Source organism: Pseudophryne corroboree, chromosome 7 (assembly GCF_028390025.1).
Source record: "Pseudophryne corroboree isolate aPseCor3 chromosome 7, aPseCor3.hap2, whole genome shotgun sequence".
Taxonomy (NCBI): Eukaryota; Metazoa; Chordata; class Amphibia; order Anura; family Myobatrachidae; genus Pseudophryne; species Pseudophryne corroboree.
Genome location: NC_086450.1, coordinates 490,199,655 through 490,271,743, shown reverse-complemented (window position 1 = coordinate 490,271,743; position 72,089 = coordinate 490,199,655). Strand labels below are relative to the sequence as shown.

At 48.7% G+C, this 72,089-nt stretch overlaps 2 protein-coding genes across 3 annotated transcripts; one reads left to right on the top strand and one right to left on the bottom strand.

The window, feature by feature from the left end:
• Positions 1–25,783: 25,783 nt before the first annotated feature.
• On the bottom strand, positions 25,784–34,852 carry NIF3L1 (NGG1 interacting factor 3 like 1). Of its 2 annotated transcripts, none has more exons than XM_063935149.1 (7): positions 34,751–34,852; positions 33,606–34,082; positions 33,296–33,449; positions 33,098–33,224; positions 32,885–33,023; positions 27,035–27,118; positions 25,784–26,108 (listed from the first exon to the last, which is right to left on the bottom strand). In XM_063935149.1, the coding sequence occupies exons 2-7, from the start codon at positions 34,033–34,035 to the stop codon at positions 25,924–25,926; spliced, it is 1,119 nt and encodes a 372-aa protein (XP_063791219.1). In that variant the 5' UTR covers positions 34,036–34,082; positions 34,751–34,852; the 3' UTR covers positions 25,784–25,923. The 2 variants fall into 2 exon arrangements, with proteins under 2 accessions (XP_063791219.1, XP_063791220.1); XM_063935150.1 differs by lacking the exon at positions 34,751–34,852 and adding an exon at positions 34,189–34,345.
• A 134-nt stretch (positions 34,853–34,986) lies between these two features.
• PPIL3 (peptidylprolyl isomerase like 3) lies at positions 34,987–53,447 on the top strand. Its single transcript, XM_063935151.1, has 6 exons — positions 34,987–35,185; positions 35,493–35,567; positions 35,652–35,745; positions 36,982–37,049; positions 37,184–37,302; positions 53,150–53,447. Exons 1-6 carry the CDS (start codon positions 35,183–35,185, stop codon positions 53,274–53,276), a joined length of 486 nt encoding a protein of 161 aa, XP_063791221.1. The 5' UTR covers positions 34,987–35,182; the 3' UTR covers positions 53,277–53,447.
• The last annotated feature ends 18,642 nt before the right edge of the window (positions 53,448–72,089 follow it).

Here is a 72,089-nt window from a genome sequence, read left to right as displayed (position 1 = left end):
TGCTTTCCTTGGGGGTCGAAAGGAACGAAAGGTGGCACTCTTAGCCTTCAGAGCAGAAGAATTAGTATTTGGGAGACACGCGGTCTTGGTAGTAGCCATGTCAGTTACAATCTTGTTCAGATCTTCCCCAAATAGGATGTCTCCTTTAAAAGGGAGCACCTCCAAGGTCTTTTTGGAGTCCAGGTCCATCTTCCAGGACCTCAACCACATAATTCGACGAGCAAGGATAGATGTAGTAGATGCCTTGGCCCCCATTACGCCTGCACTACAGGCCGCCTCCTGAATAGAGTGGGAGGCTGTGGTAATATAAGACAGATATTGTCTGGCAGTGTCTGAAAAATCCTGAGGCAGCTCATCATCAGTTGCCTGAACCCATGCTTCAATTCCTTTCGCAGCCCAGGAGGCTGCCATAGTTGGCCTATGTACACCATCTGTAAGGGAGTAAATAGACTTCAGGCATCCCTCCACACGCTTACTCGTCGGTTCCTTCAATGAGGTGACAGGTAGAGTAGATGACACCACAAGACGGGCGACATGAGAGTCCTCCGGCGGTGCAGTTTCCCACTTGTTACTCAACTCCGCAGGGATAGGATAATGAGCTAGCATCTTTTTAGACAGGGAAAATGTATTTCTTGGAGACGACCAGGATTCCTGATGTATGTCAATTAAATGGTCAGAAAGTGATAAGACTATATTAGCAACCTTCTGACGTTTGAATTTAACAGGTTTCTTAGACGTAGTAGTAGGCTCAATGTCATCATATGTTTGAAGAATTAGCTTAATAGCCCCCACTAGGTCAGGAACATCAACCTGGGTTGTAGATTCCGCATCAGAAGCAACTGTATCAGTGTCTGACGGATCAGTATATTCCCCATCCTCATCGGTAGAAATATCTGAAATATTAGTGGATTGGGAGGAAGAAATAGCCCGGTAAGATGACCCCTTGGCCCTAGAGGGGCGTGGGGTAGACCTTTGTTTAACCAAAGATTCACTTAATTGTTGTAATTGTGTAGACAGAGTGTCCACCCAAGGCGGATTAATTACAGGGACAATATGTGGCTGCAATGGCACAGGAGGTCCCACAGGGGGCGTAAGACATGTTACAAGTGTAGTCAGCATACTTGAGAACACTGCCCAAGGTGGGTCCTGATTGGCCACAGGTGCTGCAGGTTGACTGGGTGTATGGCACTCAGCGCCTGAACCACCAGCTAAAACTTCTCCCTCAGGTAATTCCGTGGCGCCAGTACTGCAGGATGCAGAAGCGCCCGCGGATTTCCCACCCTGTGTGGCAGACATTATAAGGAGTGTAGCCTTAGGGCGTAACAGTACAATATAGCCAGACAAACAGAAAACCTGCAAATAAACCCGTGTTATGCGACAGTAATCACAGGACACAAAACAGAGGATTTAAGCGGTATGAGGTGACGGAAACACACAGAAAAAATACCAAATTGTTTATTCTGTGTAACACTATATATATATATATATATATATAAAAGCAAAGAAAGGGGCGGCACTCGGAGACTTTAAAGTTGCAAAAATTATATTTCACAAAAAGACCAACGTTTCGGGGTTGATGGCTTCCCTTTATATACACACACATATGTCTATGTATGTACTGTATGTATGTATGTATGTATATACATATATTTATTAGAGATGAGCGGGTTCGGTTTCTCTGAATCCGAACCCGCCAGAACTTCATGTTTTTTTTCACGAGTCCGAGCGACTCGGATCTTCCCGCCTTGCTCGGTTAACCCGAGCGCGCCCGAACGTCATCATGACGCTGTCGGATTCTCGCGAGGCTCGGATTCTATCGCGAGACTCGGATTCTATATAAGGAGCCGCGCGTCGCCGCCATTTTCACACGTGCATTGAGATTGATAGGGAGAGGACGTGGCTGGCGTCCTCTCCGTTTAGACACTTGATTTACTAATTTTGGGGAGCATTAGGAGTACTCAGTAGTGTACAGTGCAGAGTTTTGCTGATAGTGACCAGTGACCACCACTTTTATTTATAATCCGTTCTCTGCCTGAAAAAAGCGATACACAGCACACAGTGACTCAGTCACATACATACCATATCTGTGTGCACTGCTCAGGCTCAGGCCAGTGTGCTGCATCATCTATATATATTATATATCTGTCTGACTGCTCAGCTCACACAGCTTATAATTGTGGGGGAGACTGGGGAGCACTACTGCAGTGCCAGTTATAGGTTATAGCAGGAGCCAGGAGTACATAATATTATATTAAAATTAAACAGTGCACACTTTTGCTGCAGGAGTGCCACTGCCAGTGTGACTAGTGACCAGTGACCTGACCACCAGTATATAATATTAGTAGTATACTATCTCTTTATCAACCAGTCTATATTAGCAGCAGACACAGTACAGTGCGGTAGTTCACGGCTGTGGCTACCTCTGTGTCGGCACTCGGCAGCCCGTCCATAATTGTATATACCAGTGACCTAACCGTGGTTTTTTTTTCTTTCTTTATACATACATACTAGTTACGAGTATACTATCTCTTTATCAACCAGTCTATATATTAGCAGCAGACACAGTACAGTGCGGTAGTTCACGGCTGTGGCTACCTCTGTGTCGGCACTCGGCAGCCCGTCCATAATTGTATATACCAGTGACCTAACCGTGGTTTTTTTTTCCTTCTTTATACATACATACTAGTTACGAGTATACTATCTCTTTATCAACCAGTCTATATATTAGCAGCAGACACAGTACAGTGCGGTAGTTCACGGCTGTGGCTACCTCTGTGTCGGCACTCGGCAGCCCGTCCATAATTGTATATACCACCTAACCGTGGTTTTTTTTTCTTTCTTTATACATACATACTAGTTACGAGTATACTATCTCTTTATCAACCAGTCTATATATTAGCAGCAGACACAGTACAGTGCGGTAGTTCACGGCTGTGGCTACCTCTGTGTCGGCACTCCGCAGCCCGTCCATAATTGTATATACCAGTGACCTAACCGTGGTTTTTTTTTCTTTCTTTATACATACATACTAGTTACGAGTATACTATCTCTTTATCAACCAGTCTATATATTAGCAGCAGACACAGTACAGTGCGGTAGTTCACGGCTGTGGCTACCTCTGTGTCGGCACTCGGCAGCCCGTCCATAATTGTATATACCAGTGACCTAACCGTGGTTTTTTTTTCTTTCTTTATACATACATACTAGTTACGAGTATACTATCTCTTTATCAACCAGTCTATATATTAGCAGCAGACACAGTACAGTGCGGTAGTTCACGGCTGTGGCTACCTCTGTGTCGGCACTCGGCAGCCCGTCCATAATTGTATATACCAGTGACCTAACCGTGGTTTTTTTTTCTTTCTTTATACATACATACTAGTTACGAGTATACTATCTCTTTATCAACCAGTCTATATATTAGCAGCAGACACAGTACAGTGCGGTAGTTCACGGCTGTGGCTACCTCTGTGTCGGCACTCGGCAGCCCGTCCATAATTGTATATACCAGTGACCTAACCGTGGTTTTTTTTTCTTTCTTTATACATACATACTAGTTACGAGTATACTATCTCTTTATCAACCAGTCTATATATTAGCAGCAGACACAGTACAGTGCGGTAGTTCACGGCTGTGGCTACCTCTGTGTCGGCACTCGGCAGCCCGTCCATAATTGTATATACCAGTGACCTAACCATGGTTTTTTTTTCTTTCTTTATACATACATACTAGTTACGAGTATACTATCTCTTTATCAACCAGTCTATATATTAGCAGCAGACACAGTACAGTGCGGTAGTTCACGGCTGTGGCTACCTCTGTGTCGGCACTCGGCAGCCCGTCCATAATTGTATATACCAGTGACCTAACCGTGGTTTTTTTTTCTTTCTTTATACATACATACTAGTTACGAGTATACTATCTCTTTATCAACCAGTCTATATATTAGCAGCAGACACAGTACAGTGCGGTAGTTCACGGCTGTGGCTACCTCTGTGTCGGCACTCGGCAGCCCGTCCATAATTGTATATACCACCTAACCGTGGTTTTTTTTTCTTTCTTTATACATACATACTAGTTACGAGTATACTATCTCTTTATCAACCAGTCTATATATTAGCAGCAGACACAGTACAGTGCGGTAGTTCACGGCTGTGGCTACCTCTGTGTCGGCACTCGGCAGCCCGTCCATAATTGTATATACCACCTAACCGTGGTTTTTTTTTCTTTCTTTATACATACATACTAGTTACGAGTATACTATCTCTTTATCAACCAGTCTATATATTAGCAGCAGACACAGTACAGTGCGGTAGTTCACGGCTGTGGCTACCTCTGTGTCGGCACTCGGCAGCCCGTCCATAATTGTATACTAGTATCCAATCCATCCATCTCCATTGTTTACCTGAGGTGCCTTTTAGTTGTGCCTATTAAAATATGGAGAACAAAAATGTTGAGGTTCCAAAATTAGGGAAAGATCAAGATCCACTTCCACCTCGTGCTGAAGCTGCTGCCACTAGTCATGGCCGAGACGATGAAATGCCAGCAACGTCGTCTGCCAAGGCCGATGCCCAATGGCATAGTACAGAGCATGTCAAAACCAAAACACCAAATATCAGTAAAAAAAGGACTCCAAAACCTAAAATAAAATTGTCGGAGGAGAAGCGTAAACTTGCCAATATGCCATTTACCACACGGAGTGGCAAGGAACGGCTGAGGCCCTGGCCTATGTTCATGGCTAGTGGTTCAGCTTCACATGAGGATGGAAGCACTCAGCCTCTCGCTAGAAAACTGAAAAGACTCAAGCTGGCAAAAGCACCGCAAAGAACTGTGCGTTCTTTGAAATCCCAAATCCACAAGGAGAGTCCAATTGTGTCGGTTGCGATGCCTGACCTTCCCAACACTGGACGTGAAGAGCATGCGCCTTCCACCATTTGCACGCCCCCTGCAAGTGCTGGAAGGAGCACCCGCAGTCCAGTTCCTGATAGTCAGATTGAAGATGTCAGTGTTGAAGTACACCAGGATGAGGAGGATATGGGTGTTGCTGGCGCTGGGGAGGAAATTGACCAGGAGGATTCTGATGGTGAGGTGGTTTGTTTAAGTCAGGCACCCGGGGAGACACCTGTTGTCCGTGGGAGGAATATGGCCGTTGACATGCCAGGTGAAAATACCAAAAAAATCAGCTCTTCGGTGTGGAGGTATTTCACCAGAAATGCGGACAACAGGTGTCAAGCCGTGTGTTCCCTTTGTCAAGCTGTAATAAGTAGGGGTAAGGACGTTAACCACCTCGGAACATCCTCCCTTATACGTCACCTGCAGCGCATTCATAATAAGTCAGTGACAAGTTCAAAAACTTTGGGTGACAGCGGAAGCAGTCCACTGACCAGTAAATCCCTTCCTCTTGTAACCAAGCTCACGCAAACCACCCCACCAACTCCCTCAGTGTCAATTTCCTCCTTCCCCAGGAATGCCAATAGTCCTGCAGGCCATGTCACTGGCAAGTCTGACGAGTCCTCTCCTGCCTGGGATTCCTCCGATGCATCCTTGCGTGTAACGCCTACTGCTGCTGGCGCTGCTGTTGTTGCCGCTGGGAGTCGATGGTCATCCCAGAGGGGAAGTCGTAAGCCCACTTGTACTACTTCCAGTAAGCAATTGACTGTTCAACAGTCCTTTGCGAGGAAGATGAAATATCACAGCAGTCATCCTACTGCAAAGCGGATAACTGAGTCCTTGACAACTATGTTGGTGTTAGACGTGCGTCCGGTATCCGCCGTTAGTTCACAGGGAACTAGACAATTTATTGAGGCAGTGTGCCCCCGTTACCAAATACCATCTAGGTTCCACTTCTCTAGGCAGGCGATACCGAGAATGTACACGGACGTCAGAAAAAGACTCACCAGTCTCCTAAAAAATGCAGTTGTACCCAATGTCCACTTAACCACGGACATGTGGACAAGTGGAGCAGGGCAGGGTCAGGACTATATGACTGTGACAGCCCACTGGGTAGATGTATGGACTCCCGCCGCAAGAACAGCAGCGGCGGCACCAGTAGCAGCATCTCGCAAACGCCAACTCTTTCCTAGGCAGGCTACGCTTTGTATCACCGCTTTCCAGAATACGCACACAGCTGAAAACCTCTTACGGCAACTGAGGAAGATCATCGCGGAATGGCTTACCCCAATTGGACTCTCCTGTGGATTTGTGGCATCGGACAACGCCAGCAATATTGTGTGTGCATTAAATATGGGCAAATTCCAGCACGTCCCATGTTTTGCACATACCTTGAATTTGGTGGTGCAGAATTTTTTTAAAAACGACAGGGGCGTGCAAGAGATGCTGTCGGTGGCCAGAAAAATTGCGGGACACTTTCGGCGTACAGGCACCACGTACAAAAGACTGGAGCACCACCAAAAACTACTGAACCTGCCCTGCCATCATCTGAAGCAAGAAGTGGTAACGAGGTGGAATTCAACCCTCTATATGCTTCAGAGGTTGGAGGAGCAGCAAAAGGCCATTCAAGCCTATACAATTGAGCACGATATAGGAGATGGAATGCACCTGTCTCAAGTGCAGTGGAGAATGATTTCAACGTTGTGCAAGGTTCTGATGCCCTTTGAACTTGCCACACGTGAAGTCAGTTCAGACACTGCCAGCCTGAGTCAGGTCATTCCCCTCATCAGGCTTTTGCAGAAGAAGCTGGAGGCATTGAAGAAGGAGCTAAAAGGGAGCGATTCCGCTAGGCATGTGGGACTTGTGGATGCAGCCCTTAATTCGCTTAACAAGGATTCACGGGTGGTCAATCTGTTGAAATCAGAGCACTACATTTTGGCCACCGTGCTCGATCCTAGATTTAAAGCCTACCTTGGATCTCTCTTTCCGGCAGACACAGGTCTGCTGGGGTTGAAAGACCTGCTGGTGACAAAATTGTCAAGTCAAGCGGAACGCGACCTGTCAACATCTCCTCCTTCACATTCTCCCGCAACTGGGGGTGCGAGGAAAAGGCTCAGAATTCCGAGCCCACCCGCTGGCGGTGATGCAGGGCAGTCTGGAGCGACTGCTGATGCTGACATCTGGTCCGGACTGAAGGACCTGACAACGATTACGGACATGTCGTCTACTGTCACTGCATATGATTCTCTCAACATTGATAGAATGGTGGAGGATTATATGAGTGACCGCATCCAAGTAGGCACGTCACACAGTCCGTACTTATACTGGCAGGAAAAAGAGGCAATTTGGAGGCCCTTGCACAAACTGGCTTTATTCTACCTAAGTTGCCCTCCCACAAGTGTGTACTCCGAAAGAGTGTTTAGTGCCGCCGCTCACCTTGTCAGCAATCGGCGTACGAGGTTACATCCAGAAAATGTGGAGAAGATGATGTTCATTAAAATGAATTATAATCAATTCCTCCGCGGAGACATTGACCAGCAGCAATTGCCTCCACAAAGTACACAGGGAGCTGAGATGGTGGATTCCAGTGGGGACGAATTGATAATCTGTGAGGAGGGGGATGTACACGGTGATATATCGGAGGGTGAAGATGAGGTGGACATCTTGCCTCTGTAGAGCCAGTTTGTGCAAGGAGAGATTAATTGCTTCTTTTTTGGGGGGGGTCCAAACCAACCCGTCATATCAGTCACAGTCGTGTGGCAGACCCTGTCACTGAAATGATGGGTTGGTTAAAGTGTGCATGTCCTGTTTTGTTTATACAACATAAGGGTGGGTGGGAGGGCCCAAGGATAATTCCATCTTGCACCTCTTTTTTCTTTTCTTTTTCTTTGCATCATGTGCTGATTGGGGAGGGTTTTTTGGAAGGGACATCCTGCGTGACACTGCAGTGCCACTCCTAGATGGGCCCGGTGTTTGTGTCGGCCACTAGGGTCGCTTATCTTACTCACACAGTCAGCTACCTCATTGCGCCTCTTTTTTTCTTTGCGTCATGTGCTGTTTGGGGAGGGTTTTTTGGAAGGGCCATCCTGCGTGACACTGCAGTGACACTCCTAGATGGGCCCGGTGTTTGTGTCGGCCACTAGGGTCGCTAATCTTACTCACACAGCTACCTCATTGCGCCTCTTTTTTTCTTTGCGTCATGTGCTGTTTGGGGAGGGTTTTTTGGAAGGGACATCCTGCGTGACACTGCAGTGCCACTCCTAGATGTGCCCGGTGTTTGTGTCGGCCACTAGGGTCGCTAATCTTACTCACACAGCTACCTCATTGCGCCTCTTTTTTTCTTTGCGTCATGTGCTGTTTGGGGAGGGTTTTTTGGAAGGGACATCCTGCGTGACACTGCAGTGCCACTCCTAGATGGGCCCGGTGTTTGTGTCGGCCACTAGGGTCGCTAATCTTACTCACACAGTCAGCTACCTCATTGCGCCTCTTTTTTTCTTTGCGTCATGTGCTGTTTGGGGAGGGTTTTTTGGAAGGGCCATCCTGCGTGACACTGCAGTGCCACTCCTAGATGGGCCCGGTGTTTGTGTCGGCCACTAGGGTCGCTAATCTTACTCACACAGCTACCTCATTGCGCCTCTTTTTTTCTTTGCGTCATGTGCTGTTTGGGGAGGGTTTTTTGGAAGGGACATCCTGCGTGACACTGCAGTGCCACTCCTAGATGTGCCCGGTGTTTGTGTCGGCCACTAGGGTCGCTAATCTTACTCACACAGCTACCTCATTGCGCCTCTTTTTTTCTTTGCGTCATGTGCTGTTTGGGGAGGGTTTTTTGGAAGGGACATCCTGCGTGACACTGCAGTGCCACTCCTAGATGGGCCCGGTGTTTGTGTCGGCCACTAGGGTCGCTAATCTTACTCACACAGTCAGCTACCTCATTGCGCCTCTTTTTTTCTTTGCGTCATGTGCTGTTTGGGGAGGGTTTTTTGGAAGGGCCATCCTGCGTGACACTGCAGTGCCACTCCTAGATGGGCCCGGTGTTTGTGTCGGCCACTAGGGTCGCTAATCTTACTCACACAGCTACCTCATTGCGCCTCTTTTTTTCTTTGCGTCATGTGCTGTTTGGGGAGGGTTTTTTGGAAGGGACATCCTGCGTGACACTGCAGTGCCACTCCTAGATGTGCCCGGTGTTTGTGTCGGCCACTAGGGTCGCTAATCTTACTCACACAGCTACCTCATTGCGCCTCTTTTTTTCTTTGCGTCATGTGCTGTTTGGGGAGGGTTTTTTGGAAGGGACATCCTGCGTGACACTGCAGTGCCACTCCTAGATGGGCCCGGTGTTTGTGTCGGCCACTAGGGTCGCTAATCTTACTCACACAGCTACCTCATTGCGCCTCTTTTTTTCTTTGCGTCATGTGCTGTTTGGGGAGGGTTTTTTGGAAGGGACATCCTGCGTGACACTGCAGTGCCACTCCTAGATGGGCCCGGTGTTTGTGTCGGCCACTAGGGTCGCTAATCTTACTCACACAGTCAGCTACCTCATTGCGCCTCTTTTTTTCTTTGCGTCATGTGCTGTTTGGGGAGGGTTTTTTGGAAGGGCCATCCTGCGTGACACTGCAGTGCCACTCCTAGATGGGCCCGGTGTTTGTGTCGGCCACTAGGGTCGCTAATCTTACTCACACAGTCAGCTACCTCATTGCGCCTCTTTTTTTCTTTGCGTCATGTGCTGTTTGGGGAGGGTTTTTTGGAAGGGCCATCCTGCGTGACACTGCAGTGACACTCCTAGATGGGCCCGGTGTTTGTGTCGGCCACTAGGGTCGCTAATCTTACTCACACAGCTACCTCATTGCGCCTCTTTTTTTCTTTGCGTCATGTGCTGTTTGGGGAGGGTTTTTTGGAAGGGACATCCTGCGTGACACTGCAGTGCCACTCCTAGATGGGCCCGGTGTTTGTGTCGGCCACTAGGGTCGCTTATCTTACTCACACAGCGACCTCGGTGCAAATTTTAGGACTAAAAATAATATTGTGAGGTGTGAGGTATTCAGAATAGACTGAAAATGAGTGTAAATTATGGTTTTTGAGGTTAATAATACTTTGGGATCAAAATGACCCCCAAATTCTATGATTTAAGCTGTTTTTTAGTGTTTTTGGAAAAAAACACCCGAATCCAAAACACACCCGAATCCGACAAAAATAATTCGGTGAGGTTTTGCCAAAACGCGTTCGAACCCAAAACACGGCCGCGGAACCGAACCCAAAACCAAAACACAAAACCCGAAAAATTTCAGGCGCTCATCTCTAATATTTATACTGCATATAAATTCTATATATATAATCAGTATGTATTACCAGCACACGGGATGCCGGCTGTCAGTATACTGACCGTGGCATCCCGTCTGTCACAAGCAAGGTGGCCTGATCTATGGCGATGGCGGCGACGGGGGGCCCTTTTAAAAAAGGGGGCTCGGGGTACTTATCCCCGGGGCCCCCCCTCTTAATCCAGCTCTGAGTGTTCTCTGCTGCAGAAAGAGAACAACACCCAAAAAAATATTTAAAACTTGTGTCAACCTTTTCTACTACCTTTTTCCATGTCGACCTAATGACTGTCTATGTGTCTTTTTTATCTTGTACAGCTATCTGGGGATCTTCTGCTGTGGAACCACAAGTCCCAGCATTCCCAGTGTGGCACCAAAGTCTATCAGAGAATGCTGGAGATTGGCTACCTCAGAGACACAGGCACAGGGGGCAGCCAGACCCTCAAGCATGACCCTTCCACCAGCTACAAAATGCCCATGTTGGAGGGTCTTGGCATGATGGGACTTCTAGTGCCCCTGCGTGTAGGGAATTACTGTGTATAATATATATATGCAGCAGTTACCTAGCAGTATACAGTCACAGGAGCCCCAGCCGCGCTACACGCCACTACATGCGCTGCTCCTTACCAGCCACCAGGCAGGAACACCCCTATACCAACTACAACAGCCGTGCAGGACCTAACTCTACCCTAGTGTAACACCACTATACCAACTACAACAGCCGTGCAGGACCTAACTCTACCCTAGTGTAACACCCCTATACCAACTACAACAGCCGCGCAGGACCTAACTCTACCCTAGTGTAACACCCCTATACTAACTACAACAGCCGTGCAGGACCTAACTCTACCCTAGTGTAACACCCCTATACCAACTACAACAGCCGTGCAGGACCTAACTCTACCCTAGTGTAACACCACTATACCAACTACAACAGGCGTGCAGGACCTAACCCTACCCTAGTGTAACACCCCTATACCAACTACAACAGCCGTGCAGGGCCTAACTCTACCCTAGTGTAACACCCCTATACCAACTACAACAGCCGTGCAGGACCTAACTCTACCCTAGTGTAACACCACTATACCAACTACAACAGCCGTGCAGGACCTAACTCTACCCTAGTGTAACAACCCTATACCAACTACAACAGCCGTGCAGGACCTAACTCTACCCTAGTGTAACACCTCTATACCAACTACAATAGCCGTGCAGGACCTAACTCTACCCTAGTGTAACACCCCTATACCAACTACAACAGCCGTGCAGGACCTAACTCTACCCTAGTGTAACACCACTATACCAACTACAACAGCCGTGCAAGATCTAACTCTACCCTAGTGTAACACCTATATCAACTACAACAGCCGTGCAGGACCTAACTCTACCCTAGTGTAACACCACTATACCAACTACAACAGCCGTGCAGGGCCTAACTTTACCCTAGTGTAACACCCCTATACCAACTACAACAGCCGTGCAGGACCTAACTCTACCCTAGTGTAACACCCCTATACCAACTACAACAGCCATGCAGGACCTAACTCTACCCTAGTGTAACAACCCTATGCCAACTACAACAGCCGTGCAGGACCTAACTCTACCCTAGTGTAACACCCCTATACCAACTACAACAGCCGTGCAGGACCTAACTCTACCCTAGTGTAACACCCCTATACCAACTACAACAGCCGTGCAGGACTTAACTCTACCCTAGTATAATACCCCTATACCAACTACAACAGCCGTGCAGGACCTAACTCTACCCTAGTGTAACACCCCTATACCAACTACAACAGCCATGCAGGACCTAACTCTACCCTAGTGTAACACCACTATACCAACTACAACAGCCGTGCAGGACCTAACTCTACCCTAGTGTAACAACCCTATACCAACTACAACAGCCGTGCAGGACCTAACTCTACCCTAGTGTAACACCCCTATACCAACTACAACAGCCGTGCAGGACCTAACTCTACCCTAGTGTAACAACCCTATACCAACTACAACAGCCGTGCAGGACCTAACTCTACCCTAGTGTAACACCCCTATACCAACTACAACAGCCGTGCAGGACCTAACTCTACCCTAGTGTAACACCCCTATACCAACTACAACAGCCGTGCAGGACTTAACTCTACCCTAGTGTAACACCCCTATACCAACTACAACAGCCGTGCAGGACCTAACTCTACCCTAGTGTAACACCCCTATACCAAATACAACAGCCGTGCAGGACCTAACTCTACCCTAGTGTAACACCCCTATACCAACTACAACAGCCGTGCAGGACCTAACTCTAATCTAGTGTAACACCCCTATACCAACTACAACAGCCGTGCAGGACCTAACTCTACCCTAGTGTAAGACCCCTATACCAACTACAACAGCCATGCAGGACCTAACTCTACCCTAGTGTAACAACCCTATACCAACTACAACAGCCGTGCAGGACCTAACTCTACCCTAGTGTAACACCCCTATACCAACTACAACAGCCGTGCAGGACCTAACTCTACCCTAGTGTAACACCCCTATACCAACTACAACAGCCGTGCAGGACTTAACTCTACCCTAGTATAATACCCCTATACCAACTACAACAGCCGTGCAGGACCTAACTCTACCCTAGTGTAAGACCCCTATACCAACTACAACAGCCGTGCAGGACCTAACTCTACCCTAGTGTAACACACCTATACCAACTACAACAGCCGTGCAGGACCTAACTCTACCCTAGTGTAAGACCCCTATACCAACTACAACAGCCGTGCAGGACCTAACTCTACCCTAGTGTAACACCCCTATACCAACTACAACAGCCGTGCAGGACCTAACTCTACCCTAGTGTAACACCCCTATACCAACTACAACAGCCGTGCAGGGCCTAACTCTACCCTAATGTAACACCCCTATACTAACTACAACAGCCGTGCAGGGTCTAACTCTACCCTAGTGTAACACCCCTATACCAACTACAACAGCCGTGCAGGACCTAACTCTACCCTAGTGTAACACCCCTATACCAACTACAACAGCCGTGCAGGACCTAACTCTACCCTAGTGTAACACCCCTATACCAACTACAACAGCCGTGCAGGACCTAACTCTACCCTAGTGTAAGACCCCTATACCAACTACAACAGCCATGCAGGACCTAACTCTACCCTAGTGTAACACACCTATACCATCTACAACAGCCGTGCAGGACCTAACTCTACCCTAGTGTAACACCCCTATACCAACTACAACAGCCGTGCAGGACCTAACTCTACCCTAGTGTAACACCCCTATACCAACTACAACAGCCGTGCAGGACCTAACTCTACCCTAGTGTAACACCACTATACCAACTACAACAGCTGTGCAGGACCTAACTCTACCCTAGTGTAACACCACTATACCAACTACAACAGCCGTGCAGGACCTAACTCTACCCTAGTGTAACACCACTATACCAACTACAACAGCCGTGCAGGACCTAACTCTACCCTAGTGTAACACCCCTATACCAACTACAACAGCCGTGCAGGACCTAACTCTACCCTAGTGTAACACCCCTATACCAACTACAACAGCCGTGCAGGACCTAACTCTACCCTAGTGTAACACCCCTATACCAACTACAACAGTTGTGCAGGACCTAACTCTACCCTAGTGTAACACCACTATACCAACTACAACAGCCGTGCAGGACCTAACTCTACCCTAGTGTAACACCCCTATACCAACTACAACAGCCGTGCAGGACCTAACTCTACCCTAGTGTAACACCCCTATACCAACTACAACAGCCGTGCAGGACCTAACTCTACCCTAGTGTAACACCCCTATACCAACTACAACAGCCGTGCAGGACCTAACTCTACCCTAGTGTAAGACCCCTATACCAACTACAACAGCCATGCAGGACCTAACTCTACCCTAGTGTAACACACCTATACCAACTACAACAGCCGTGCAGGACCTAACTCTACCCTAGTGTAACACCCCTATACCAACTACAACAGCCGTGCAGGACCTAACTCTACCCTAGTGTAACACCCCTATACCAACTACAACAGCCGTGCAGGACCTAACTCTACCCTAGTGTAACACCACTATACCAACTACAACAGCCGTGCAGGACCTAACTCTACCCTAGTGTAACACCACTATACCAACTACAACAGCCGTGCAGGACCTAACTCTACCCTAGTGTAACACCACTATACCAACTACAACAGCCGTGCAGGACCTAACTCTACCCTAGTGTAACACCCCTATACCAACTACAACAGCCGTGCAGGACCTAACTCTACCCTAGTGTAACACCCCTATACCAACTACAACAGCCGTGCAGGACCTAACTCTACCCTAGTGTAACACCACTATACCAACTACAACAGCCGTGCAGGACCTAACTCTACCCTAGTGTAACACCCCTATACCAACTACAACAGCCGTGCAGGACCTAACTCTACCCTAGTGTAACACCCCTATACCAACTACAACAGCCGTGCAGGACCTAACTCTACCCTAGTGTAACACCCCTATACCAACTACAACAGCCGTGCAGGGTCTAACTCTACCCTAGTGTAACACCCCTATACCAACTACAACAGCCGTGCAGGACCTAACTCTACCCTAGTGTAAGACCCCTATACCAACTACAACAGCCGTGCAGGACCTAACTCTACCCTAGTGTAACACCCCTATACCAACTACAACAGCCGTGCAGGACCTAACTCTACCCTAGTGTAACACCCCTATACCAACTACAACAGCCGTGCAGGACCTAACTCTACCCTAGTGTAACACCCCTATACCAACTACAACAGCCGTGCAGGGTCTAACTCTACCCTAGTGTAACACCCCTATACCAACTACAACAGCCGTGCAGGACCTAACTCTACCCTAGTGTAAGACCCCTATACCAACTACAACAGCCGTGCAGGACCTAACTCTACCCTAGTGTAACACCCCTATACCAACTACAACAGCCGTGCAGGACCTAACTCTACCCTAGTGTAAGACCCCTATACCAACTACAACAGCCGTGCAGGACCTAACTCTACCCTAGTGTAACACCCCTATACCAACTACAACAGCCGTGCAGGACCTAACTCTACCCTAGTGTAACACCCCTATACCAACTACAACAGCCGTGCAGGACCTAACTCTACCCTAGTGTAACACCCCTATACCAACTACAACAGCCGTGCAGGGTCTAACTCTACCCTAGTGTAACACCCCTATACCAACTACAACAGCCGTGCAGGACCTAACTCTACCCTAGTGTAAGACCCCTATACCAACTACAACAGCCGTGCAGGACCTAACTCTACCCTAGTGTAACACCCCTATACCAACTACAACAGCCGTGCAGGACCTAACTCTACCCTAGTGTAACACCCCTATACCAACTACAACAGCCGTGCAGGACTTAACTCTACCCTAGTATAATACCCCTATACCAACTACCAGTGGCATAACTAGAAATATTTCTCCCACAAGCCAAAAAAATTCTCTGGCGCCCCCCCCATAATTGCCACTAGTAAAGCGATTAATCTGAAAAAAGAGCGTGGCCTTGCTGAAATAGGCGTGGCTTTGCATAAAGGGGCGTGGCATTGCAGGAAAAGACTACCTTATACCCCAGTTTTGCATCCTGCACGCACAGACGTTGGCCTCCACAGGAAAGAAACATAATCCTGATTAATGCCCCTTACATTATTTGTCATTTTTCCTCCTTATAGTAATGCCCAGTATACATTATGCCACATACTGCAATGGTCCTTAGACATTATGCCACACACAATAATGCCCATTACACAATATGCTACACACCATAATGTCCCCGACACATTATGCCACACACCATAATGCCCCCGACACATTATGCCACACACCATAATGCCCCCGACACATTATGCCACACACCATAATGCCCCCGACACATTATGCCACACACCATAATGCCAGTGACACAGTATGCCACACACCATAATGCCCCCGACACATTATGCCACACACCATAATGCCTGTGACACATTATGACAGGAATCGCAATGCCCGTTATACATTATACTACACACTGCAATGCCCCTGATATATTATACCACATACAATGCCTCTGACACCCTTATGACACACACCGCAATGACCCTGAGACATTATACCACATACCACAATGACTGTGATATAGTATACAACACACCATAATGCCTGACACATTATGACACACACCGCAATGTCTGTGAACATTATGCCACACACCACAATGCCCGTGATATAGTAAACCACACACCGTAATGCCTGTGACACATACTGCAATGCCCGTTATACCCTATGCCACACACCACAATGCCCGTTATACATTATGCCACACACCGCAATGTCCGTGATACATTATGCCACACACTGCAATGACCCTGAGATATTAAACCACATACCACAATGCTCGTGATATAGTATACCACACACAGTAATGCCTGTGACACATACCGCAATGCCCGTTATACATTATGCCACACACTGCAATGCCCCTGAGACATTATACCACATACCACAATGCCCATTACACATTAAGTCCTACAGTAAGGCTTCTAATTACTTTTAAATTATCTGCTCATTGCCAGGGGTTTCATGCTCTTGGTTCCATGCTCGTTGCCAGGGGTTTCATGCAGTAGGTGTTATGCTTGTTGCCAGAGGGGTAATGTGCTGGGTTTCAAGCTTGATGCCAGGGGTTTCATGCACTGGGTGTCATGCTCGTTGCTAGGGGGTAATGCTCGTTGCCAGGGATTTCATGCTGGGTGTTGTGCTTGTAACCAGGGGGTAATGCTGGTTGCTAGGGTTGTGCTCCTAGTGCCACATATGCTCCCAGTGCCAAATATACCCCCCCAGTGCCAGGTACACATATACCCTTAGTGCCAAATATGCCCCCCCCCCCCAGTGCCAGGTACACCTATACCCCCAGTGCCAAATATGCCCCCTCAGTGCCAAATAGCCCCCCCCAAGTGCCAAATATGCCCTCCCCAGTGCCAAATATGCCCTCCCTCAGTGCCAAATAGCCCCCCTCATGCCAAATATGCCCTCCTCCAGTGCCAAATATACCCATCCCCAGTGCCAAATATACCCATCCCCAGTGCCAAATAATCAAATATACTCATCTCCAGTGCCAAATATGCCCATCCCGTGACAAATATGCCCCCCCCCCAGTGCCAGGTACACCATTCCCCCCCCCCCCCCCCACACACATCTGGGCTCCCCCGCTGCTGTGCGATTAGAGGAGGGCACAGCGCGCACCTCTCCTGTGTGTCCCTCCTGCGTCTCTGGCGTGTCTGTTAAATGAAGTGACCGTCCGTGAGCTCTGAATGGCTCACGAACCGGCACTTAATTTAATGTACACGCCACTGCCGCCGGAGGCCCAGGAAGGATACACAGGAGAGACGAGCGCACTGCAGCCCTGCGCGCCTCCAAGCGATCGCAGTGGCTGCTGGCCCCTAGTTACGCCACTGCCAACAACAACAGCAGAGCCCTCAAACTAACCGTGTGTGTGTGGGGCAACAAAACTAGACACAAACTTAACAACCTTGGCCCTGCACGGAAACACACATCAGGAATCACAATAACAGTGCGAGTAATTACAACGGTGCTGTCCCTTTAATTACCTACTTCAGATTACCAGAAGGGGGCGCCACACAGCCTACCCACCTTCCCTTACTTGGGCCTACTGCCCCCCTCCCCTAAATGCACACAGGCCAGAGGCCTGACTTTACCCTCGGGCCTAGCGCCCGCCTAACGGGGCCTGTTGGGTGACCTGGGCCTAATGCCCAGGGTCACCTTATATCCCGAGCGGCCGCAGCTGAACTAGGGCCTAATGACCTCTAATATAGCCACAGGCCTAATGCCTGATATTACCCCTCGGACCTAGTGCCCGCCTGCTGCGCCACAGGCCTGTGGCCAGACTGTCCCCCACGGGCCTAGTGCCCGCCTGCTACGCCACAGGCCTGTGGCCAGACTGTCCCCCTGGTGGTCTAGTAAGGGGTGGGGGTAGCAGGGGCACTTTAGAATGGCCTACCTGACCCGGTGGGAGAGACACCAGGGAGGAGCTTCATCAGCTCTTTTTTACCCAACACTGGTGAACTCTCCACCACACTTCTTCATTTTTCTGGCGCTGGCCCGTCCTGGCCAGCGGCGCCGCCGTCGACTCTTCGTGTCCAGCAGCCGCTGGACATTTTCTCTGGCGCCACCCGCATCTTCAGGTCTCTTCTGCAGCCTCAGGAACTCCCTCAGCGGCATCTTCTTCTTGGCGCTGCCCAACTCTTCGCCGTTCTTCAGCGCGGCCTACTGTCTTCTTCTCCTCCCGGCGGCATCTGACGTCACACGGCGGGGGCGAGGCCTATGACGTGGCGGGCGCCAATTGCCTCGCTGTGCCCGCCTGTGATTGGCCGGTGCCCCGCGAGCCGCGATTGGCTCGCGGAGGGCGCCGGTTTTGAAAGGACGAGCCCGGCGCTTCTCATTGGCGGCCAAATTGGTGCCAAGTTTAAAACGCTGCTGCCGCGCCTCCGCTTCTTGTCCGGTGCAGTGAACCAATACACTGTCCCTGCACCGGACACCCGCCGCTGCTGCAGAACCAGCGCTGGGGACAGACAAGCTGTGTTTATTAGACATATGTGCTTTTTACAATAAATGTAAATATACTATTTTGATATTTTATTGGTATTTTGGCTGATGTGCGGCAGCGCCACCGCTACCTTTTTGTAGATACTTATCCATCATGCAATACCGTCAGGAAGGCGTCTGATTGGCTCCAAATTTATTCTGCAGCAGGGAAACGATCCCAAAAATACAGCCAGTGTCATTAAGAACTATCTTCAGCATAAAGAAGAGCAGATGATTGGAACAACCTCACTGCCGAGTTCCTTCAAAACTGCGTGCAAGTGTACCTAGAAGAATTGATGCTGTTTTGAAGGCAAAGTGTGATCACACCAAATACTGATTGGATTTAGATTTCTCTTCTGTTCATTCACTTTGCATTATGGGGGTCATTCTGACCCGATCGCATGCTGTAGTTTCTCGCAGCGTAGTGATCGAGTCAAGACTGCGCATGCACCGCAGTGCACCGGCGTATGGCCGCCCGTCGCTGCGCTACAATCGCCTCTTGACAGGCAGAGGCGGTCGATGGGCGGGAGGGGGCGAAACGGCGGCGTCTGGCTGCCGTTTCGTGGGCACGGTCCGTTCAACGCAGGCGTGGCCGGACCATGCGTGGAGTGGCCTGCAGTGGCTGCATGACGTCACACGCAGCCACTGCAGGCCGGGGAACGATGAGTAGCTCCCGGCCAGCACGCTAAAGCTGCGCTGGCCTGGAGCTACTCTTGCGGTGCAAAGGCATCGCCGCTGTGCTAAAGTGACGTTACTGTCACATGTGCACCTGGTTTTATCCTTTTTACAACTATAAACTTCATACCAGCTAAAAACTTTTCCCAAAGTATCTAACGATAAGATCCCCCGGTCACTGCCGCTGCCGTGTTACTGATTGTCTCAGGTCATATATCTATGATGTAAGTATTTATAAAGACCTTATAGTGTTCTTATTGGAGTCTCTGTAATCTTATATTATTGTTCTATGAAACTATTGTAATAGGACAATCTATTTATGCTGTACATACTACTTACATGTGTATATACAGGTTGAGTATCCCTTATCCAAAATGCTCGGGACCAGAGGTATTTTGGATATGGGATTTTTCCGTATTTTGGAATAATTAGATACCATAATGAGATATCATGGTGATGGGACCTAAATCTAAGCACAGAATGCATTTATGTTACATATACACCTTATACACACAGCCTGAAGGTAATTTTAGCCAATATTTTTTATAACTTTGTACATTAAACAAAGTGTGTCTACATTCACACAATTCATTTATGTTACATATACACCTTATACACACAGCCTGAAGGTCATTTAATACAATATTTTTAATAACCTTGTGTATTAAACAAAGTTTGTGTACATTGAGCTACAGAAAACAAAGATTTCACTATCTCACTCTCACTCAAAAAAGTCTGTATTTCGGAATATTCCGTATTTCGGAATATTTGGATATGGGATACTCAACCTTTATTATTATTATCCTTTATATGGCGCCACATCGCATCTGCAGCGCCCAATTACAGAGCAAACAAATGAGCAGAACATGAAGACAGTGACTTACAGTACAATACAATACAGGACAAGTACAGGGTATATACACATAGCTGCGTCAGCAGACAACGCTGACATAATAAGTATCTGGGCGGCAGAAACTGAGGGATTTGGTGCCATCAAAGGGAGTATTGTAAAGAAGTTACAGAGGGTTAAGTCAGAGAAATAAAAGCACATGAGGGATGAGGGCCCTGCACGTGAGAGCTTACATTCTTACTTATGTGTGTATGTATTTATAGATGTATGTAAATATTATATATATATATATATATATATTTGTATGTGTATGTCTATGGTGATTGGGGAGGGGGCCCTACAGATAGTGTACAGGGCCCCCTGATTTCTGTTGCCAGCCCTGACTGGCGCTCAGGAAAAAGGTGCTATAACCCATCTGTGTCACTTAATACACGGCCATTGTGGTTCACGTGCAGTTCAGACCTGATCGGCCGCTGTGCCCTCTATATCATCCATGGAACAATGCAATAATGGGTCCTCTCTCCAAATGCGGCTTCCCCTCCAGAAGATAGACACGACACACAATTGGGCAGGATTCTCTGCTTGACGTCCTCTGTGGTACCGCAAGTCCCAGCCACTCTTGGTTGTGGCTTGTCTCCTATGATTTTTAGCAAATCTCTATCATAGACACGATTGCTGCGCTCGTCCTGCCTCTGTCCCTCTGTTGCCGGTCCCTGTGTAATCTCTCCGCACTCTTATATCTCCCTCAGCTGCTCATCTCTGCTCAGTGGCGCCCCCCGGCTCTCCTCTGCTCCAACTGTCTCTACTCCAACTGCTCCTTTTTAAATCAACTTTATTTAAAATGGCTCCACGCCTCTACGCCCTTCTCCAAAATAGCAACTGTGGGGTATCACAAAAGCTAGTTACTGGCTGGTTGCTAAGGGTTACATCACATTTGTGATCGCTGCCCCGTTTTTATAAATAAGCCCCATTTATGAAAAATGCTGCAAATAAAGTGTATTGTAACCCATAGCAACCAAACCAGATCCCATTCATCACTTGTTTAGTGGAGTTTAGGAAATACAAGAAAACACTGGTTGCTATAAGCAACAGCACGTCACTGGGCACCAAAGTCTCCATTGCGGCATTCTCATTTAGTTCAATTTACAAAAGGTCAAATGTTCCTCACTGAAGCAAAGACTCCGCCATTCAGATCCCAGGCAGCACATGTAAAGACCTCGAGATGCCACCGGATACATACATGTAACATGTACGTACGATCCTGCTGAATAGACATGCATGATGCAGATACTCTCCCAAAGGGCTTGCACTCCAGTGATCTCATGGGAATAGTGAACTTGTTGGTTACACAAGAAACCAGGGTGGTCATTCCAAGTTGTTTGCTCGTTATTTTTTTATCGCAACGGAGCGATTAGTCACTAGTACGCATGCGCAATGTCCGCAGTGCGACTGCGCCAAGTAAATTTGCTATGCAGTTAGGAATTTTACTCACGGCATTACAAGGTTTTTTCTTCGTTCTGGTGATCGGAATGTGATTGACAGGAAGTGGGTGTTTCTGGGCGGAAACTGACCGTTTTGTGGGTGTGTGTGAAAAAACGCTGACGTTTCTGGGAAAAACGCGGGAGTGGCTGGAGAAACGGAGGAGTGTCTGGGCGAACGCTGGGTGTGTTTGTGACGTCAAACCAGGAACGAAACTGACTGAACTGATCGCAGTGGCAGAGTAAGTCTCGAACTACTCAGAAACTGCTAAGAAGTGTCTAATCGCAATATTGCAAATCCGTCGGTCGCAATTTTGAGAAGCTAAGATTCACTCCCAGTAGGCGGCGGCTTAGTGTGTGCAAAGCTGCTAAAAGCCGCTTGCGAGCGAACAACTCGGAATGAGGGCCTAGGTTACTAATGAGAGACACAAAGGGGGCGATTCCATGAAGTAAAATGTCTGTGATGCGCCTTTCCGGAATGGGACATTGCGTTTAGTGACATCACTAGTCTTTCCTCACACCCCATAGAGGTGAGTGACAGCTGTCCATGCCGCCTGTACTGTATATGGTGGATGTGTGCGCAGCCGCAGAACGTCCTGCAGAATTGAATTGGTGCCCAAAAAGCTCCCAATCTATTGCCTTAGAAGTTCCCATAAAGCTCTATGACGCGGCCATCTTACTACACCCAACGCTCTATCTCTTCCTGCGGGGGCTGAACGGCCGCCATCTTACTACACCCAACATAAGGAGAGCAGGAGGAGAGGAAGGGGCGCGGCGTCCATGTTGGTACACCCGCCAGTGCAGTAGAGAGTAGTACATGGGGCTGCTGTGTGTATTATACAGCCGGTATACAGGGAGCGGGGGCTGCTCTGGTGTCTGCTAATCCCCGTGTTTCCTCTGCTTACAGGCGCCTGTGAGGGACACAATGGTGAGTGCTGCGCATCCGGGCTATTCCCAGCAGCAGTAGGTCACAATGTTCTGCTCTGGTTCCACCACGTACACATTGCAGCGGAAATATATGTGATTTATTCTCACTTCCCAATAATGATGTAGCCGGAGTGGGTCACATAACAGGGAATGTATGGTGGGTTCAGCTATAATGGGGCGATACTGTGTAATGGGGGCGCAGCGGAGAGGGTAGCACTGAACTGCATTTTTTACCCCCGTGGCTCATAACTAGTGTATCGCTATATAACAAGCCATCTTTTCTCCCGTGTGTTTACCAGGACTGTGAAGTGAGTGTGTGTATGTTTGTGACCTCATATGTGTCACCGAAACGACGTACGAGGCTCTCACCCATATTTTGGAGCGTGGGAGGAAACCGGAGTATCCAGAGGAGACGCACACAAGTATGGGGAGAACATGTAAACTCCACACAGTGAAGATCATGGAGTCGAACCTCAGTGCTGTGAGAGAATGCTGCTAACCATTACACCATCCGTGCTGCCCATTGACATGTTAAAGAGGCCGCGTGGAACACGCGTACCTGGAATGTGCAGGTTCCCAAAGCAATTACACAGCGGTTCCTGCAATGACGTGTGCGCCCTTCCCTGTGCTCTGTACATCCCGAATACGACCTGCCCGTGGTGGCAGCGCTGAACATAGCCACTCCTGTTGCGTGGAGAGATGCAGAAGGGCCTCAGTTTAGCGGCAGGCTTCCATTGGTACATGTAACACTTTTATACACACACCCGCGTCACCCGTGCACTCACCCGTAGGGGAGCTGTGAGTTGCAGCGGTGAAGATAAGGTGCCATGTGGAGCCAGCGTAAGAGGGGTCAGCCGCGGTCAGACTGGTCACCTCCTTCCCCTGGATTGCGCTAAGTGATGAGACAATTACACATTGCATTCACCTTCCCTTTGAGGAAAACCCGACCGCTAAGTTGTCTCCTTGCCAAACCCAATTAATATTAATACACTCTCCGTTTCCCCCACTAAAGTATCATTAATAAATCCCCCTTCCCTCGCAGCCAAATTTATGTTTTCTGCAGATTGTTTCAGCAGACGCAGATTGGTGGTCTGCTGAGGATTGGATACGTGTGTACACGTGGATTGGATGTAGATCTGCGGCCAGGTCTGTAGTAGGATTGTATAAATAGTCTGATCTGCTGAGGATTGGACACGTGTGTACACGTGGACTGGATGTAGCTCTGCGGGGGGGTCTGCAGTAGGAATATATGAGCAGTCTGATCTTCTGTGGATTGGATGTAGATCTGCGGGGGGGTCTGCAGTAGGATTGTATAAACAGTCTGATCTGCTGAGGAATGGACATGTGTGTACATGTGTGGTCTGATCTTCTGTGGATTGGACACGTGTGTACCCAGCTTGGAGAGAGAAGACAGGGACCAGCAGCAGAGAGACAGAAAACAGCAAGAGTGTTTATGAGAGAGATCTGCTGAAAAGAGACATCTGAAGAAGGGCTGCAACCAAGAGGGGCTGGGACTTGCAGTACCACACAGGATGCCAAGCTGAGAGTCCTGTCCAGTTGTTTCCTGTGCCTGCCCTCTGGAGAGGAAGCTGCACCCTGATTGAGAGGAACCCATTATTCCATTGTTCTATGGATGATATAAAGACAGTGCTGACCTACATATCAGCACTGCAACATTGCTGTTTGACCCTCAGTTGTGTATACCAGAAGTTCTCAAACACAGTCTTCAAGGTATCCCAACAATCTGGGTGTTAAGTATATCCATGCTTGGCCACAGGTGACTTAATTAGCACCTCAGTCAATTTGATGTAACCATTTGTGCTGAGCCATGGATATACCTAAATCCTGGACTGTTGGGGTGCCCTGAGGACCACATTTGAGAACTTCAGGTGTATACACTTTATGGACCTCAACGAGTGCAAAAATATAAAAGTTACCTGTAACCCGGGTTACCAACGACACAGCCCGGAGTATTAGGGTATTGGGACAGTCTACTAATGTGTAAAGAATGTGCTCATTTTGTATAATGAAGAGTCACATAGAATAAGAAATATCCAAGTGATTTTCGTATATTCATGCACTAGCTGCAAAAGACAGTAGTGTTACATTCAATTTAGGGAAAGAGTAATAGTCCGTGTTCGTGTGGGTTTATTGAAATAGTTTAACCCAGAGGTTCCCAAACGCGGTCCTCAAGGCACCCCAACAGTCCAGGTTTTAGGTATACCCATGGCTCAGCACAGACGGTTAAATCAAATTGACTAAGGTGCTAATTAAGTCGCCTGTGGCCAAGCATGGATACATTTAAAACCAGGACCGTTGGGGTGCCTTGAGGACCGAGTTTGGGAACCTCTGGTTTAACCAAACCTTCTATTCTGTAGCAGTGACCCCTTCCTGTATCTTTGGGTTACTAGAAGTATATCTAGATTGCCTTTGCATAAAATTTGTTTCCCAGTGTGTGCGCCTGGTTGAGGAACCCTTGCCTCTCTGCCAGCTGTGCTTAGTAGGGTAATGTCATGTGACATGGGAACCTTTCCCTATTGGCTACACAGTTACAGTACTTTAATACAGGGAATCCTGCTATCTGTATTAACCTTTAACCCCTTTGGTGGTGTGCACAGAAATCTTCCGGGCTAGCCAGCACTGGCTACCCTTCCTCCTGTTTCCCTGGGGACAGCCGTGCAGCGTGCACGGATCCTGGGAATCAGCATACTCCATTATGGAGTTTAGGCCGCCCCCTGCCCCGGACTCCTATTGACCGGGGGGCGTGCTTAGCTGTAAAATGGCTTATGCTGATTGCGAGCTGGATTCAGTGCTGGGGCTGGCAATCCCTGCGGGCGATAACCTCGCCCTGCCCTGAACACAAACACTGGATTGGTTACTACGGCTGTAAGCAGTCTTTAGCGTTGCTGGGGAAGAGGTTACCAATAATATTACTACCCGCCGCGTTACATTCCTGCATATGGCTCCACACATGCTCTCCTCCAGCTACAGACTACGCCAGACAATGATCCTTATACCACTGCGTAATCCGTACAGGGCAATTTAATTACAAAATCGCAGCTCAGACAAGATGATGTTTCCAGGACTCTTAAATATGAATTAGTCTCTGCTCCAAAGTTGGTTTATCACCATAGCGCTCTGCTGTTCATCACACCACCCGCAGAGGGTCTTCATCTACCTCAGACAGCACAACCTCAACCTTCCCCTCCAGAGCCTGCGTGATCTGAGCGCAGAGGTCCTGCAGATACCCCCGCTCCGAATTACTGTGCTCACACAGGATGACGCTGCGTCCTTCAGCCACCGCGTCCAGAACCTCGTGATGGGACATCTCACCTGCGGAGAGACAGACAGAAGGGGTATACCAGACGCCATGGGACCACACTCTAATCATTACACATACAGCTGTATCCTCATACATCTAGCCTCAATACGCCACGCAGAGGGAGATGCCTCTAGCGAGTCAGCCGCCAGGTCCTGTGCTACCCACTAACGTCCGCCATCTCTGCTGAAAAATGCATCTTAGACGAAATTCAAATGACTTTTAAATAAAAAAGATAAAAACACATTTTCACTGAACACCTAGTAACTTGGGAGTAGACACAATACGATTTGGTAAAAGTGCACTGCAAATAAGCGGTTTTACTGCAGGGCAGAGCTATACGGACATCTGTATACACCTGGGCACGAAGGATTGGCTCAAGTGCCAAGGGACCAGGATGTGGCCAGTCTATAACTAGGCGGAGTGAGCATTGTAGGTGCCTGGTAATGACGTCGATCAAAAGATGACCTCACACAGAGACTGACAGCGGCCATCGTCTAACCTCAATAATCTTTTATTCTAGACACATAGCAATGCCAAGCTCTGTATAACTAGTAATGTTGCCATGTGTGACCAGATTATCTCCCTTCAGTCTTGTGACAAAGTCATTTTGTACTGTGCTGTAAAACGTCAGGTGGCAGTACGATCATTAAGTACCGGTCAGATGGAGTCAGGATGATGAGGATTAAATAATTCGAGACTGACTCCTGTACGGGGCTCTTGTCAATAGTAGCAATCTCAGATTAGTTCCAACAATGGTGAAAACATTTATGTCTGTGGGACAACGCTGAGCGCAATTTTATATGATAGGATCTCATTGGTTGCAGTGTACATGTGCATTACTAAAACATAGGAATAACTACTAAGCGGTCATCAGATCAAAACAACTCCAACAAGCCTGGTCGGTGTACCAGTCGCAAAGCAGCGGTGGAAACGTTACCTGTGAGGTAGAGATCGGCAGGGACACCGCTCAGGATGCTGCTTCCGGAGCCGGCACATACGGCCATGACCCTTACAAGGGAATCTGTCAATAGATGAGAGATAAGCGTGTAATTCCTAAACAGAGCGTTACAGAAGAAGCAGGGTGAGGGACACACTATTACAGAGGGTGATGGCGGAAAACATGGGGGAACAGACACAGATAATAAGAATTTACTTACCGATAATTCTATTTCTCGGAGTCCGTAGTGGATGCTGGGGTTCCTGAAAGGACCATGGGGAATAGCGGCTCCGCAGGAGACAGGGCACAAAAAAGTAAAGCTTTTACCAGATCAGGTGGTGTGCACTGGCTCCTCCCCCTATGACCCTCCTCCAGACTCCAGTTAGGTACTGTGCCCGGACGAGCGTACACAATAAGGGAGGCAATTTGAATCCCGGGTAAGACTCATACCAGCCACACCAATCACACCGTACAACTTGTGATCTAAACCCAGTTAACAGTATGATAACAGAAAGAGCCTCTTAAAGATGGCTCCTTAACAATATAACCCGAATTTGTTAACAATAACTATGTACAGTATTGCAGATAATCCGCACTTGGGATGGGCGCCCAGCATCCACTACGGACTCCGAGAAATAGAATTATCGGTAAGTAAATTCTTATTTTCTCTATCGTCCTAAGTGGATGCTGGGGTTCCTGAAAGGACCATGGGGATTATACCAAAGCTCCCAAACGGGCGGGAGAGTGCGGATGACTCTGCAGCACCGAATGAGAGAATTCCAAGTCCTCTTTTGCCAGGGTATCAAATTTGTAGAATTTTACAAACGTGTTTTCCCCCGACCACGTAGCTGCTCGGCAGAATTGTAATGCCGAGACCCCTCGGGCAGCCGCCCAAGATGAGCCCACCTTCCTTGTGGAATGGGCCTTAACAGATTTAGGCTGTGGCAGGCCTGCCACAGAATGAGCAAGTTGAATTGTGTTACAAATCCAACGAGCAATCGTCTGCTTAGAAGCAGGGGCACCCAACTTGTTGGGTGCATATAGTATCAACAGCGAGTCAGATTTTCTGACTTCAGCCGTCCTTGAAATGTATATTTTTAAGGCTCTGACAACGTCCAACAACTTGGAGTCCTCCAAGTCGCCAGTGGCCGCAGGCACCACAATAGGTTGGTTCAGGTGAAACGCTGATACCACCTTAGGGAGAAAATGCGGACGAGTCCTCAGTTCTGCCCTATCCGAATGGAAGATTAGATAAGGGCTTTTATAAGATAAAGCCGCCAATTCAGATACTCTCCTGGCGGAAGCCAGGGCCAGTAACATAGTCACTTTCCATGTGAGATATTTAAAATCCACCTTTTTCAATGGTTCAAACCAATGGGATTTGAGGAAATCTAAAACTACATTTAGATCCCACGGTGCCACCGGAGGCACCACAGGAGGCTGTATATGCAGTACTCCTTTAACAAAAGTCTGTACCTCAGGAACTGAGGCCAATTCTTTTTGGAAGAATATTGACAGGGCCGAAATTTGAACCTTAATAGATCTCAATTTGAGACCCATAGACAATCCTGATTGTAGGAAATGTAGGAAACGACCCAGTTGAAATTCCTCCGTCGGAACACTCCGATCCTCGCACCACGCGACATATTTTCGCCAAATGCGGTGATAATGTTTCGCGGTGACTTCCTTCCTTGCCTTAATCAAGGTAGGAATGACTTCTTCTGGAATGCCTTTCCCTTTTAGGATCTGGCGTTCAACCGCCATGCCGTCAAACGCAGCCGCGGTAAGTCTTGAAAGAGACAGGGACCCTGTTGTAGCAGGTCCCTTCTCAGAAGTAGAGGGCACGGGTCGTCCGTGACCAACTCTTGAAGTTCCGGGTACCAAGTCCTTCTTGGCCAATCCGGAGCCACTAGTATTGTTCTTACTCCTCTTCACCGTATAATCTTCAATACCTTTGGTATGAGAGGCAGAGGAGGAAACACATATACTGATTTGTACACCCAAGGTGTTACCAGTGCGTCCACAGCTATTGCCTGTGGATCTCTTGACCTGGCGCAATACTTGTCCAGTTTCTTGTTGAGGCGAGACGCCATCATGTCTACCATTGGTCTTTCCCAACAGTTTATTAGCATGTGGAAGACTTCTGGATGAAGACCCCACTCTCCCGGGTGAATATCGTGTCTGCTGAGGAAGTCTGCTTCCCAGTTGTCCACGCCCGGGAAGAACACTGCTGACAGTGCTATTACGTGATTCTCCGCCCAGCGAAGAATCTTGGCAGCTTCTGCCATTGCACTCCTGCTTCTTGTGCCGCCCTGTCTGTTTACATGGGCGACCGCCGTGATGTTGTCCGACTGAATCAACACCGGTTTTCCTTGCAGGAGTGGTTCCGCCTGGCTTAGAGCATTTTAGATTGCTCTTAGTACCAGAATGTTTATGTGAAGAGACTTTTCCAGGTTCGTCCATACCCCCTGGAAGTTTCTTCCTTGTGTGACTGCTCCCCAACCTCTCAGGCTGGCGTCCGTGGTCACCAGGATCAAATCCTGTATGCCGAATCTGCGGCCCTCCAATAGATGAGCCTTTTGCAACCACCACAGAAGATATACCCTTGTCCTTGGCGACAGGGTTATTCGCAGGTGCATCTGAGGATGCGACCCTGACCATTTGTCCAACAGATCCCTTTGGAAAATTCTTGCATGGAATCTGCCGAATGGAATTGCTTCGTAAAAAGCCACCATTTTTCCCAGGACTCTTGTGCATTGATGTACAGACACCTTTCCTGGTTTTAGGAGGTTCCTGACAGGTCGGATAACTCCTTGGCTTTTTCCTCGGGAAGAAAAACCTTTTTCTGAACCGTGTCCAGAATCATCCCTAGGAACAGCAGACGTATCGTCGGAAAAAAGCTGCGATTCTTGGAATATTTAGAATCCAGTCGTGCCGTCGAAGAACTACTTTAGATAGTGCTCTTCCGACCTCCAACTGTTCTCTGGAACTTGCCCTTTTTAGGTCGTGCAAGTAAGGGATAATTTAGATGCCTTTTTTCTTTGAAGAAACATCTTTTCGGCCATTACCTTGGTAAAAAGGCCCGGGGTGCCGTGGATAATTCAAACGGCATCGTCTGAAACTGATATTGACAGTTCTGTACCACGAACCAGAGGTACCCTTGATGAGAAGGACAAAATTTGGACATGGAGGTAATCCTTGATGTCCAGGGACACCATATAGTCCCCTTTTTTCCGGTTCGCTATCACTGCTCTGAGTGACTTTATCTCGATTTGAACCTTTTATGTAAGTGTTCAAAACATTTTAGATTTAGACTATGTGTCACCAAGCCGTCTGGCTTCAGTACCACAATATAGTGTGGAAAAATAATACCCTTTTCCTTGTCGTAGGAGGGGTACTTTGATTATCACCTGCTGGATATACAGCTTGTGAATTGTTTCCAATGCTGCCTCCCTGTCGGAGGGAGCCGTTGGTAAAGCAGACTTCAGGAACCTGCGAGGAGAAGATGTCTCGACTCTCCAATCTTTACCCCTGGGATAATACTCGTACGATCTAGGGGTCAACTTGCGAGTGATCCCACTGCGCCCTGAGACTCTTGAGACTACCCCCCCACCTTGAGTCCGCTTGCACGGCCCCAGCGTCATGCTGAGGACTTGGCAGACGCGGTGGAGGGTTTCTTTTCCTGGGAAAGGGCTGCCTGCTGCAGTCTACTTCCCTTACCTCTATGTCTGGGCAGATATGACTGGCCTTTTGCCTGCATGCCCTCATGGGAAAGGAAAGATTGAGGCTGAAAAGACGGTGTCTTTTTTAGCTGAGATGTAACTTGGGGTAAAAAAGGTTGGATTTCCCAGCTGTTGCTGTGGTCCCCAGGTCCGATGGACCGACCCCCAAATAACTCCTTCCCTTTATACAGCAATACTTCCATCTGCCGTATGGGATCTGTATCACCTGACCACTGTCGTGTCCCTGACATCTTCTGGGAGATATGGACAACGCACTTATCTTGATGCCAGAGAGCAAATATCCCTCTGTGCATCTCACATACATATATATAGAATGCATCCTATTAAATGCTCTACATGAATAAAATATTTTCAGTCAGGGAATCCGACCAAGCCAACCCAGCACTGCATCTCCAGGCTGATGGCGATCGCTGGTCGCAGTATAACCACCGTATGTGTGTATATACTTTTTAGGATATTTTTCCAGCTTCCTATCAGCTGGCTCCTTGAGGGCGGCCGTATCTGGAGACGGTAACGCCACTTGATAAGCGTGTGAGCGCCTTATCACCCTAAGGGGTGTTTCCCAACGTACCCTAATTTCTGGCGGGAAAGGGTATAACGCCAATATTTGCTATCGGGGTAACCCTACGCATCATCACACACTTCATTTTATTTTATCTGATTCAGGAAAAACTACAGGTAGTTTTTTCACTCCCACATAATACCCTTTCTTGTGGTACTTGTAGTATCAGAAACACGTAACACCTCCTTCATTGCCCTTAACGTGTGGCCCTAATGAGAAATACGTTTGTTTATTCACCGTCGACACTGTATTCAGTGTCCGTGTCTGTGTCGACCGACTGAGGTAAATGGGCGTTTTTAAAACCCCTGACGGTGTTTCTGAGACGCCTGGACCGGTCCTAATAGATTGTCGGCCGTCTCATGTCGTCAACCGACCTTGCAGCGTGTTGACATTCTCACGTAATTCTCTAAATAAGCCATCCATTCCGGTGTCGACTCCCTAGAGAGTGACATCACCATTACAGGCAATTTCTCCGCCTCCTCACCAACATCGTCCTCATACATGTCGACACACACGTACCGACACACAGCACACACACCGGGAATGCTCTGACAGAGGACAGGACCCACTAGCCCTTTGGGGAGACAGAGGGAGAGTCTGCCAGCACACACCAAAAACGCTATAATTATATAGGGACAACCTTATATAAGTGTTTCTCCCTTATAGCATCTTTTATATATATACAATATCGCCAAAATCAGTGCCCCCCCTCTCTGTTTTAACCCTGTTTCTGTAGTGCAGTGCAGGGGAGAGCCTGGGAGCCTTCTCTCCAGCTTTTCTGTGAGAGAAAATGGCGCTGTGTGCTGAGGAGATAGGCCCCGCCCCTTTTTCGGCGGGCTCGTCTCCCGCTATTTTTGAAGTTAGGCAGGGGTTAAATATCTCCATATAGCCTCTGTGGGCTATATGTGAGGTATTTTTTGCCTCTAATAAGGTTTTTATTTGCCTCTCAGAGCGCCCCCCCCAGCGCTCTGCACCCTCAGTGACTGTTGTGTGAAGTGTGCTGAGAGGAAAATGGCGCACAGCTGCAGTGCTGTGCGCTACCTTAAGAAGACTGAGGAGTCTTCAGCCGCCGATTTTGGACCTCTTCTCTCTTCAGCGTCTGCAAGGGGGCCGGCGGCGCGGCTCCGGTGACCATCCAGGCTGTACCTGTGATCGTCCCTCTGGAGCTAGTGTCCAGTAGCCAAGCAGCAAATCCACTCTGCACGCAGGTGAGTTCACTACTTCTCCCCTAAGTCCCTCGTTGCAGTGATCCTGTTGCCAGCAGGACTCACTGTAAAGTAAAAAACCTAAGCTAAACTTTCTCTAAGCAGCTCTTTAGGAGAGCCACCTAGATTGCACCCTTCTCGTTCGGGCACAAAATCTAACTGGAGTCTGGAGGAGGGTCATAGGGGGAGGAGCCAGTGCACACCACCTGATCTGGTAAAAGCTTTACTTTTTTGTGCCCTGTCTCCTGCGGAGCCGCTATTCCCCATGGTCCTTTCAGGAACCCCAGCATCCACTTAGGACGATAGAGAAATAGGATTAGATAACAACGTAACTGCCCACCCGTCATCTTCTTCCTTCCCAGGGCGAGGCGCAGGTGTTTTAGTCCAAGGTAACGTTTGATACGCTCCACAGCGGTTGTAATGGACACTGGTTCTGTGAGAGTGCAGAGACGACCCATTCCTGTGTCCACTAGGGGGGGCTATGGAGACAGAGAGTAAATCCTGGAGGTACTATACGGAGTTGGATGTTACTGCACTGTGATTTGTCTCTTACCTTCTGCAGGGTCACCAGCTCAGCACCACTATAGGCACGCGGATCCTCCGACAGGATGGCCAAAGCCTGCAGCAAGGCACTCTGGGAACAGCTCAGGCGGACACGGCCTCCCTCCTCCCCACCATTACTAGAGAGACATAAATAGGTGTGTACAGTGCACGCTCTCTGTGACAGCACACACCTGGAGTACCACACTACCTGAGCGGGAAGGTACGTAGGCACACGCCCTGCAGGGAGCTCACTCTGCTCAGGATACTCTCCGAGATGTTACTGCTGAACTCCAACACGTGTCCGAATCCACCTGGGTGAGAGAGGGATGTGGAGTGTCGGAGCGGCACCGAAACGCAGGGCCCTATAGGGAATGAGACAGGGGTGATGACTGGTGACTGCGGAGCAATGGACAGGAGAGATCACCTCTATACCCAATAATCAAGATTTAAAAGTGCTACATAAATAAATGATTAGTCAGAGGTCACTATTCCCCATCCTGACTAGTGGTGTCCCTCACCGAGCGCTCTTCCCAGCCAGTCGTTGACCCCGTTGGACAAAGCATCGCAGGCCGTGTGCGGGGAGTAGACAGCCAGGCGATTCTCCAAGGCCTTCACCACCAGTCTCTCCTTCCATTGCCCACACGTCAGGCGCTTCAAGGACTTGAAAATGGGGGGATGATAGGACAGGACCATCTGTACTTTCCTCGCCACTGCCTCCTCCAGGACGGACTCTGTCAGGTCATTGGTCAGCATGAGCGTCTGAACACTGTGTGGTGGACTCGGCTCAACCAAAAGCCCAACGTTATCCCAGCTTTCCGCCAGCGCTGGAGGGGCCAGGACGTTCAGGCGGGAGACCACCGAGGCAAGATCCATGACACGACGGCGAGGAGACCACCGCAGGAGCGAAGATGAACCAAGGAGGGACCTCAGCACCCAACCGGACAGCATTCAGGGAGAGCGGCAATGGGTCTATCGGGCGAGACACGAACTTCAGTCTGATGGACAGAAAGAAAAATAGGGACTGCAGACACGGAAATTTAATTTTCTACGCACTTTTTTGCAGAACAACAATTCTGCTACATGATTTGGAAAGAAACATACATGTAGCATAACCACCACTGTACAGCTATCTGGAGCGCTTCTGTTGTGGAACCACAAGTTCCAGCATTCCCCATATGCCACCCAAGTCTGCCAGAGCATGCTGGAGGGTGGAGATTTAGAGGCTGCCTACCCCAGACTTTCTTACAGGCACAGGGGGCAGGCCATGCTTGCCTACCTGCCCCTCTCCATGAGGGAGAAAATGCTCTGTTCCTGGACTTTCCTGGTAATGTATGATTGTCATCACCTGTGGTGAGCTAGTTAATTGATAAGAAAGGTGTTTCACCACAGGTGATGGCAATCATACATTACCAGGAAAGTCCAGGAACAGAGCATTTTCTCCCTCATGGAGAGGGTCAGGTAGGCAAGTATGGGGCAGGCAGGTCCACCTATATGTCCCTTCACCAGCTACAAAATGCTTATGTTGGAGGATCTTGGCATGATGGGACTTGTAGTTTCCCTGTATCTAGGAAATTACTACGTGTGACATAAATGCAGCAATTACCTAGCATATATAATTAAAATAGCCCCAGCGGCATTATATGACACTTCATGCGCTACTTACCAGTCAGAGAAACCTTCTCATGCAGCTCTATGGCGCGGCCATCTTCCTACACCCAACTCCCTCTTCCTATACGGCTGAACGGCCGCCATCTTACTACACCCAGCTGTCTGCGCTTCGTTCTACTGCATGTGAGCTCGGAGACGGCCATCTTACTACACCTGTAGTACGGGAAGTCGCTCAGGCCGCCATTTTACTACACCCAGCATATGGAGAGCAGCGCGGGCCGCCATCTTCCTACACCCAGGCAGGAAGAGAGGAAGGGGCGCGGCGTCCATGTTGGTACACCCGCCGGTGCAGGAGCAGTAGAGTGAGAGCGAGTAGTACATGGAACTGCTGTGTGTATTATACAGCCGGTATACAGGGAGCGAGGGCTGCTCTGTTGTCTGCTAATCCCCGTGTTTTCTCTGGTTACAGGCGCCTGTGAGGGACACAATGGTGAGTGCTGCGCATCCGGGCTATTCCCAGCAGCAGCAGCAGCAGCAGCAGGTCACAATGTTCTGCTCTGGTTCCACCACTTACACATTGCTGCTAAAATGGAATTTTTATGTGATTTATTCTAATTTTCCAATATTGATACGGCCGGAGTGGGTCACATAACGGGAAATGGTCGCTGGTTTCAGCTATAATGTGGGCGATACTGTGTAATGTGGGCGCAGCGGAGAGGGTAGCACTGAACTGCGTATTTTACCTCCATTATTCATATCTGTATAATCAGCCATCTCTTCTCCCGTGTGTCTCTCAGGCTGTGACGCTTCACACGGATTTGGGCGACATTAAAGTGGAGGTATTCTGCGAGAGAGCCCCGAAGGCCAGTGAGGTGAGTGCATACCTGACCCCCCCCCCCCATTACTGTGTCACCGAAACATCGTACCCGGCACTCACCCATCACTGTCTCCCATAGAACTTTCTGGCTCTGTGCGCCAGCAACTACTACAGCGGCTGTCTCTTCCACCGCAACATCAAAGGCTTCATGGTCCAGACAGGGGACCCCACAGGTGAGGTGACCCGGCACACCCCTGAGACATGCATATATGTGTGTGGGCTCGCTCTGCAGGTGAGTGGCCGTGTCACTGATGGATCCCGCAGACTAACGTCGTGATACGGCGCCATCTACCGTATGATGGACTCGGCAGGTGGCACTGTATTAAACGCCATCTTTTCTATTTATATAATAAGCGCAATCGATGCTCCAGGCCATAGGCACCATATCCCACCATTCCTGTGTACCAGCGGTTCTCAAACTCGGTCCACAGGATCCCACACAGGTCACCCAGCAGGTGCACAGGTGTACTCATTACTGACACAGGCCGAGCTAATTATTTCACTTGTGAGGAATCCTTGAAAACGTGCACTATTTGGGGTCCTGTGGACCAAGTTTGAGAAACTATGGGGGTCATTCCAAGTTGATAGCTCGCTAGAAACTTTTTCCTGCGATGCGATCAGATAGTTGCCGCCTATGGGGAGTGTATTTTTGCTTTGCCAGTGTGCGAACGCTGCTGCAGCTGACGGCACAAAAACATTTTTTGCAGTCTCTAAGTAGCTCTGGACTTACTCAGCCGCTGCGATCACTTCAGCCTATCTGGTCCCGGAATTGACGTCAGACACCCGCCCTGCAAACGCCTGGACACGCCTGCGTTTTTCCAATCACTCCCAGAAAATGGTCAGTTGACACCCACAAACACCCTCTTCCTGTCAGTCTCCTTGCGATCGGCTGTGCAAATGGATTCTTCGTTAAATCCATTGCTCAGCAACGATCCGCTTTGTAGCCGTACGACCCGCCTGCGCATTGCGGTGCATGCGCAGTTTTGCCAAGATTTGACCTGATTGCAGCGCTGCAAAAAAATTGCTAGTGTGCGATCAACTCGGAATGACCCCCTATGTTCTATACCATCCGTCTCTTTACACCAACATTAACCATTCCTGTTATAGGAGAGGAAGACGTGTAAAAGTGACACAGGACACCGCCATCACCTGCGCAGACTTTATTTGTCTTTGTGGTTTGGTCTCCTCAGTGACTTTTCTCCTAGAGGACGTCCCTGTTCCCTGGGAGATGCTTTGTTCCGTGCCGCTGGACCCTGCTGTTGTGCAGTTCCCTGTATAATGCCCATGACATCCATTCTGTCTCTTCCTGCCCAGAGTCTCAGCCATGTGTCTGTAGACTGATGAAGCAATTAGCCCCCCCCTGTCTGTATGTGCTCCCCCTAACTCTGCTCTCTTTGTCTCCTCCTCAGGTACAGGGAAGGGCGGGCAGAGCATCTGGGGCCGTAAGTTTGAAGATGAGTATAGCGAGTACCTGAAGGTATGACTGTGAGGTGACATAGCCAGTGTGATGTGACTGTGGTTGCCATGACTACACGGTCTTTTGTGACTAGTATTTTCCTCATCCTCTCTCCATCTGTAATACCTGGTCTTCTCATTCTCCCTCTCCCCCAGCACAGTGTACGTGGCGTCATCTCCATGGCCAACAGCGGCCCCAACACCAACAGCTCTCAGTTCTTCATCACGTACGGGAAGCAGCCTCACCTGGACATGAAGTACACCATATTCGCAAAGTAAGAAGGAGATCGGGGTTTAGGTCTGAAACAATTGGTCTCCAGGTTTTGCAGATTGAGGTTCCGACTGCCATGGGCCATACACACGCAGATATATAATACACGCATTCAGGCACACACTCACGCAGATATATAATACATGTAAGCACACACACACACACAGATATATACATGCAGATATATAATACATGCACGCGCACACACACAGATATATACATGCAGATATATAATACATGCACGCGCACACACAGATATATAATGCATACACACACGCAGATATATAATACATGTAAGCACACACACACACACACACACACACACACACACAGATATATAAATGCAGATATATAATACATGCACGCGCACACACACAGATATATAATGCATACACACACGCAGACATATAATACATGTAAGCACACACACACAGATATATAATACATGCACGTGCACACACACAGATATATAATGCATACACACACGCAGATATTTCTCTGACGTCCTAGTGGATGCTGGGACTCCGTAAGGACCATGGGGAATAGCGGCTCCGCAGGAGACAGGGCACAATAATAAAAGCTTTAGGATCAGGTGGTGTGCACTGGCTCCTCCCCCTATGACCCTCCTCCAAGCCTCAGTTAGATTTTTGTGCCCGGCCGAGAAGGGTGCAAGCTAGGTGGCTCTCCTGAGCTGCTTAGAATAAAAGTTTAATTTAGGTTTTTTATTTTCAGTGAGTCCTGCTGGCAACAGGCTCACTGCATCGAGGGACTAAGGGGAGAAGAAGCGAACTCACCTGCGTGCAGAGTGGATTGGGCTTCTTAGGCTACTGGACATTAGCTCCAGAGGGACGATCACAGGTTCAGCCTGGATGGGTCACCGGAGCCGCGCCGCCGGCCCCCTTACAGAGCCAGAAGAGTGAAGAGGTCCGGAGAAAGCGGCGGCAGAAGACTTTCCTGTCTTCAGATAAGGTAGGCGCACAGCACCGCAGCTGTGCGCCATTGCTCTCAGCACACTTCACACTCCGGTCACTGAGGGTGCAGGGCGCTAGGGGGGGAGCGCCCTGAGACGCAATAAAAACGAAAATACCTTATGTGGCAAAAAGAAATACATCACATATAGCCCCTGGGCTATATGGATGTATTTAACCCCTGCCAGATTTTCCAGAAAAAGCGGGAGATAAGGACGTCGTGAAGGGGCGGAGCCTATCTCCTCAGCACACCAGCGCCATTTTCCCTCACAGCTCCGCTGGAAGGACGGCTCCCTGACTCTCCCCTGCAGGCCTGCTACAGAATCAGGGTAAAAAAAGAGTAGGGGGGGCACTTTTGGCAGCTAAAATATAAAACAAGCTATATAGGGAGAAACACTTATATAAGGTTATCCCTGTTTATATATAGCGTTTTTGGTGTGTGCTGGCAGACTCTCCCTCTGTCTCCCCAAAGGGCTAGTGGGGTCCTGTCCTCTATCAGAGCATTCCCTGTGTGTGTGCTGTGTGTCGGTACGTGTGTGTCGACATGTATGAGGAGGAAAATGATGTGGAGGCGGAGCAATTGCCTGGGTTAGTGATGTCACCCCCTAGGGAGTCGACGCCTGACTGGATGATTGTATTTAAACAATTAAGTGATAATGTCAGCACTTTGCAAAAAACTGTTGACGACATGAGACAGCCGGCAAATCAATTAGTGCCTGTCCAGGCGTCTCAGACACCGTCAGGGGCCCTAAAACGCCCGTTACCTCAGTGGGTCGACACAGACCCAGACACAGATACTGAGTCTAGTGTCGACGGTGAGGAGACAAACGTAATGTCCAGTAGGGCCACACGTTACATGATCACGGCAATGAAGGAGGCATTGAACGTTTCTGACACTACAAGTACCACAAAGAAGGGTATTATGTGGGGTGTGAAAAAACTACCAATAGTTTTTCCTGAGTCAGATGAATTAAATGAGGTGTGTGATAAAGCGTGGGTTTCCCCCGACAAAAAGCAGCTAATTTCTAATAAATTATTGGCACTATATCCTTTCCCGCCAGAGGTTAGGACCCGTTGGGAAACACCCCCTAGGGTAGATAAAGCGCTCACACGTTTATCTAAACAAGTAGCGTTACCGTCTCCTGACACGGCCACCCTCAAAGAACCAGCTGATAGAAGGCTGGAAAATATCCTAAAAAGCATATACACACATACTGGTGTTATAATGCGACCAGCAATCGCCTCAGCCTGGATGTGCAGTGCTGGAGTCGCGTGGTCGGATTCCCTGACTGAAAATATTGATACCCTGGACAGGGACAATATATTGTTAACTATAGAGCATTTGAAGGATGCATTATTATATATGCGTGATGCACAGAGGGATATTTGCACCCTGGCATCAAGAGTAAGTGCTATGTCCATTTCTGCCAGAAGAGCGCTATGGACGCGACAGTGGTCAGGGGATGCGGATTCCAAACGGCATATGGAAGTATTGCCGTATAAAGGGGAGGAGTTATTTGGGGCTGGTCTATCGGACCTGGTGGCCACGGCAACGGCTGGAAAGTCCACCTTTTTACCCCAGGTCACCTCACATCAGCAGAAAAAGACACCGTCTTTTCAAACTCAGTCCTTTCGTTCCCATAAGTACAAGCGAGCAAAAGGCCACTCATTTCTGCCCCGGGGCAGAGGAAGAGGAAAAAGACTGCACCAGGCAGCCGCTTCCCAGGAGCAGAAGCCCTCCCCTGCTTCTGCCAAGTCCTCAGCATGACGCTGGGGCTTTACAAGCAGACTCAGACACGGTGGGGGCACGTCTCAAGAATTTCAACGCGCAGTGGGCTCACTCGCAAGTGGACCCCTGGATTCTTCAGGTAGTATCGCAGGGGTACAAACTGGAATTCGAGGCGTTTCCCCCTCGCCGGTTCCTGAAGTCTGCTCTACCAAAGTCTCCCTCCGACAGGGAGGCAGTTTTGGATGCCATTCACAAGCTGTATTCCCAGCAGGTGATAATCAAGGTACCCCTCCTACAACAGGGAAAGGGGTATTATTCCACGCTATTTGTGGTACCGAAGCCGGACGGCTCGGTGAGACCAATTTTAAATCTGAAATCCTTGAACACTTACATAAAAAGGTTCAAATTCAAGATGGAGTCACTCAGAGCAGTGATAGCGAACCTGGAAGAAGGGGACTATATGGTGTCTCTGGACATCAAAGATGCTTATCTCCACGTCCCAATATACCCTTCTCACCAAGGGTACCTCAGGTTTGTAGTACAAAACTGTCATTATCAGTTTCAGACGCTGCCGTTTGGGTTATCCACGGCTCCTCGGGTCTTTACCAAGGTAATGGCCGAAATGATGATTCTTCTTCGAAGAAAAGGCATCTTAATTATCCCTTACTTGGACGATCTCCTGATAAGGGCAAGGTCCAGGGAACAGTTAGAAGTCGGAGTAGCACTATCTCAGGTAGTGTTACGTCAGCACGGGTGGATCCTAAATATTCCAAAATCGCAGCTGATTCCAACGACACGTCTACTGTTCCTAGGAATGATTCTGGACACAGTCCAGAAGAAGGTGTTTCTCCCGGAGGAGAAGGCCAGGGAGTTATCCGAGCTAGTCAGGAACCTCCTAAAACCAGGCCAGGTGTCAGTGCATCAGTGCACGAGGGTCCTGGGAAAAATGGTGGCTTCTTACGAAGCGATTCCATTCGGAAGATTCCATGCAAGAACGTTTCAGTGGGATCTACTGGACAAATGGTCCGGATCGCATCTTCAGATGCATCAGCGGATAACCCTGTCGCCAAGGACAAGGGTGTCTCTTCTGTGGTGGCTGCAGAGTGCTCATCTACTAGAGGGCCGCAGATTTGGCATTCAGGATTGGATCCTGGTGACCACGGATGCCAGCCTGAGAGGCTGGGGAGCAGTCACACAGGGAAGAAATTTCCAGGGCTTGTGGTCAAGCACGGAAACATCTCTTCATATAAACATTCTGGAACTAAGGGCCATTTACAATGCCCTAAGTCAAGCAAAACCCCTGCTTCAGGGTCAGGCGGTATTGATCCAATCGGACAACATCACGTCAGTCGCCCACGTAAACAGACAGAGCGGCACGAGAAGCAGGAGGGCAATGGCAGAAGCTGCAAGGATTCTTCGCTGGGCGGAAAATCATGTGATAGCACTGTCAGCAGTGTTCATTCCGGGAGTGGACAACTGGGAAGCAGACTTCCTCAGCAGATACGACCTTCACCCGGGAGAGTGGGGACTTCACCCAGAAGTCTTCCACCTGATTGTAAACCGTTGGGAAAAACCAAAGGTGGACATGATGGCGTCCCGTCTAAACAAAAAACTAGACAGATATTGCACCAGGTCAAGGGACCCTCAGGCAATAGCGGTGGACGCTCTGGTAACACCGTGGGTGTACCAGTCAGTGTATGTGTTCCCTCCTCTGCCTCTCATACCAAAAGTACTGAGAATAATAAGAAGGAGAGGAGTAAGAACGATACTCGTGGTTCCGGACTGGCCAAGAAGGACTTGGTACCCGGAACTTCAAGAGATGCTCACGGAAGACCCGTGGCCTCTACCTCTAAGAAAGGACCTGCTCCAGCAGGGGCCTTGTCTTTTCCAAGACTTACCGCGGCTGCGTTTGACGGCATGGCGGTTGAACGCCGGATCCTGAGGGAAAAAGGCATTCCAGATGAAGTCATCCCTACCCTGGTCAAAGCTAGGAAGGATGTAACCGCAAAACATTATCACCGTATTTGGCGAAAATATGTTGCGTGGTGTGAGGCCAAGAAGGCCCACTACAGAGGAATTTCAACTGGGTCGTTTCCTCCATTTCCTGCAAACAGGACTGTCTATGGGCCTAAAATTAGGGTCCATTAAGGTTCAAATTTCGGCCCTGTCGATTTTCTTCCAGAAAGAACTGGCTTCGGTGCCTGAAGTTCAGACATTTGTAAAAGGGGTACTGCATATACAGCCTCCTTTTGTGCCTCCAGTGGCACCTTGGGATCTCAATGTTATTTTGAGTTTCCTAAAGTCACATTGGTTTGAACCACTCACCACTGTGGACTTAAAATATCTCACATGGAAGGTGACGATGCTGTTAGCCCTGGCTTCAGCCAGGCGGGTGTCAGAATTGGCGGCTTTATCATATAAAAGCCCTTACTTAATTTTTCATTCTGACAGGGCAGAATTGAGGACTCGTCCTCAATTTCTCCCTAAGGTGGTTTCTGCTTTTCACATGAACCAACCTATTGTGGTACCTGCGGCTACTAGGGACTTGGAGGACTCTAAGTTACTTGACGTTGTCAGGGCCCTGAAAATATATGTTTCCAGCACGGCTGGAGTCAGAAAATCTGACTCGCTGTTTATCCTGTATGCACCCAACAAGCTGGGTGCTCCTGCTTCTAAGCAGACGATTGCTCGTTGGATTTGTAGTACAATTCAGCTTGCACATTTTGTGGCAGGCCTGCCACAGCCAAAATCTGTGAAAGCCCATTCCACAAGGAAAGTGGGTTCATCTTGGGCGGCTGCCCGAGGGGTCTCGGCTTTACAACTTTGCCGAGCAGCTACTTGGTCAGGGGAAAACACGTTTGCTAAATTCTACAAATTTGATACCCTGGCTGAGGAGGACCTGGAGTTCTCTCATTCGGTGCTGCAGAGTCATCCGCACTCTCCCGCCCGTTTGGGAGCTTTGGTATAATCCCCATGGTCCTTACGGAGTCCCAGCATCCACTAGGACGTCAGAGAAAATAAGATTTTACTTACCGATAAATCTATTTCTCGTAGTCCGTAGTGGATGCTGGGCGCCCATCCCAAGTGCGGATTGTCTGCAATACTTGTATATAGTTATTGTTAACTAAATCGGGTTATTGTTGTTGTTGTTGTGAGCCATCTTTTCAGAGGCTCCTTCGTTGTTGTCATACTGTTAACTGGGTTCAGATCACAAGTTGTACGGCGTGATTGGTGTGGCTGGTATGAGTCTTACCCGGGATTCAATATCTTTCCCTATTATGTACGCTCGTCCGGGCACAGTATCCTAACTGAGGCTTGGAGGAGGGTCATAGGGGGAGGAGCCAGTGCACACCACCTGATCCTAAAGCTTTTATTATTGTGCCCTGTCTCCTGCGGAGCCGCTATTCCCCATGGTCCTTACGGAGTCCCAGCATCCACTACGGACTACGAGAAATAGATTTATCGGTAAGTAAAATCTTATTATAATACATGTAAGCACGCACACACACACACATAGATATATACATGCAGATATATAATACATGCACGTGCGCACACGCAGATATATAATACATGCACACACACATAGATATATAATACATGCACACACACACACACACACACACACACACAGATATATAATACATGCACACACACACAGATATATAATACATGCACACACACACACACACAGATATATAATACATGCACACACACACACACACACACACACACACACACAGATATATAATACATGCACACACACACAGATATATAATACATGCACACACACACACACACAGATATATAATACATGCACACACACACAGATATATAATACATGCACACACACACACACACACACACACACACACACAGATATATAATACATGCACACACACACAGATATATAATACATGCACACACACACAGATATATAATACATGCACGCACACACACACACACACACACACGCAGATATATAATACATGCACGCACACACATGTAGCGATATAATACATGCACACACACACACACACACACACACACACACACACAGATATATAATACATGTACGCGCACACACACAGATATATAATGCATACACACACGCAGATATATAATACATGTACGCGCACACACACAGATATATAATGCATACACACACGCAGATATATAATACATGTACGCGCACACACACATATATATAATGCATACACACACGCAGATATATAATACATGCGCGCACACAGACATAGATAAATAATACATGCACGTGCGCACACGCAGATATATAATACATGGACACAAAAACGTCGATATTTAATACATGCACACACACACGCAGATATATAATACATGCACACACACACGTAGATATATAATACATGCACACACACATGCAGATATATAATACATGCACACACACATGCAGATATATAATACATGGGCACACACACACGCAGATATATAATACACACACACACACACGTAGATATATAATACATGCACACACACACGCAGATATATAATACATGCACACACACACGCAGATATATAATACATGCACACACACACGTAGATATATAATACATGCACACACACACGCAGATATATAATACATGCACACACACACGCAGATATATAATACATGCACACACACACGTAGATATATAATACATGCACACACACATGCAGATATATAATACCTGCACACGCACACACGTAGATATATAATACATGGGCACACACACACGCAGATATATAATACACACACACACACACACACGTAGATATATAATACATGCACACGCAGATATATAATACATGCACACACACACGCAGCGATATAATACATGCACACACACACACACGCAGATATATAATACATGCATGCACACGCAGATATATAGCATTATTATTTATTACCAGTTATTTATATAGCGCACACATATTCCGCAGCGATGTACAGAGAATATTTCGCCATTCACATCAGTCCCTGCCCCAGTGGAGCTTACAATCTACATTCCCTATCACATGTACACACAGACACATTCACACTAGGTTTAATTTCTGTTGGGAGCCAATTAACCTACCAGTATATTTTGGGATTGTGGGAGGAAACCGGAGTACCCGGAGGAAACCCACGCAAGTACGGAGAGAATATACAAACTCCACACAGTTAGGGCCATGGTGGGAATCGAACCCATGACCTCAGTGCTGTGAGGCAGCAATGCTAACCACTACTCCATCCGTACTGCCCCGATATAATACATGCATGTACGCGCACACACATGCACATATATAACACATGCATGCACATACACAGATATATAATACACGCATGCACACACACACAGATATATAATACACGCATGCACTCGCACACACACACATATAATACACGCATGCGTGAGTGCGCACACACACACACACACACACACACACATATATATAATACATGAATGCGCGCACACACACACAGATATATAATGCACGCGCACACAGATATATTATGCATGCGTGTGTGCACACACAGAGATATATAATACATGCATGCACACACGCAGATACATAATACATGCATACACGCAGATATATAATACATGCATGCATGCACACGCAGATATATAATGCATGCATGCACACACAGATATATAATACATGCATACACACACAGAGATAATAAGAATTTACTCACCGGTAATTCTATTTCTCGTAGTCCGTAGTGGATGCTGGGAACTCCGAAAGGACCATGGGGAATAGCGGGCTCCGAAGGAGGCTGGGCACTCTAGAAAGATTTATGACTACCTGGTGTGCACTGGCTCCTCCCACTATGACCCTCCTCCAAGCCTCAGTTAGGACAATGTGCCCGGACGAGCGTACACAATAAGGAAGGATTTTGAATCCCGGGTAAGACTCATACCAGCCACACCAATCACACCGAACAACTCGTGATATGAAACACAGTTAACAGTATGAAACGATAGAGCCTCTCAACAGATGGCTCAACAATAACCCGATTTAGTTAACAATAACTATGTACAAGTATTGCAGATAAACCGCACTTGGGATGGGCGCCCAGCATCCACTACGGACTACGAGAAATAGAATTACCGGTGAGTAAATTCTTATTTTCTCTGACGTCCTAGTGGATGCTGGGAACTCCGAAAGGACCATGGGGATTATACCAAAGCTCCCAAACGGGCGGGAGAGTGCGGATGACTCTGCAGCACCGAATGAGAGAACTCCAGGTCCTCCTTAGCCAGGGTATCAAATTTGTAGAATTTTGCAAACGTGTTTGCCCCTGACCAAGTAGCAGCTCGGCAAAGTTGTAAAGCCGAGACCCCTCGGGCAGCCGCCCAAGATGAGCCCACCTTCCTTGTGGAATGGGCATTGACAGATTTTGGCTGTGGCAGGCCTGCCACAGAATGTGCAAGCTGAATTGTACTACAAATCCAACGAGCAATAGTCTGCTTAGAAGCAGGAGCACCCAGCTTGTTGGGTGCATATAAAATAAACAGTGAGTCAGATTTTCTGACTCCAGCTGTCCTGGAAACATATATTTTCAGGGCCCTGACAACGTCTAGCAACTTGGAGTCCTCCAAGTCCCTAGTAGCCGCAGGCACCACAATAGGCTGGTTCAGGTGAAACGCTGACACCACCTTAGGGAGAAACTGGGGACGAGTCCTCAATTCTGCCCTATCCGTATGGAAAATTAGATAAGGGCTTTTACATGATAAAGCCGCCAATTCCGATACTCGCCTGGCCGAAGCCAAGGCCAATAACATGACCACTTTCCACGTGAGATATTTCAGATCCACGGTCTTTAGTGGCTCAAACCAATGTGATTTTAAGAAACTCAACACCCCGTTGAGATCCCAAGGTGCCAAAGGAGGCACAAATGGGGGCTGAATATGCAGCACTCCTTTTACAAATGTCTGAACTTCAGGTACTGAAGCTAGTTCTTTTTGAAAGAAAATCGACAGAGCCGAGATCTGTACCTTAATGGAACCTAATTTTAGGCCCATATTCACTCCTGCTTGCAGGAAATGCAGAAATCGACCTAGTTGAAATTCCTCTGTTGGGGCACTTTCGGCCTCACACCATGCAACATATTTCCGCCATATGCGGTGATAATGATTTGCTGTAACCTCTTTCCTGGCTTCAATAAGCGTAGGAATGACTTCTTCCGGAATGTCCTTTTCCTTTAGGATCCGGCGTTCAACCGCCATGCCGTCAAACGCAGCCGCGGTAAGTCTTGGAACAGACGGGGCCCTTGCTGTAGCAGGTCTTGTCTGAGCGGCAGAGGCCACAGGTCCTCTGAGATCATCTCTTGAAGTTCCGGGTACCACGCTCGTCTTGGCCAATCCGGAACCACGAGAATTGTGTTTACTCCTCGCCTTCTTATTATTCTCAATACCTTTGGTATGAGAGGCAGAGGAGGAAACACATAAACTGACACACCCCCGGTGTCACTAGAGCGTCCACAGCTATTGCCTGAGGGTCTCTTGACCTGGCGCAATACCTCTCTAGTTTTTTGTTTAGGCGGGACGCCATCATGTCCACCTGTGGACAATCCCACTGATTTACAATCCTTTGGAAGACTTCTGGATGAAGTCCCCACTCTCCCGGGTGGAGGTCGTGCCTGCTGAGAAAGTCTGCTTCCCAGTTGTCCACTCCCGGAATGAACACTGCTGACAGTGCTAGTAGATGATTTTCCGCCCATCGGAGAATTCTTGTGGCTACTGCCATTGCCATCCTGCTTCTTGTGCCGCCCTGTCGATTCACATGGGCGACTGCCGTGATGTTGTCTGACTGGATCAGCACCGGCTGGTGTAGGAGCAGGGATTTTGCTTGACTTAGGGCATTGTACATGGCCCTTAGTTCCAGAATATTTATGTGAAAGGAAGTCTCCTGACTTGACCATAGTCCTTGGAAGTTTCTTCCCCTTGTGACTGCCCCCCAGCCTCGAAGGCTGGCATCCGTGGTCACCAGGACCCAGTCCTGTATGCCGAATCTGCGGCCCTCCAGAAGATGAGCACTGTGCAGCCACCACAGAAGAGACACCCTGGTTCTTGGAGACAGGGTTATTAAATGATGCATCTGAATATGCGATCCGGACCACTTGTCCCACAGGTCCCACTGAAAGTTTCTGGCATGGAACCTGCCGAATGGAATTGCCTCGTAAGAAGCTACCATATTTCCCAGGACCCGCGTGGAGTGATGCACCGATACCTGTTTTGGTTTCAGGAGGTCTCTGATTAGAGAAGACAACTCCCTGGCTTTCTCCTCCGGGAGAAACACCTTTTTTCTGGACTGTGTCCAGAATCATACCCAGGAACATTAGATGTATAGTCGGAACCAGCTGTGACTTTGGGATATTCAGAATCCAGCCGTGCTGGCGCAGCACTTCCTGAGATAGTGCTACTCCCACCAACAACTGTTCCTTGGACCGTGCCTTTATTAGGAGATCGTCCAAATACGGGATAATTAAAACTCCCTTTTTTCGAAGGAGTATCATCATTTCGGCCATTACCTTGGTAAACACCCTCGGTGCCATGTACAGTCCAAACGGCCGTGTCTGGACTTGGTAATGGCAAACCTGTACCACAAATCTGAGGTACTCCTGGCGAGGATGGTAAATGGGGACAAGCAGGTAAGCATCCTTGATGTCCCGGGGTACCATGTAATCCCCCTCGTCCAGGCTTGCAATAACCGCCCTGAGCGATTCCATCTTGAACTTGAATTTTTTTATGTATGTGTTCAAGGATTTTAAATATAAAATGGGTCACACCGAACCATGCGGTTTCGGTATCCCAAACCGTGTGGAATAGTAACCCCGTCCTTGTTGAAGTAGGGGCACCTTGAGTATTACCTGCTGGGAATACCGCTTATTAATTTCCTCTAGCACAGCCTCCCTGCCTGAGGGAGTTGTCGGCAAGGCATATTTGAGGAAACGGCTGGGGGGAGACATCTCTAATTCCAGCTTGTACCCCTGAAATACTACTTGAAAGAAACAGGGATCCACCTGTGAGCGAGCCCACTAATTGCTGAAATTTTTGAGACGGCCCCCCACCGTACCTGGCTACACCTGTGGAGCACCCGCGTCATGCTGTGGACTCACAGGAAGCGGGGGAAGAATTTTGATTCTGGGAACAGGCTGACTGGTGCAGCTTTTTCCCTCTTCCCTTGTCTCTGTACAGAAAAGAAAGCGCCTTTGACCCGCTTGCTTTTCTGAAGCCGAAAGGACTGTACCTGATAATACAGTGCTTTCTTAGGCTGTGAGGAGACCTGAGGTAAAAATATTTCTTCCCAGCAGTTGCTGTGGATACGAGGTCCCAGAGACCATCCCCAAATAATTCCTCACCCTTATAAGGCAAAATCTCTATGCGCCTTTTAAGTCAGCATCACCTGTCCAGTGACCGGTCTCTAATACCCTCCTGACAGAATGGACATTACATTCATTTTGGATGCCAGCCGGCAAAATATCCCTCTGTGCATCCCTCATATATAAGACGACGTCTTTAATATGTTCTCATATTAGCAAACTAGTATGCTTGACAGGGTCACCGACCACGCTGCAGCAGCACGATCTGCAGGTCTCAGTCTAGTACCTGAGTGTGTATATACAGACTTCAGGATAGCCTCCTGCTTTTTATCAACAGGTACCTTCAAAGTGGCCGTTCCTAAAACGGCAGTGCCACCTATTTTGACAACCGTGTGAGCGCCTTATCCACCCTAGGGGATATCTCCCAGCGTAACTTATCCTCCTGGCGGGAAAGGGTACGCCATCAGTAACTTTTTAGAAATTACCAGTTTCTTAACTGGGGAACCCACGCTTTTCACACACTTCATTTATTCATCTGATGGGGGAACAAAACACTGCCTGTTTTTTCTCCCCAAACCTAAAACCCATTTTTAGAGGTGCTTGGGTTAATGTCAGAAATGTATAACACATTTTTTATTGCCGGGATCAAGTCACGGATGTTCCTAGTGGATTGTGTATATGTCTCAACCTTGTCGACACTGGAGTCAGACTCCGTGTCGACCTCTGTGTCTGCCATCTGAGAGAGTGGGCGTTTTTGAGCCCCTGATGGCCTTTGAGACGCCTGGGCAGGCGCGGGCTGAGAAGCCGGCTGTCCCACAGCTGTTACGTCATCCACCCTTTTATGTAAGGAGTTGACACTGTCGGTTAATACCTTTCACCTATCCATCCACTCTGGTGTCGGCCCCCCAGGGGGCGACATCACATATATCGGCCTCTGCTCCGTCACCATATAAGCCTCCACATTCAACATGTCGACACAGCCGTACCGACACACCGCAGACACACAGGGAATGCTCTAAACGAGGACAGGACCCACAAAAGCCCTTTGGGGGGACAGAGTGAGAGTATGCCAGCACACACCAGAGCGCTATATAATGCAGGGACTAACTGAGTTATGTCCCCTATAGCTGCTGTTTTTATATAATATATATACTGCGCCTAAATTTAGTGCCCCCCCTCTCTTTTTTAACCCTTTTCTGTAGTGTAGACTGCAGGGGAGAGCCAGGGAGCTTCCTTCCAGCGGAGCTGTAAGGGAAAAATGGCGCCAGTGTGCTGAGGGAGATAGCTCCGCCCCTTTTCCGCGGCCTATTCTCCCGCTTTTATATGGAATCTGGCAGGGGTATTTACCTCATATATAGCCCCTGGGGCTATATATTGAGGTATTTTTGCCAGCCAAGGTGTTTTTATTGCTGCCTCAGGGCGCCCCCCCCCCCAGCGCCCTGCACCCTCAGTGACCGGAGTGTGAAGTGTGAGAGGAGCAATGGCGCACAGCTGCAGTGCTGTGCGCTACCTTGGTGAAGACTGATGTCTTCATGCCGCCGATTTTCCGGACCATCTTCTTGCTTCTGGCTCTGTAAGGGGGCCGGCGGCGCGGCTCCGGGACCGAACATCAAGGCTGGGCCTGCGGTCGATCCCTCTGGAGCTAATGGTGTCCAGTAGCCTAAGAAGCCCAATCCGGCTGCAAGCAGGCGAGTTCGCTTCTTCTCCACTTAGTCCCTCGCTGCAGTGAGCCTGTTGCCAGCAGGTCTCACTGAAAATAAAAAACCTAAGACTATCTTTCTTCTAAGAGCTCAGGAGAGCCCCTAGTGTGCATCCAACCTCGGCCGGGCACAAAATCTAACTGAGGCTTGGAGGAGGGTCATAGTGGGAGGAGCCAGTGCACACCAGGTAGTCATAAATCTTTCTAGAGTGCCCAGCCTCCTTCGGAGCCCGCTATTCCCCATGGTCCTTTCGGAGTTCCCAGCATCCACTAGGACGTCAGAGAAATATAATACATGCATGCATGCACACACACAGATATATAATACATGCATACACACACAGATATATAATACATGCATACACACACAGATATATAATACACGCGCGCACACACAGATATATAATACACGCATGCATGTGTGCACACACACACACACACAGATATATATAATACACGCGCACACACATATATAATGCATGCATGTACGCACACACACACACACACACACAGATGTATAATACACGCGCACACACAGATATATAATACGCACATGCACACACACACATATATAATACATGCATGCGCACACACACACACAGATATATAATACATGCTCACACGCAGATATATAATACATGCATACACACACACACACACACACACAGATATATATAATACACGCTCACACACATATATAATACATGCATGTGCGCACACACACACACACAGATATATAATACATGTTCACACGCAGATATATAATACATGCTCACACGCAGATATATAATACATGCATACACACACACACACACACAGATATATATAATACACGCTCACACACATATATAATACATGCATGTGCGCACACACACACACAGATATATAATACACGCGCACACACAGATATATAATACACGTGCACGCACACAGATATATAATACACACATGCACACACACACACAGATATATAATACATGCTCACACGCAGATATATAATACATGCATACACACACACAGATATATAATACGCACATGCACGCAGACACACACAGATATATAATATATGCATGCGCGCAAACACACACACACACACACACACACCTACCTGCTTTAGATTAGGGGGTGACGCTGGGCCAGATTCATAGCTGGACACAATGTTGATGTTTGTGTAGTTGAGCGATTATTTGCTTCTGCACATGTTAGATAAGTATTGGAATCCTGCGCACGCATTAACCGAGGTGTGCTATGGTGTGCGCTATTGGTATGAGATCCATGAACATTTCAGGGTAGAGATGGAGAGGATACCGAAAGCGTACGCACAAAAAAAAAGGCCTTCTCATTGGCATGTTAGGAGAGTGTTGTGTTTCTGCACGTGGCTGTGCTCACTTTCACAGCACCGCAGCCTCAGAGGTCATCATTTGAGAAATTGTTGAAGCAGACTCTGAGCGGACCCCCCCACCCCTCTAACCCTACCTTCCCGCAGCCTAACCCTAGCACTACCCAGAGGTTCCAAAACCTAACCCCCCTCCCCGCAGCCTAACCCTAGCACTTCCCAGAGGTTCCAAAACCTAACCGCCCTCCCCGCAGCCTAACCCTAGCACTTCCCAGAGGTTCCAAAACCTAACCCCCCTCCCCGCAGCCTAACCCTAGCACTTCCCAGAGGTTCCAAAACCTAACCCCCCTCCCCGCAGCCTAACCCTAGCACTTCCCAGAAGTTCCAAAACCTAACCCCCCTCCCCGCAGCCTAATCGCACTGTCGCGATGAAGCATTGAGAAATCTCAACAAACCGGTGAGCAGTGCGTGGGAGCTCTCCCCGCAGAGCTCCACCCACAGTGCCCTCCACAGTGCCCTGATGACCAATTGTAATGATACATAGCCCAATACCTGCCTGGAAAAATGATCTACACAATGGTGAAAACTGCATCGCGTTTGGTTTAGTGGTTTGTGAGTTTACCGCAATCAGACAGACAGACGTTCTGATAAGATGTGTAGATAGAGTATAACAGTGCGCACTCAGTATGGATAGCACTACACTGTATAATAAGAGTGATATTTGGGTGTAAGTAGCTGGGGATAGTTACCTACTGGGCTGACTTGTGTGTCTGTCCCACCCGATGCAGAGTGATCGATGGTCTGGACACCTTGGATGAGCTGGAGAAGCTACCGGTACATGAGAAATCTTTTCGCCCCCTGACCGAAGTGCGAATAAAGGACATCACTATTCACGCCAACCCCTTCGCCCTCTGACCTCTGCCGACTGGTGAAGCCCTGGTGCTACAGTCTGTACTGTACACCATCACAGCCTGACACCTCTCATCCAGATCAGATGCTACGCTGTGTGCGGGGACTGTCCTGTTCTGTATTTTGTATATATGAAACATTGTTTTGTTTGCAATAAACTTTTTTATTGAACTTTCATACATCAACTGTGACTCGCACTGACTTATCAAAGGGAGACTTTCATGTGACATGGGGAGTAATAATATATACACTGCTGGCATGAGGTAGGGAGGTCAGTGGCGTAGTACTGGGGTATGCAGTAGGTCAGTGATGTAGTGCCGGGATATGGAGGGGTCAGTGATGTAGTGCCGGGATATGGAGGGGTCAGTGACGTAGTGCTGGGGTACGGAGGGGTCAGTGACGTAGTGCTGGGGTACGGAGGGGTCAGTGATGTAGTGCTTGGGATATGGAAGGGTCAGTGACGTGCTGGGGTATGGAGGGGTCAGTGACGTAGTGCTGGGTTATGGAGGGGTCAGTGACGTGCTGGGGTACGGAGGGGTCTGACGTGCTGGGGTACGGAGGGGTCAGTGACGTAGTGCTGGGGTATGGAGGGGTCAGTGACGTAGTGCTGGGTTATGGAGGGGTCAGTGACGTGCTGGGATATGGAGGGGTCAGTGACGTAGTGCTGGGTTATGGAGGGGTCAGTGACGTAGTGCTTGGTTATGGAGGGGTCAGTGACGTAGTGCTGGGGTACGGAGGGGTCAGTGATGTAGTGCTTGGGATATGGAAGGGTCAGTGACGTGCTGGGGTATGGAGGGGTCAGTGACGTAGTGCTGGGTTATGGAGGGGTCAGTGACGTGCTGGGGTACGGAGGGGTCTGACGTGCTGGGGTACGGAGGGGTCAGTGACGTAGTGCTGGGGTATGGAGGGGTCAGTGACGTAGTGCTGGGTTATGGAGGGGTCAGTGACGTGCTGGGATATGGAGGGGTCAGTGACGTGCTGGGATATGGAGGGGTCAGTGACGTAGTGCTGGGTTATGGAGGGGTCAGTGACGTAGTGCTTGGTTATGGAGGGGTCAGTGACGTAGTGCTGGGGTACGGAGCGGTCAGTGACGTGCCGGGATATGGAGGGGTCAGTGACGTGCTGGGGTAAGGAGGGGTCAGTGATGTAGTGCTGGGTTATGGAGGGGTCAGTGACGTAGTGCTGGGGTACGGAGGGGTCAGTGACGTGCTGGGGTATGGAGGGGTCAGTGACGTAGTGCTGGGTTATGGAGGGGTCAGTGACGTGCTGGGATATGGAGGGGTCAGTGACGTAGTGCTGGGTTATGGAGGGGTCAGTGACGTAGTGCTGGGTTATGGAGGGGTCAGTGACATAGTGCTGGGGTATGGAGGGGTCAGTGACGTAGTGCCGGGATATGGAGGGGTCAGTGACGTGCTGGGGTATGGAGGGATCAGTGACGTGCTGGGTTATGGAGGGGTCAATGACGTAGTGCTGGGGTACGGAGGTGTCAGTGACGTAGTGCCGGGATATGGAGGGGTCAGTGACATAGTGCTGGGGTACGGAGGGGTCAGTGATGTAGTGCTTGGGATATGGAAGGGTCAGTGACGTGCTGGGGTATGGAGGGGTCAGTGACGTAGTGCTGGGTTATGGAGGGGTCAGTGACGTGCTGGGGTACGGAGGGGTCTGACGTGCTGGGGTACGGAGGGGTCAGTGACGTAGTGCTGGGGTATGGAGGGGTCAGTGACGTAGTGCTGGGTTATGGAGGGGTCAGTGACGTGCTGGGATATGGAGGGGTCAGTGACGTAGTGCTGGGTTATGGAGGGGTCAGTGACGTAGTGCTTGGTTATGGAGGGGTCAGTGACGTAGTGCTGGGGTACGGAGGGGTCAGTGATGTAGTGCTTGGGATATGGAAGGGTCAGTGACGTGCTGGGGTATGGAGGGGTCAGTGACGTAGTGCTGGGTTATGGAGGGGTCAGTGACGTGCTGGGGTACGGAGGGGTCTGACGTGCTGGGGTACGGAGGGGTCAGTGACGTAGTGCTGGGGTATGGAGGGGTCAGTGACGTAGTGCTGGGATATGGAGGGGTCAGTGACGTGCTGGGATATGGAGGGGTCAGTGACGTGCTGGGATATGGAGGGGTCAGTGACGTAGTGCTGGGTTATGGAGGGGTCAGTGACGTAGTGCTTGGTTATGGAGGGGTCAGTGACGTAGTGCTGGGGTACGGAGCGGTCAGTGACGTGCCGGGATATGGAGGGGTCAGTGACGTGCTGGGGTAAGGAGGGGTCAGTGATGTAGTGCTGGGTTATGGAGGGGTCAGTGACGTAGTGCTGGGGTACGGAGGGGTCAGTGACGTGCTGGGGTACGGAGGGGTCAGTGACGTGCTGGGGTATGGAGGGGTCAGTGACGTAGTGCTGGGTTATGGAGGGGTCAGTGACGTGCTGGGATATGGAGGGGTCAGTGACGTAGTGCTGGGTTATGGAGGGGTCAGTGACGTAGTGCTGGGTTATGGAGGGGTCAGTGACATAGTGCTGGGGTATGGAGGGGTCAGTGACGTAGTGCCGGGATATGGAGGGGTCAGTGACGTGCTGGGGTATGGAGGGATCAGTGACGTGCTGGGTTATGGAGGGGTCAATGACGTAGTGCTGGGGTACGGAGGTGTCAGTGACGTAGTGCCGGGATATGGAGGGGTCAGTGACATAGTGCTGGGGTAAGGAGGGGTCAGTGACGTAGTGTTGGGGTATGTAGGGGTCAGTGACGTAGTACTGGGGTATGGAGTAGGTCAGTAACGTAGTGCTGGGGTACGGAGGGGTCAGTGACGTGCTGGGGTACGGAGGGGTCAGTGACATAGTGCCGGGATATGGAGGGGTCAGTGACGTGCTGGGGTATGGAGGGGTCAGTGACGTAGTGCTGGGGTATGGAGGGGTCAGTGACGTAGTGCCGGGATACGGAGGGGTCAGTGACATAGTGCCGGGATATGGAGGGGTCAGTGACGTGCTGGGGTATGGAGGGGTCAGTGACGTAGTACTGGGTTATGGAGAGGTCAGTGACGTAGTGCTGGGTTATGGAGAGGTCAGTGACTTAGTGTTGGGATATGGAGAGGTCAGTGACGTAGTGCTGGGGTATGGAGGGGTCAGTGACAGCGCAGGGTATGGAGGGGTCAGTCACGTAGTGCTGGGTTATGGAGGGGTCAGTGATGTAGTGTAGGGTATGGAGGGCTCAGTGATGTAGTGCTGGGGTATAGAGGGGTCAGTGACGTAGTGCTGGGTTATGGAGGGGTCAGTGATGTAGGGTATGGAGGGGTCAGTGATGTAGTGCTGGGGTATAGAGGGGTCAGTGACGTAGTGCTGGGTTATGGACGGGTCAGTGATGTAGGGTATGGAGGGGTCAGTGACGTAGTGCTGGGTTATGGAGGGGTCAGTGATGGAAGGGTCAGTGACGTAGTGCTGGGTTATGGAGGGGTCAGTGATGTAGGGTATGGAGGGGTCAGTGACGTAGTACTGGGTTATGGAGGGGTCAGTGATGTAGGGTATGGAGGGGTCAGTGATGTAGTGCTGGGGTATGGAGGGGTCAGTGACGTAGTACTGGGTTATGGAGGGGTCAGTGATGTAGGGTATGGAGGGGTCAGTGATGTAGTGCTGGGGTATAGAGGGGTCAGTGACGTAGTGCTGGGTTGTGGAGGGGTCAGTGATGTAGGGTATGGAGGGGTCAGTGACGTAGTGCTGGGTTATGGAGGGGTCAGTGATGTAGGGTATGGAGGGGTCAGTGATGTAGTGCTGGGGTATAGAGGGGTCAGTGACGTAGTGCTGGGTTATGGAGGGGTCAGTGATGTAGGGTATGGAGGGGTCAGTGATGTAGTGCTGGGGTATAGAGGGGTCAGTGACGTAGTGCTGGGTTATGGAGGGGTCAGTGATGTAGGGTATGGAGGGGTCAGTGATGTAGTGCTGGGGTATGGAGGGGTCAGTGACGTAGGGCTGGGGTATGGAGGGGTCAGTGACGTAGTGTTGGGGTATAGAGGGGTCAGTGACGTAGTACTGGGTTATGGAGGGGTCAGTGATGTAGGTATGGAGGGGTCAGTGATGTAGTGCTGGGGTATGGAGGGGTCAGTGACGTAGGGCTGGGTTATGGAGGGGTCAGTGATGTAGGGTACGGAGGGGTCAGTGATGAAGTGCTGGGGTATGGAGGGGTCAGTGACGTAGTGTTGGGGTATGGAGGGGTCAGTCACGTAGTGCTGGGGTATGGAGGGGTCAGTGATGTGCTGGGTTATGGAGGGGTCAGTGATGTAGTGTAGGGTATGGAGGGGTCAGTGATGTAGTACTGGGGTATGGAGGGGTCAGTGACGTAGTGTTGGGGTATGGAGGGGTCAGTCACGTAGTTCTGGGGTATGGAGGGGTCAGTGATGTGCTGGGTTATGGAGGGGTCAGTGATGTAGTGTAGGGTATGGAGGGGTCAGTGATGTAGTGCTGGGTTATGGAGGGGTCAGTGATGTAGTGTAGGGTATGGAGGGGTCAGTGATGTAGTGCTGGGGTATGGAGGGGTCAGTGATTTAGTGCTGGGTATGGAGGGGTCAGTGATGTAGTGTAGGGTATGGAGGGGTCAGTGATGTGCTGGGTTATGGAGGGGTCAGTGATGTAGTGCTGGGGTATGGAGGGGTCAGTGATGTAGTGTAGGGTATGGAGGGGTCAGTGATGTAGTGCTGGGGTATGGACGGGTCAGTGATGTAGTGTAGGGTATGGAGGGGTCAGTGATGTAGTGCTGGGGTATAGAGGGGTCAGTGATTTAATGCTAGAGTCTATTGCAGGCTTCATTGTGGTGTAGAAGTGAATGCTACGTTGTCTAACCAGAAAAGCTGTCGTTTGTTCTTCACTTCTCATTAATTTGAGTCATCCCAGGGTCACCATAGAGGATGAGGATGGTGGAAAGAGAGGTAACGTCAGAGAGATCTGTATTTTCTCTGCAGTTTATTTTAGGTAAAGGGGCTTATAGGACTGATGAGAAATTTTGAAAATGATTGGGTACACAGTAGGCGATATTTTAAACGATATCGCTCATTTTGACCCTTCTTAGCGATATCGTTTGTAATATCGTCCAGTGTGTACGCAGTATTTTGTTAGCGATGCGCGCTACGGTGGGGCACTAGCGAGGTCGTCTGTACATGCAGGTCAATTTTGTCCAAGTCGTTAATGATAAGGTGCATATCAATTTTGGCCATGTCGTTAATGATAAGGTGCGTATCGTCCAGTGGTTACGCTATGAACGACAAACAACCGCCATGAAATTCCTGCCCGGTAGCTGAAAAACTAGTATCAGATGACTTCTGTATATCGTTGGTCGTTTGTAAAAATCGCTGAGTATTGTTTGTCCGGAACTCTGGAACGTTCAAGGGAAACTGTTCAATGATATTGCTCATGGAGCATTTTGTCTAGTGCAGGCTTTTTCAACCAGTGTGCGACCAGTTGCAAGGTGTGCCGCGGAGCCAGAGCAGTTTCCTGCACCTTCAGAGTGACCTGTTGGCCCGGGCTCTTCTTAGAGGATCAGTCGTGCTCCGGCCATGACCTATGCCTTGAAGACGCGGCGGTGTGATATCACAGGTCACAGCCGCCGCATCTCAGCACCCAGCCAGCCCACCCGCCTGCATACGCATCTTCCAGTTCCTGCCTGCATACACAGCTTTCCCTGCCCACCACATCCACACCTGCCCGACCGCCCGCTGCTCAGTATTCGCAGCACTCCACTATGAACAACCCCTGCCACTGAGGGACAGGGAGGAGGACAGCTGACCAGTAGGGGCTAATATTTATTTTATTTCTCCTGTGGGGAACAATAGGGTTTATGTGGGGAGAATAAGGATTTATGGATTTATGGATTTATGGGGGGGACAATGTGAATAATTCACGTGGGGAGCAATAGGATTTATGTGGGGAGAATACGGGTTTATGGGGGGAATAATGTGAATAATTCATGTGGGAAGCAACATGATTTATATGGGGTGCAATGTGATTGTTTTTTCTGTGTAGGCCAATGTATGTGTGTTGTTTTTTTTACTGTGAGGGCCAATGTGTGTTTGTTTGTTTTACTGTGAGGGCCAATGTGTGTTTGTTTTTTTTATTGTGAGGGCCAATGTGTGTTTGTTTTTTTTACTGTGAGGGCCAATGTGTGTTTTTGTTTTTTTCTGTGGGGAACTGATGGTGCGACTTGGCAATTTTAAAATATTGTTTGGTATGCCGCGAGTAAAAAAAGGTTGAAAATCACTGCTCTAGTGTGTACCCAGCTTTAGACACATTTGAGAAGTTTATGAAGATCAAATTCCCATGAAACTGGAGGGATTATTGTACAGGCCTCTTATTTCGCTGGAACAATAGAAAAGGATGATGTACCACTGAAAGAAAATTGTCCTCCGAATGTTACACCTCTTCAGACCTAAATCCCTTGATTAAGAGGAGGATTCCTTAGTCTGTTGCACCAATAACCACTTTTAACCCGTTTATGTGGTAAAGGGATCTAGGATGGCATCCGGGCCCTGACTCAGTAAGGATCTCTTAATCCAGGCATGTCAAACTTGTGGCCCTCCAGCTGTTGTGAAACTACAAGTCCCAGCAGGCTTTACCAGCTGATCAGTGGGAGGTATACTGGAAAGGAATGCTGGGACTTGCCTTTGCTCAATACTTTGTTGATGCACCTTTGGCAGCAATTACAGCCTCAAGTCTTTTTGAATATGATGCCACAAGCTTGGCACACCTATCTTTGGGCAGTTTCGCCCAGTCCTTTTTGCAGCACCTCTCAAGCTTCATCAGGTTGGATGGGAAGCGGCGGTGCACAGCCATTTTCCGATTTCTCCAGAGATGTTCAATCGGGTTCAAGTCTGGGCTCTGGCCACTCAAGGACATTCACAGAGTTGTCGTGAAGCCACTCCTTTGATATCTTGGCTGTGTGATTAGGGTCGTTGTCATACTGAAAGATGAACCGTCGCCCCAGTCTGAGGTCAAGAACGATCTGGAGCAGGTTTTCATCCAGGATATCTCTATACATTGCTGCATTCATCTTTCCCTCTATTCTGACTAGTCTCCCAGTTCCTAACACTGAAAAATATCCCCACAGCATGATGCTGCCACCACCATGCTTCACTGTAGGGATGGTATTGGCGTGGTGATGAGCGGTGCCTGGTTTCCTCCAAACATAACGCCCGGCATTCACACCAAGTAGTTCAATCTTTGTCTCATAAGGCCAGAGAATTTTGTTTCTCATGGTCTGAGAGTCCTTCAGCTGCATTTTGGCAAACTCCAGGCAGGCTGCCATGTGCTTTTAATGCAGTGGCTTCCGCCTGGCCACTCTACCATACAGGCCTGATTGGTAGATTGCTGCAGAGATGGTTGTCCTTCTGGAAGGTTGTCCTCTCTCCACAGAGGAATGCTGTAGCTCTGACAGAGTGACCATCGGGTTCTTGGTCACCTCCCTAACTAGGGCCCTTCTCCCCTGATTGCTCAATATAGATGGTTGCCCAGCTCTAGGAAGAGTCCTGGTGGTTCTGAACTTCTTCTATTTACGGATGATGGAGGCCACTGTGCTCATTGGGACCTTCAAAGCAGCAGATATATTTCTGTTTTTCCCATATTTGTGCCTCGAGACAATCCTGTCTCGGAGGTCTACAGACAATTTCTTTGAATTCATGCTTGGTTTGTGCTCAGACATGCACTGTCAAGTGTGGGACCTTATATAAACAAGTGTGTGCCTTTCCAAATCATGTCCAATCAACTGAATTTACCACAGGTGGACTCCAATTAAGCTGTAGGAACATCTCAAGGATGATCAGTGGAAACAGGATGCACCTGAGCTCAATTTTGAGCTTCATGGCAAAGGCTGTGAATACTTATGTTCATGTGATTTCTTAGTTTTTTTATTTTTAATAAATTTGCAAAAATCACACAAAAAAACTTTTCACATTGTCGTAACGGGGTGTGGAGAATTTTTTCCATTTTGGAATAAAGCTGTAACATAACAAAATGTGGAAAAAGTGAAAAGCGCTGTGAATACTTTCCGGATGCGCTGTATATATTATTCTACTACAAGCTATGAGAATATCTGTTTTCTCTTCTATGGTTTACTTTGTTGTGTTATCGGTCACCTCTAGCGATAGACATACATATGTAGTGTCTTTCCCCATGTCTCACCACCAGAGGGCGATCTCGTACTAGTATGAGTGTCGCCGACCACTTCTCTCAATAGGTTTACTATTGTATGTATACTCCACATGGGTTTTAGATCGTCATTCATAATGTCTACATAAGAAAGTTGACATCATTAAGTTGACAGTGACCATGTTGTCACCTAACACTAAGCCTAAAGTCATTTCATATCTCAAAATTTTAAATGCCGACATTGTCACCATCGACAATCTGGGTAGCCTCTGTACCACCGCCACCTAATATCTGTTCTTATACGGGGCCTGATTCAGAGTTGCTTGCAAAAGGGGCCACACGCTCAGGCGGTGGCGGCAGAGTTTCTGCCTATACGCTATTGTATCTACGCAACTTCATGCGGGGAGATGCACCCACTGCTTGCTTTTCTGTTTCCAGCCACAGCCATCAGAGTATCACCACCTACTCAATGGCAGGTTCCCCTGTAACAGGCGTCACCTCGCCATACGCACGCCTTACAATAGCGCAGGACCTGGTCACGTACTCCCATAAGCAGAGCCGGATTAAGGCTATGGGGGGCCCGGGGTGCTTCAAACAAGGGGGCCCCTAACAGAGAGGCAGGGAGATAAAATATATATATATATATATATATATATGTATATATATATATATGGGATGTATTTATGTGACCGGCGATCGGGGGACCGCCGGTTACAAAACCAACGGCTACATTTTGCTCCCTTCACAATTCCTAGAGTCGGTATGTCGACTAGAAGGGACTATTCCCACTCGTATTCCCATAGAGTGGGAATAGAACCTGTGACGAGCTTGCCACTTAGCCCGCCGGGCATCTAAATGCTGAGATCCCACCTTCGGTATGGTGACCGGCGATCACACAATACCAACATATATATATATATATATATATATTTATATATATTGCATGGATACTGGATCACAACTGGCTGTTCTTGGGAAAGTCTTTACCTGTGTGAAACTGTAAGGACAACATATCCGTATCCACTTTTCACGCCCATAGTTGATCCATGAGGTCCTTTTTGGCATGAATTTTCTGATTCCGCTATTCCTCTGAAGGCTAAATATAGGAATTATATAAATTCTGAATACTGAATCCACGAGGCCGGTTTGAAGCCTCAGCAGTACCTATTAGAGATGTTTTGAAGTCACCCTTCGAACAATTCTGATCGACCACCTTGACTGAGTACTTTTAGATTGACGTTAATATCAAAAGACTTACCCCTGATGAAGTCTAGTCACTAGACGAAACGCGTTGAGTTTTTTACTTGCTGTGCTATGAGGAAGGATTTAAGATATTGTTTAAAATTGTCTACATTCCTCCACAACTTCATTGATGGATCATTATAAGAAAAATTACATCATAATGTCTATGTAACATGATGGACATGTCATTTTGTTTTTGTAAATTTTAATAAACTTTTATGAAGGAACAGTTCATGCTTTTGTTTTAAAATCAGTAATATTTGTGAAACCCATAGGGTTCTGTACATTCTACGGGTTACACTAATCCCTGGGCGCCAATTTCCCCTCTTTTTCCACATTTCTATACCTATTTCAGTCTAACAAGGAACTCGGGGAAACAGGCTGCCTTTCTTAAGAAACTTTCTTATCTTACTCTATCTAATACCTATAAAATAGCGCAGGAGGAGAGTATTTGTTGGATATATATATATATATATATATATATATATATACATACATATAAAATAAATATATATATATCTATATCAAAGGCATGATGTCTGGCTTTCCCCGTGCATGAACAATGCTGCAGCGGTTGCCCACCGGGTGTTGCGCTGGGTGGCCGCACAAATAAATCCACAATTGTCCCAATGGTGCAGCACTCCTGGCGTCTAAGTAATACCACTGTTTTAGGCATAAGTTTGGCAACATTTCAGTGACCTTTATTAGTGTGGCACTTTCATCAATAGTGGTATTACTTAGACACCAGGAGTGCTGCACCATTGGGACACTAGTATGTACATACATACACCTGCATATACAGTATATGTTTACACATGCACACACATATATATATATATATATATATATAAACACACACACATATATATATATATATATATACATACACACACACACACATACACCTATATATAGACACGCACACACACAGACACATATATATATATATATATATATATACACACACACATATACACCTATACACACACACACACACACACACACACATTACCCATACACACATAATTACACACACACACACACACACAACACAAAGCAAAAAATTTCAATTTAACACAGCAGCAGGTAAATAAAAAAACAACAACACACAATACACCCAGCTTACTTTTTGATCTGCTGCTGCCAGGATCTACAGCTCGCTCCCCCACGCAACCCCTATGGCTCCACACATCTTCCGTGCAGCCTACGCGCCCAGCCAGTAACTGAGCCGCAGGCTGCTACTACTTCTCACCCATTGGACAGCTGAGCCGTCGCTCAGCTGTGCCTTACTTCAGGAAGCGCCGGCGCCAGCGCTGTTAGGTTGCCACGGCAACCGACAGGGAGACGCGCGGGGTCCGGGAGGTCAGTGCTGCAGGTCGGATCGCTAACAGAGATCCGATCTGTGGCTGGCGGCGGGGGGGGCCCTTTCAGAAAGGGGGGCCCGGGGTACATACCCCCTGGGCCCCCCCCCCCCCTTAATCCGGCTCTGCCCATAAGACGACAGCTGACACGAAGGAACAGCCGTTTCATGCACTGAGAGATCTGTCCGCAATCCGTCTGACTGAGAATCACACGTAGCCAGGAAATAAAGACAGGAAACCGTTTTGTCAGAGAAGTATAGAGTTTATTATGCTGAAGTTGCTGCATTTACCAACAATGGCCCTCATTCCGAGTCGTTCGCTCGGTAATTTTCATCGCATCGCAGTGAAATTCCGCTTAGTACGCATGCGCAATAATCGCACTGCGACTGCGCCAAGTAATTTTACAATGAAGATAGTATTTTTACTCACGGCTTTTTCTTCGCTCCGGCGATCGTAGTGTGATTGACAGGAAATGGGTGTTACTGGGCGGAAACACGGCGTTTTATGGGCGTGTGGATAAAAACGCTACCGTTTCCGGAAAAAACGCGGGAGTGGCTGGAGAAACGGGGGAGTGTCTGGGCGAACGCTGGGTGTGTTTGTGACGTCAAACCAGGAACGACAAGCACTGAACTGATCGCACAGGCAGAGTAAGTCTGAAGCTACTCTGAAACTGCTAAGTAGTTTGTAATCGCAATATTGCGAATACATCGGTCGCAATTTTAAGAAGCTAAGATTCACTCCCAGTAGGCGGCGGCTTAGCGTGTGTAACTCTGCTAAAATCGCCTTGCGAGCGATCAACTCGGAATGAGGGCCAATATCAGCCTCCATACTTACTCCTGGATGTGCACCAGCAAAGGCTCGGACAGATAGGACTTCCAGGAATATCCGGGTTTAATGGACTTTTTAGTAGCAAATTATAGTGTACTTATTTAATGCAATGTAACCAAGTGGTAATATAGTGTCTGATGCCTAGAACATTCATTCTACTGTAATTACATGGTACTGTTAGATTATAAAAATAGTTTTATTTGTGGTAAAAATCCAATCACAATTTCTGTAAGGGAAATATAAGATTTATATATATATACATATATATATATATATATATATATATATATAATCTACATACATACACACACGGTCGAATCACATTATTATGACCACCAGCTAATAATCAGTATCCGCCATGTGCGGCGCGGACAGCAGCTAGACGGCTGAACTGTCATGTTATACACACGTCTGGTAGCCCACAGGGTCATTGTGACGGTGAGCTGCTCCGCTGTAGCGCATCGACCGGCCCCACGCACCTTCGTACCCGACGTTCACCTCCTACATCAATGGCACGTGGGGCTCCGTAGTTTCCACGTTGGTTATTTGCAGTGGTGCCTTTTTTCTAGTCACGATACACCTTCACCGCAGCAGCACGCGGACAGGTCACACACTGCGCTGTGTCAGAAATACCGCCACCTTGGCCCAAAAGCCGATAATCATCCCTTTCTGCAACTCAGATAAATCGCCCCTTTTACCCATTACAGCAACGAGTGATGTGTGCAGACGGCCTATCACACCCCTTATATACCCACCAAGCCAGCGCAGGACACGTGACGTACTTCATGGGATACCCGCTGCCGACGTCACATGTAGGAGGTGGCCATAATAATGTGACACGTCCATGTGTATATCTCCTATATCATAGCCCAGATCTGTGACTTTGTTCCTTGTGTATAACGCTGGGCGTGGCTAGGAGCTCTCATTGGGTTAGTGGCAGGTCTATCACATCCAGTCCACAGCTGATTGGGTGAGAAACGCCCTCCCACACAGGTTACATCCAATGGGAGGCTCTGCCCTTTGCCTGCTGTGTTTTCATAGTGCAGGATTAGCAATGGGGCTGATGAAGCTGCAGCTCCAGGCCCACACCCCAAAATAGTCCCCCTGCATCTGCAGCAACACACCCTCCAACACTTTACACATAAACACTGATGCACATTCGAAAAGGGGGCGTGGCCATGGGTACAGCAGCGTGGTCACGCCCATTTTCCTATACTTTCAATGGAAGCTTGGAGAGTCAAAAAATGGTACAGACCATAAAAAAAAGGTCCTGTACCTGCCAAAAAGGTGCAGCTGGAGGGTATGCCACTGCATCTGCAGCAAGTCTCTGCGCTGTAGATAGGGGGGGGGGGGGGGACGGGACTTTTACTGCAGCGTCCTATGTCCTGCTGCCAGTCCGCCCGCCCCCTCCGGCATCAACAATCCCCACTCCCTAGCCATGGCGCAGGTGGAACAAAAGCTGCTGCGGCCACCGGCATAGATGTGTATGAAAGCGGCGCAGCGGAAGACTTTCATAGCCCTCCCTGCACCGCATACTCTCTGAGCCCCGGAGCCTCCTCTACGCGTGATGTCACATAAGTGCCTCCCCGCCACAACCGCGCCCAGATCCCCAGAGGCCTTGAATCTGCAACCCCGGAAGTCCTGAGATGGCTAATGTAGCGGATAGAGTGGGTGATATCGCGGAGGGTAATGTCTGGACGCTGAATCAATGTAAAAGGTGACAGTGCTGTGCAGTACAGTGGGTGTGCAGTCAGGGTCGGTGCTAGGGTGTTCGGCGCCCCCCTGCAAACTATAAATTGGCAACCTCGCACACTTTACAAACGCACAGCGCACATAATGACCTCTGTACCAGTGACGCTTACACATGTAACGCCCCCTGTACCAGAGACGCTTACACACGTAACGCCCCCTGTAGCAGTGATGATTAGACACGTAACGCCCCCTGTACCAGTGACGCTTACACATGTAATGCCCCGCTGTACCAGTGACCATACACAAGTAACACCCCCTGTACCAGTGACGCTTACACACGTAACGCCCCCCCTGTAGCAGTGATGATTACACACGTAACGCCCCCTGTACCAGTGACGCTTACACAAGTAACACCCCCTGTACCAGTGACGCTTACACACGTAACGCCCCCCTGTAGCAGTGATGCTTACACACGTAACGCCCCGCTGTACCAGTGACCATACACAAGTAACACCCCCTGTACCAGTGACGCTTACACACGTAACGCCCCCTGTAGCAGTGATGATTAGACACGTAACGCCCCCTGTACCAGTGACGCTTACACATGTAATGCCCCCCTGTACCAGTGACCATACACAAGTAACACCCCCTGTACCAGTGACGCTTACACACGTAACGCCCCCCTGTACCAGTGACGCTTACACAAGTAACACCCCCTGTACCAGTGACGCTTACACAAGTAACACCCCCTGTACCAGTGACGCTTACACAAGTAACTCCCCCTGTACCAGTGACGCTTACACACGTAACGCCCCCCTGTAGCAGTGATGATTACACACGTAACGCCCCGCTGTACCAGTGACCATACACAAGTAACACCCCCTGTACCAGTGACGCTTACACACGTAACGCCCCCTGTAGCAGTGATAATTAGACACGTAACGCCCCCTGTACCAGTGACGCTTACACACGTAACGCCCCCCTGAACCAGTGACCATACACAAGTAACACCCCCTGTACCAGTGACGCTTACACACGTAACGCCCCCTGTAGTAGTGATGATTAGACACGTAACGCCCCCTGTACCAGTGACGCTTACACATGTAACGCCCCCCCTGTACCAGTGACCATACACAAGTAACACCTCCTGTACCAATGACGCTTACACACGTAACGCCCCCTGTAGCAGTGATGATTACACACGTAACGCCCCCTGTACCAGTGACGCTTACACAAGTAACACCCCCTGTACCAGTGACGCTTACACACGTAACGCCCCCTGTAGCAGTGATGATTAGACACGTAACGCCCCCTGTACCAGTGACGCTTACACATGTAATGCCCCCCTGTACCAGTGACCATACACAAGTAACACCCCCTGTACCAGTGACGCTTACACACGTAACGCCCCCTGTAGCAGTGATGATTACACACGTAACGCCCCCTGTACCAGTGACGCTTACACAAGTAACACCCCCTGTACCAGTGACGCTTACACAAGTAACACCCCCTGTACCAGTGACGCTTACACACGTAACGCCCCCCTGTAGCAGTGATGATTACACACGTAACGCCCCGCTGTACCAGTGACCATACACAAGTAACACCCCCTGTACCAGTGACGCTTACACACGTAACGCCCCCCTGTACCAGTGACCATACACAAGTAACGCCCCCTGTACCAGTGACGCTTACACACGTAACGCCCCCCTGTACCAGTGACCATACACAAGTAACACCCCCTGTACCAGTGACGCTTACACACGTAACGCCCCCTGTAGTAGTGATGATTAGACACGTAACGCCCCCTGTACCGGTGACGCTTACACATGTAACGCCCCCCCTGTACCAGTGACCATACACAAGTAACACCTCCTGTACCAATGACGCTTACACACGTAACGCCCCCTGTAGCAGTGATGATTACACACGTAACGCCCGCTGTACCAGTGACCATACACAAGTAACACCCCCTGTACCAGTGACGCTTACACACGTAACGCCCCTTGTAGCAGTGATGATTAGACACGTAACGCCCCCTGTACCAGTGACGCTTACACACATAACGGCCCCTGTACCAGTGACCATACACAAGTAACACCCCCTGTACCAGTGACGCTTACACACGTAATGCCCCCTGTACCAGTGACGCTTACACACATAACGCCCCCTAAACTACAGCTCCCAGCAGCCCTTAGCGCCGAAGCATTCTGGCCCTTAGGGCTGCTGGGAGCTATAATTTAATGAGTGCATCTTCTTCCCTGTAATGCGGCGCGTTGGGACACCGGCGCCAACAATAGTGACTGGCTGCTGTGCGAGTCTCCGGGTGAGCCACTGCCAAAGGGAGGACAGCAGCTTAGCTGCTTCCAGGAGGAGAAGCAGGATAAGCATTACCCGCCCCTCCCCCACTCGCAGTACCTCCGGGCCCCATCCGCGGCATCCCCACACACCTCCTTCAGCACCCGTGGTAGCTCCGGACCCCCACCCACAACAACCCCACACCCACCCCTCCCCCTACACCACCGCATTAGCCCCTCCCCCTCCTGCAGCACCCCCGTGAACCCTACCGGACTTTACCATTCGAACCCGGATCCGAGCCAGTCTCGGATTTTCCCCGCCTGACTCGAAAACCAGAACGAGGCAAAACGTCATCATCCCGCTGTCGGATTCTCGTGAGGTTTGGATTCCATATAAGGAGACGCGCATCGCTGCCATTTTCACTCCGGCATTGAAGAGTGTAGAGAGAGGACGTGTCTCCGTTCTCTCAGTGTCCGTGTATTGTGCTGTATTTGTCCAGTCACAGTAGTTGTGTCCTCTTGCTGCCATATGTCCAGTGTTGCTGTGTTGTGCTGCATCAGACCAGTGGTAGTGTCCTGTGCATCAGCCATCAGTCATTCCAGTGACCAGGCAGTCACAGTGGTATACGCTGCTGCTATATGTCCACTGCTACAGTATTATAATAATAACAAATCCCTTACAGTGTTGCTGTGTTGTCCTGCATCAGACCAGTGCTAGTGTCCTGTGCATCAGCCATCAGTCATTCCTGTGCCACATATTGTGTTATATAACTCCAGAAAAATAATGGAGAACAAAAATTTGGAGGATAAAATAGGGAAAGATCAAAAACCACTCCCTCCTAGTGCTGAAGCTGCTGCCACTAGCCATGACATAGACGATGAAATGCCATCAACGTCTACCAAGGCTGATGCCCAGTGTGATAATAGAGGGCATGTAAAATCCAAAAAGCCAAAGTTCAGTAATAAGACCCAACAAAAGAAATTTAAATAGTCTGAGGAAAAACGTAAACTTGCCAATATGCCATTCACGCCACGGAGTGGCAAGGAACGGCTGAGGTCCTGGCCTATGTTCATGGCTAGCGGTTCAGCTTCACATGACGATGGAAGCACTCATCCTTCCACTAGAAAAAATAAAAGATTTAAGCTGAAAAAGCACAGAAAAGAACTGCGTTCTGAGATGGTATCACAAATCCCCAAGGAGAGTCCAAGTGTGTCGGCGGTTGCAATGCCTGACCTTACCAACACTGGACGGGAAAAGGTGGCTCCATCCACCATTTGCACGCCCCCTGCAAGTGCTGGAAGGAGCACCCACAGTCCTTTTCCTGATATTGAAATTGAAGATGTCACTGTTGAAGTACACCAGGATGAGGATATGGGTGTTGCTGGCGCTGAGGATGAAGTTGACGATGAGGATTCTGATGGTGATGTGGTTTGTTTAAATGAGGCACCAGGGGAGACACATGGGGGTAAATTTACTAAGATTCGTATTTTCCAGAATCATGTCCAAGTTCAATCACGAATGACATCGACAGTGTAAAATTGCAACTTTTTGAATTGATTACGACTAATTTACTAAGCTGTCGTATTCGTGTTTTTCGTTTCTTCCGATGTCGATGTCATTCGTGCTTTTCTGCTGTAGATTGCGGCCGCGTTTGCTGTTTCGCGGCCGCGTTTATGGGTTTTTTTTACGACTGCGTCACATGTCTGTTACGGCAGTGATTTAGAAATTGCTGCCGCGTTTTTAGTCCTAAGTTTCGTTTTCGTCACGCGGCCGTGATTGGTTGTATTCGTGAAGGAGGAGTGTCTGTGCATATTACTATAAAACCGCCCCAAACACACCGCACCTCGTGGGTTTAGCTAGTGGAGAGGAGAGAGGAAGGTGTATTTGGAGTTGGTGAGTTTGGTGGAGTTTTTGGTGGATTTGGAAAGGAGTTTGGTGATTGTTGAGTGCTGTACTGTGTGTGTAAGTAGTCTTGTCATATTTGTAGTATTGTTTTTTCACAGTTTGTCTACTTTTTTGTCCTTGTTTTTTTTTTACAGTCTTTTGACATTGTTTGTGAGTGAGTGAGTGAGTGAGTGAGTGAGTGAGTGAGTGAGTGAGTGAGCGTGTGTGTTGGCTGTGTGGTGTGTAGTAGTAGGAGTAGTGGAGGAGTGTGTTTTGTGTTTTGATTTTTCAGTGTTTTTTGTCGTTTGTCATGTCAGACTCAGAGGTCAGTGTGGTGGCGGAGGTTAGTGAGGTGGAGGCTGGTAGTGAGGTGGAGGCTGGTAGTGAGGTGGAGGCTGGTAGTGAGGTGGAGGCTGTTAGTGAGGTGGAGGGGGGTAGTGAGAGGGAGGAGGTTAGTGAGGAGGAGGAGGAGGGGGTGCCTGTTGCTGTATTTTCCAGTGATAGTGATGGTGTTGTGGCTCCGCAGCCACGCACCACTACCAAGACTGGCAGGAATATTAAGTTCAGCTATGCTGAAAACATGGCTTTGGTGCGTGAGCTGATGAAGCACCATCGCCAATTGTTTGGTCAGGATGCTGGCAAGGTGTCCTCCCGCAGGAAGTCTGTCCTGTGGGGGCAAGTAATACTTGCCGTGAATAGTGAGGGTGTGGTGAGGCGGACTGAGGACACGTGCCGCAAGAGGTTTTATGATATAAAGCGGCGTGTCAAGGCCAAGATGGCCAAAGAGGGCAAATCTGCACGAAAAACCGGAGGTGGCCCCCCTTTCCGGGCCACCTATCGGGACTGGGAGGAGCCTGTGCGGGCATTGATTCCTGCCGAAGTGGTGTCTGCTACTCATGTCCGGGATTCGGACCGACCCACGCAGGATGGTAAGTTTGATTTGTTAGATTTTTATTTAAATGTCCTCTAAATGTTGTAAATGTCATTTTTAAAGGGTAAAGGATGCATAAATTGTGTTTCACATATTGCAGGCCTATGCACCCTTAAGGTGTGTTTGTGTTTCGAATTTGCTTTTTTCACCTTGCATTGGCTGTTTGGTAAATTTAATATTGTGCAAAAACATGTGCAATGGCTGCTGTTTATTTTTTTTTTTTTTTTTTTTTTTTTTTGGCGATATTGCTTGGACATCTGTGTTGTATGCTTATTTTTAAAATATTTTTTGAATTATTTACTTCTGAAAAACGGTGCAATTATTTCAACATTACATTTTTAAAACATTTGCAAGTAGTCAATCTCTGCAATATCTGAGGCATAATTCTCAAATGTCACAGATTTATTGTGTGCAACATCATGTACATTTGGATATACAACACAAAATAATGAAGCTTGAAGCTCTTAATCAGA

Coding starts and splice junctions, on each gene's coding strand:
- NIF3L1 (XM_063935149.1), bottom strand. CDS start 34,035: ATGCTGTCCGGTTGGGTGCTGAGGTCCCTCCTTGGTTCATCTTCGCTC. Junction 33,225..33,295: donor CTACGTACCTTCCCGCTCAG/GTAGTGTGGTAC, acceptor ATGTCTCTCTAG/TAATGGTGGGGAGGAGGGAG. Junction 27,119..32,884: donor GGGAAGGAAGAAGATGACGG/GTGGGCAGTTAC, acceptor ATCTATTGACAG/ATTCCCTTGTAAGGGTCATG.
- PPIL3 (XM_063935151.1), top strand. Junction 37,050..37,183: donor AGTATAGCGAGTACCTGAAG/GTATGACTGTGA, acceptor CCTCTCCCCCAG/CACAGTGTACGTGGCGTCAT. Junction 37,303..53,149: donor AAGTACACCATATTCGCAAA/GTAAGAAGGAGA, acceptor CACCCGATGCAG/AGTGATCGATGGTCTGGACA.